Here is a 70,965-nt window from a genome sequence, read left to right on the forward strand (position 1 = left end):
GTTCATTCTTTAAATAGTGCCTGTTCAAGTTCTTCCTGGCTCCCACACCCTCCAGCTTTGGCTCCAGATGAAGCCCTAATTTAGGTGATATTTAGCTACTATCCCATCTCAGCCTGCTGCACCTCTCAGGCAAAGTTACCTGTCTTGAAATTCTCCTGGAATTCTGTCATCCTGGAAAGAGCAGGAGCAGGATTCAGCATATGGCCCAAGGGGGTTCTGCCCCATCCATCAATAACTGATCAAGTTGGTAAAAAATCCTAAAAGCTGCCAGGGCCAAGTGAGAAAGGACATCTCACTGTCCTGTACTTTATTAACAGCTCTGTCGATTGAACAAAAAATCCAAGCAAACCAACCTTAAAAATAATCCCATATCAGGCTCAGGAATGCCCTGGGATGGTGACAATCCTGCTCAGACCCAGAGCTCCCTTCCTTATGGGTAAAATCCTTCAAGTAATGGCATAGACTGCACCCCAGTCAGTGTCTGGAAGTGGGGAAATCACTGAGATTTCTTTATCATTATTATTTAGTATTATAACACAGCTAAGAATGAGTTGACCCTTTTTGGTTCCTGACTTCCCCATGTGTTATTCCTTCTTTGAATACTCTTTACAGCTGAGCAACAAGTTTGGATGCCTGGGTGGCCAGCAGCAAGATTTTATGCCAAAATTTAAGAAGTTCTTATGCTTCCTCTTCTAGGAGATGCTTTACATTAAAACAACAACAACAACAACAACAACAACAACACACGGTTTCAGGTGACTGGCTTAAAAATGGAGGGAAAAGTACAACTGCTCCTTTGTAAGGGAAGAAATGATGTCATGCAAGCCTAAAAGCAGTGTTTTGGTGCTGGTTAAACACACCCTAAAGGATCAGATACCCACATGGGTCCAGCAGTGGTATTTACGCCCCTTTGCAAGTGTTTTTGGAGGCTTTGAAGGTGACCCAGCAGTGCAAGGTTGCCTCAAGCTGGAGCTACAAGGCGGTGCTGCCTCCCTGCTTTGCTACACAACCTCAATGCAGGACACTTGGAAATGTCCCAAAGCAGAGTTTTATTCTTTGCTCCCCACGTAGGCAGGGGCTGCAGTCAGTCAGCCTGGGTTTGTCATCATCACCTCCACTGGCACCACCCCAATATCAAATAGTGGTGCCTGGCACCCGCTCAGGCTGTGAAGTGTCTGTGCAGAGCCACTCTCCTGACTGACTCCCTGAGCAGCTCCAGACTGTCCCAGCAGCCCAGACCATCCACAGGATCCCCTGCCTTCAATTAAAAGCTCTCCAAGTCTAGGTTTACCTCTCCTTCCCTGCCCAGGCAGCACCAAGCCCAGGCAGGGGAGCCAACACTGCTGGAACAGCCCCAACTTCATCATTCTACTCATCTTTCCAACCAGGCTTCAGCTGGGCTTGCTTTCTCCAGGTTGTGCCCCACAAAAGCCATCCTGGGTGTTTGTGGGCCAGTTCTTTTCTAATTAAAAGCTCTGATGAGGCAGTGGCACCCAGACATCTCAGGTGTGCAGTGATCCAGAGATGGGAAATGCTAGGGCACTCCCCAGTCTGAGTTTCTGCTGAACATCAGGACCTGAAAGTGCCTTCAGCAATGATCTCCAAGTCCAACCTGATGAGGTGGGGACTGGGTCAATAGAGAACAGAAAGATAGCTGGGCCATCAGAAGCCAAGGGGGATCTGTGGCAGCCAAAATTCCAGGTGGTGGCTGGGTACAAGCAGCATCCCTCAATGCTCAGTATTGGCACCAATGGTTTGGAATAGCTTCATTTATTAAAGGCTGGGATGATGGGACAGGACACCCAGTTCAGGGAGCAAAACACTGGAAGGCAGAGCTGCTGCTTAGATGGATCCCAAAGAACTGGAGAACTCCCCAGAGCTCAAAGGCAAAGCCCTACCTCTGGCATGGCAAATCCCACAAACCAGCTCAGGCTGGGGCTGGAAGGAAGCTCTGCAAAATAGGACCTGGAGGTCCTGGTGAGCAACTGGAGCAGAAGCCAACCATGGAGCAAAGATCCTGAGCTGGAGGAGCACTAACCCAGCCAGGAATGAGATTTTCAAGGAGGTATTAGAATTGCACACACCAAGAGCAGGAAAAGAAGAACTGGGATTCCATCTCATTGGTTTTTCAATGAGAGAAAGAAGAATGGGAAGACCCAAGGGCAGCAAACAAATTCCTGATTCCTGACAGTGCAGGTCTGAGGAAAAGCTGAAGTGAAATACTGGAGTGAAATGCATTTAGGAGTCGGTGACAGGGCTATCACAGCACCACGGGGACACAGGCACACATTGATAGAGGCACCTCCACATGGCACCTCCCACAAAACAGAGGAGCAGAAGCAGATTATTACAACAACTACAACAACAGTAATTAATAAATAAAATAGCAATAATACCATTAATAATAACAATAACAATAATATAAAAATCATCATAATCTGGTTTGACCTTACACATTTATGGATACAAGAACCCCTGAGCCCTCAGTCCCTTGCTGTTAAAGGGTTCACCATGCACTGCTGCAGGTATTTGCCTCTTCCCTCCTCCCAGTTTAGAACTTTCTGTTCATAATTCAAGCAACAGTTTTTGCCCCAAGGCAGACTACAACTCATTTCTTTGGTCTCTGGTAGAAGCAAACAGCCCTGAGTGAGAGCAGTGCACAGGTGACACCCACAGTGACCAATTCCCATATTCTCACCACGTCCTTTCATTTTCCTTTTACCCACTTGTGCTCAAATCACTACAAGGCAGCAGAATCACTACAAGGAGCTGATGCAAAACCTCCTCAACGCCCCCACCCTCCTCTTCCCTCTGCCTTTAATCCCTGTGGTGGGAGGGCTCATCCGGGTGCTGGTGGGAAACCTTGGCATTGTCTCCAAGGCTTTTCCCACATGTTCCCAGGAGAAGCTTGAGCCAGGATGTTCAAACCAGCCCTTGTGGTTGACGCTGGAAGCTGTTGTACCTTTATTTCTTGTCTTTTTTTTGTCTCAGGAACACTTTTAAATCCACTTTGCTGTAGTTGAGGCCTTACAGGAGCAGAGCAAAATCTCCAAACCCCAGAGCCAGAACCAGGCACTAATTCACACTCTGTTTTAACAAAAAAAAAAAAAAAAAAAAAAAAAAAAAAAAAAAAAAAAAAAAAAAAAAAAAAGTAGAACTTATTGAAGTTCCTGAGTGTAATGGGTTCAAATGAAACACATCCCTCTGAAATGTCTTGAGGTTGAAAATATTCCTTGGAAATTTTGAAGGAGTAAAATCCAAATGTAAACGAAGTATTGTTGCTCTTTGGGGGTGGGAATTTGTTCAAACCACTCTGTGAACATTTCCCATTCACTTCAAACTTTGTCATTTTTATTACTCAAAAATAATGCAGCAAAAGCATTGACTTTAATAGAGAAAAATCAAAAGCAAACAAACAAATTTAAAAACCCCCAAAACTAAATATTTTTTGACCCATGATGAGTTCTAGCCCCGCCTCCCCAAGTCATGTTTTCTCAGCCTCACTCTTCTCTCCAGTAAAAATTCAACTTTATGTATGAGTATGTTCTAAAATCAAACAAACAACAACAACAAAAACAAAAAAAAACAAAAAAACAAACAACAACAACAACAACAACAACAACAACAAAAAAACACCAAAAAAAACCAACAGGGCAGTGGGGGAAAGACTCAGAATCCTTTGAGAGCCTCAAATATTCACTGGTCTCCAGGAGCTGGAAATTTTAAGAGAAAAAAACCCTAAACCACACTTTTGCAAATCACAGGAGACCCATCATAAAATTGTCAGAGTTGGCAGCCCTGTAAAATCTATGATATTGTGGGCTGGATTTATGGACAACAATCCTGAGGCTTTGGGATATTTTTTTCCCCTCAGCCCTTGAGGCACAACAGCAATTTTTGGGAGGTTGGCTCTACTGTGGGAGCAGTAGAGGGGTGACTTTGCCCCTTCCCAGCATTCCTGCCTGTAGGAAAAGCTTCAACAGGGCAGGTTTGGGGGCTGCTGGTGGGGAAAATTCATCTCCCAAACCCACCCAGCAGCATGGCTGGGGAAACCTGAAATGTGGAGTGATTGATAGGGGCAGACAAAGAGCTCTCTGTGCCTCTCAGGGCATCCAAACCCTCCCCAGGTAGCAGGCAAGGAGTGCAGGGAGTGTTTCAGCCCAGGGAGGCAGCTGGAAAAACAGCATTGTGACCACAGCCTGGGGATTGCTGCTGGCCCTTTCAAAGGTGTTCTCAGCACAGGTTGGGTTCTGTGCTCTGAGGAATCGCTCAGCCTGCTCTTGTTTATTCTGCTTCATCCCTAAAGTCCTGTTTCCTTTTGCCTGCTGATGTTTCATGGCTCCTTTCCTCACCAAATTCCCTGCTTGTGGCGGGGATGGGCCTCCACTGCCTTCTCTCCCCACCTCAGCAGCTCCTCCTCTGGAGCTCCCTTTGAGCCCAGGTCCCCCCTCACCCCGGGGTACAGCTCTCCTGGACTCTGGTTCCATCATCCCTGTCCCCAGGGCTGGGGCAGAAGCAGCCCAGGTCCAGCCCACCCCAACACCTTCAGTGGGGTTTATGGAAAACCAGCAGAGGATTGTTTTGGGAGGGTCTTCCTCAAGTTTCAAGACTTCTTAATAAAGAATTGTGGAATGGTTTGTGTAGGAAGGGACCTTAAAGCCCATCCAGTGCCAGCCCTGCCATGGGCAGGGACACCTTCCACTATCCCAGGTGGCTCCAAGCCCTGTCCAGCCTGGCCTTGGACACTGCCAGGGATCCAGGGGCAGCCACAGCTGCTCTGGGAATCCTGTGCCAGGCCCTGCCTACCCTCACAGGGAAGGATTGCCAGTTTAGCTCTGAATAGGGTGAATTTTGCAACTTCTTTTGTCCAATTCCTCCACTGACAAATGTAATTTTCCCCCGAATTTTGCTGTTTGTTGCTATCATCAGCATTATTATTCTTGGCTAAGAAATGAATCCATAAGAAAAGAAATCAAAGAAATCACATCAGGCTCTTTGGAACAAAAAAATCACAACCAGAGGGAGAGGACAACCTTCTTCTGGACAGCTCCTAGTGTTGTTTTGGATCACCTGGGGAAAAGTAGAAGCTCGAGGTAGAACAGGCACATCCACATCCAGCCTGGAATCACCTTTTCCTTCCACATCCTTACCCCTCCCAGTCCCACCCATGGGAATGGAATTGCCATATAGAAATTGCCATATTCCCATATGGAAATGTCGCACTGACAAACTCCTTCAGAAGAGGAGGAAAAGGCTGTATTTTTTTGCCTTCATCCCAGATTTTACTGCTGTGACAAGCGTTGGTTCTGCCACTGACGGCCTCCCTGCTCCTCACATCAGTGTGGCTCCAAAGGCTGTATCCTCAGGGATGCTTTTCCAGCCCCAAACCCCATCACAGAATCTCAGCATAACCCCAAAGTGCCCAAAACCCAAACCTGAGGAGCTCTGAGGAAATGAGTGAGCCTTTCCTCCCAACACTTAAGAAGTCATTTTCCATGGGAGTTTAGTTTTCCTTAATCCTCTTTGAGCTGCCTGGCAGGCAGTTCTGGGGAGAACCTCTTTACTTACAGGGTAACCACTGCCCATGTAATTACATGGGAATCACCCCGTGGGGGTTGGATTATGACATGATCAGCAGTGGGATAAGGAAGCTGGGAAAGCACAACGTGGATGACAGCTAAATAGAGAGTAATTGTTGTGTTCCTTAACTCAAAATGCAATTTACTCATCAATCTTGGAGCACTGCATGCTCTGTGTGATTTAATGCAGCATTTGGGTGGTTCCCCAGGGGTGGCTCCATGCAGACAAAAAGCTTTGCAAGAATTGAGGTCCCAGCCATGCCCCACATGTGGTGCCTGAGTCTCCTTCTGTCCACAAATGTTGTTGATGCCCAGAGCGAACTCCAGCATCATAGTTTGGTTCTGTCTAACCCAACAGTCATGAAATGTTTTGCAAACATGAGACAGTAAAAAGGAGACATCCCAAAGAAGAAAGTTTTATTGGAGGCAGGGCTGGGAGAGGCCCAGGGGACTCTGTGCCCCACGTCCTTGGGACAGCAAGGTGGGAACAACTCTGTGGAGTGGCCCTACTGGTCCTGCTGCCTTTCTGTGGCTTTGCAGAGTGTCCCTTGATGTCCCTGCCATGTGGGACAGGCTGGGGACACACCCTCAGCTCCTTCCCAGGGCCTGGCCATGCTCTCCCTGAGGTGATCCTGTCTCAGGCTGGGGACACCTCCTTGGCTCCCTCCATGCTCTGTAACCCTAGTTCATACCTGAGATGTTTTAATTTTCTGAAATTCCTTTCCCAGGGAATTTTCTATAAACAAAAAACATGTTTTAGTAACTGTAAACTTAGTTTAATTTTTTTTTTCTCTAGGAGGGACTTCTTCTTGATGTCCCTCTAGTCTAACCAATGTAATTGAAGAAATTTGTCTTTGTTTCACCAATAGTGTAAAATAGTGTATTAAAAAATAGTGTAAAATAGTGTATTAAAAAAAAATCCCACATCCCAAAAATAAAAAAAATCATTTTCAGCCTTCTAAAATCGAAGTCTTTGTGTCATTGTTGTGTACAAAAACATCAATGGTCTTCCTGAAATGATCCTGCCTCAGCAGCCCCGCAGAGCCAACCTTTCTGTTGGGCTTTCCTACTGCAATCTCTTCATTGCTCTGATTTCCCCAGCTGGTTTCCAGTCCCCAAAGCATCTCCCCTCCTTCACCGAGGCTGGGACACAACCTCACACCTCCCCTGGGCCAAACACTCTCCACCAGCCTCACTCCCCTGGGAACAGTGTTGAATTCCACCTCATCGGGATTTCTCAATGCCCCCAAGGTCACTTTTCAATCTGCCTTGATGGGAAGGTGACCCCAGGAGGGCCCAGCCCTGGGGGACCCAGGCAGTTGTGCCACAGCCCCAAATTCTGCTCAAGCTCAGCTCATCCCTACTGTCCCCCCTGTCATGTTGCATCTCCTCTGCTACAGCAGAAATGAATAAAAATTCAATTACAGGCATTGAGCAGCAGTAAAAAAAAAAAAAAAAAAAAAAAAAAAAAAAAAAAAAAAAAATCTCAAGTAAAACCACCCCAAACCTGAAAATACATTAAAAATAGGTGGGAACTCGCTTGCCATTGAGTGTGATATTTATGAGCCATAAATTTGCACAAAAAAATGGGAGATCAGAGCTGGGTAGGGATTATTTTTTTCTCCTTAGCTCCATGGCTTTGGATACTTGTTTATATTCCCTCCCACATCAGAATTCCCACACATTCCCACCCACATTCCCAGTGGCTGACACACAGGTATACCTCTTTAGTTAATTAGAATTACTTTTAATTAAAAATATATGTAAATTATATAGAGTGTGCACAGCTTGGAGAGGAAAAAAAAAAAAAAAAAGAAGAAAGCAAACTTCCATTTCAATAAAAATTTGAACCTCTTGGAATCAGCTGCTTTTGTGACATCCTTGGAGTTATTGGAACTCCCATGTATAAATAAATAGGACCAGGAAATTTTACACCTGAAATATTCTGCAGTAGACATTTTCCCTTGCATATATTTGCTTTTCCTTCTCTTTTTGCCTCCACCACTCCCAGCCTCTCATGATCACTTTCTGCGCCTTTTAAACACATTTGTTTAATATCTCACTTCACACACCCAGACCGATATCCCTTTTTTATTTTTTTTTCCTTTTTGTTTTTCTTTTGGAGAGGAAGCAAAGGAACACGGGAGAAAACGAAAGCCTGGGATTGCAAACAAGCGTCATCATCATTTTGGTGAGCAAACATTTTCCTCTCAGTGTCTGCATCCTCTCCCCCCTCTCCCCCTGTGGCAGCTGGCTCGGAGCCTGGCTTTCCACACGCTGCTAAAAATCCAGCAGGACTCAAGCTGGGGATGTTTGCAAGCTTGGAAATAACCCCATGCTTCCGTCAGAGACGGCTGAGAGACCAGGAAAGAGCAGGAGATGGGAAGGGAAGAGGAGCGAGAGAATCACAAGTGGAAAAGGAGATGAGGGGATGCTTTATGGAATGGTTCCCAGAGAGAAATTTGGGGAATTTGTAAGGAAATACAGCTCCCTGTGGGAGTAATTTCACTCTTGGTATAATGCCTGGGTGAGGTAGGTACTGGATTTATTTATTTATTTGGGGGTTCTCAGTACCTCTCTCTGTTGAAAAGTAAAGACAACACTAATTTTTTAAAAAAATGAAACACCACTCCAAAATCCACCCTTGATATAAAGGGCTGGTGTCTTTTTCTTTTTTTTTTTTTCTTTGTGAGAAAATGGAAAGAAAAAAAATATATATTATTATTTATTATATAACATTGTCAACATCAACACCACAAAAAAAAAAAAAATCCTAATTGTTCTCGTTCAAGCATTCTGACCGTGGTGAGAAAGGCAGCAGGAGTTTGATGTCCCTTGGAGAACAAAAAGAGCAGAAGGATGGGGAGGGGAATGAGGGTGGTGGCAGCAACGCAAACTGGGTGGGACTGTGGAGGGACGGAAGTGTGCTGGGCTGGCTGTTGGCTTTCCTTTTGAAACCAAAGAAAACAAAAGGGGGGGTCAGGGCAATTCACACCGAGGCCGACGACTTTCAGCCGTGGTTTCAGTCAGTGTCCATCCCTCTCGAGTGCTAGCAGTGAACATTCACTTCAGGGAGCCTTGCAAAAAACGCTTTGTTATCGACAGGGGGGTTCTTTTCCTTTTCCTTTTCCTTCTCCTGTTCCCTTGGATTTCCCCATGGCTCTGGCACTTCCCTGCCCCCCTGGTTAGCTGTTCTCGCTCCACTCTGGCACCATCCCCACGCCGTGCACAGAGTGGTACTGGTGTGGCGACAGGGTTCGAGGCACACCGTGGGAATAGAGGAACTCGGCCGGCTGGAGGCTGCTGGGAGGGGATTGGATGCCTGTCTGAGGTCCACACTGCCTGACGATGGGCTGGTGAGAGCTTTGGTGCTGGAACATTCCGTGGCCGTCTGCAATTTGGGGTGACGTGTGGTTGGCCACGCCGCCCAGGCGGGGCATGAGCGGCCCCGAGGTGAAGTGGGCAGAGAAATGCTGGTAGGGTAACCTGTCCATGGGCTGCATGGCAGACACTGTGCAACTGCTGTAGGAGGGCACGCTGGGCCACGTGTTACAGCTGATGTCCTCCAGGCTGGGCACGGGCTCTGTGGGCGGCGCGGAGCTGGCATACATGCAGGCCTGGCGCTGCGCCGACTCAGTCCTGTACGACGTGTTCAGTCCCTGCTGCTGAGGGTAACTGGACCTGTAGAAAGGATCCTCGTCTGCTGGAGAGGTTTCCATGTAGGGCTTCTTGTAGGGATGCTCGGTGGTGGAACATTCCTCATCTGTTGGGAGAGAAGAGTCTTGGTAAGCCACCAAGGGTGATGTGTCAGCAGGTGAACCTCCCTCTCTGCGGTGCTGGTTTTACCGAGGATGGTCTGACACTTCCCTGGGGGTAAATCCCCATCATTGCCCTGGACCTGATCTCAGTCTATCCTGTGGAAACTGAGCCTTGCACTTGGCCCTCTCTGCTGGAGTGGGGAAGGGGTTAGCCAGGAGCTCTGGGAGGAAAATCAAGATCCTGAGGTTTATCTTGTCAGTGATCCTCCCTGCTCCCCATCTCCTTCCTGCTGCCACTTTTACCTGAGGAATAACATCTGCCTGTGACCTCTGCACCTACCACTCCCCTCCAGGAGGCTCAGAGCTGATGCTGTCAACTCAAATCCTTTACAACAAAACGTTTCCATGATAAAAAGAGACAAAAAAAAGGAGATCACAATAAAAATCCTCCCAAGAGAGCACAGAGTGATGGCATGGTTGGGACAATCAGATCTGGAGTTTGACAGCCCCAGCCTTCAGCTGTGCCAAGGCAGCTGGGCGCAAAAATCCACACAGGGCCATGTGCTGGAGCCAAGGGGAACAAAGGAGAAAAATGAATTTCACAGCTAGAAACAACAAGGCACATCTTGCAGAGCCCTTTGTTTCCTGCAGCATCCCAAGCCAGCAGAGGGAAGGAGATAAACAATTTAGGTGAAATCTCCAGGGTGAGGCCCAATGAATAAATGAATGTGCACTTATTTATTCATTCACAGGGTCATCAAATGAAATCCAGCTCCGCTGGAATGGATGGCAAAATTCCCAGGGACGAGCACTTCACCAAGAGATTTTAAGGACAGCGTGGCAAGGGAAGGGGAGCTGTTCTGACGTGGATTAGCTTTGCTGCTGCTTCAAAAACAAGATTTCTGGTGCAGGCAGGAAAACATCCCACTTGGTTAGAGCTCTGCTGGCTGCACCCTTTGAAGAGGGGTCAGATTTGAAAGAAATTTGGAACAAGTGCCTTTTACGATTTTTCTCAACCAATGTGTTTTGAGCTGTAGTTTTTTTCACCTGCAACATACAGTGGGGGGACAAACCCCAAACAGTTGCACAAGAAGGAGGAGTGAGAGCATCTGCCCCACAAGAGGCACAGAGGTTGCTGCCAGGCTACTCCGAGGGGAATGTTCATGTCACACCCTCAGGAGGGGCAAGTGGGCAGTGCAGGCATATTTTGTTCCCTCTGAACACACACATGCACGTAACCCTTATAGCTCTGAACAGCCATGAGGGCTCTCCTGGAAGCTGCACCCTCTCTGCATGTAAAATAACCCATTATTCCCACCCAGGGGTGTTCCAAGTCCAGCTGGAACAGCTAGTGCTGTTCATCTTGGTCCAACAATCCCACAAAGAGCAGGTACTGAGGGGCACTGTGGGGACATTCCCCACTGTGGCCTTTAGCTCTGTAATAGCATAAATTCAGCTGGAAAGCCACAGTCCCATTTCCTTCTTCCTGACAACATCAAAGCCTGGCTCCTTCACCTCAGCAATACACAGCCCTGATAATCAAGTTTCTCCTCTGCCTTCCCTGTAAATGGGGATGGGAAGCAGGATGAGATAAATGAGCAATTCCATTCCATTTTTAAACCAGCTGTAACAACGAGCAGAGAGATGCAGGGATGTGTCATCCTCCTTAATCCAGCTCAGGTCCCAGTTTCTGTAGGAGCAGGAGAAAGGATGGAGTCTCCTGAAAGCCAAAAGCTGAAGGCACAGGTCTGATCATTCTCCTGATCCCAGCTCCATGACAGGAGGTACATCTGGAAGAACAGCCTAAGCTGGAGCTTTTATGGACAGTGTAAAGAGTTTGGATTCCTGACCCACCGCTGCGTAATAAGAACACTGGGGTGGAAAAACAATGTCTTGTAAAATGCAGCATTGTTCTGCTAATAAAGTTTTCAGCATTAAACCGCATCACTCTGCTGGCACCAGAAATCATTGGCTTGGGGTTTGACTGTTTATTTTATTTTGATTTTTTTAAATATACAACACAAACCAGTCAAACTCTGTTTTTCCGTGGTGTAAAACTGCCTGACTTACAACCTGAGCTTGCTGGTTTTTCCATTTAGCCCAGACATTTCACTGCCCACCACAGCCCAGCTGGGCAGAGCTGCAGTGTCACAGAACCACTTCCAGAACCCATCACAAGTGAAGAGGAAAAAACAAAGCCAACCAGGATTTCAGTGGAAACCCCATAAATGCCCTCTGTTATTCTGTAAGTTCTCTGGATCACCATGCTGGTCCCTCTAGAGCCAGGTTTGCTGATGTTTTATGTGGAAAGGGATTTTAAGGTGTGTAAGGACCTTGTTTCCATCTCCAAACGACCTAGGCACAAACAAAGGTTTCCAGCCTGCCCTAACAGCTTCTGCCTGTCCTCCTGCCCCTCTTCCCAGTGATTTTCCCATCTGTGGAGACTCAGAGGGCTAGAGAGGGAAGGGAATGGTCCATGTGCATCCTGAGGTGGGATGGTGCAGACCAGAAAGCCTCAGCTGGTGCTGCCTGATGGATTTTCAGCTCTCCAGGCTCTCTGGTCTTGTCCCACCACTCCTCACAGAGGAGACCAGAGCCAGCACAGAGCAGCTGGAGGGCATCCCTGGGGTGCCTGGAGCAGCTTTAGGGTGGAAAGCGGACATCTTCAATGACAAAAGGAGTACAAGACAAACAGGTCTCTCATGCAATGCCAAAGGCTGCAGTTTCAATTCATCCTCACAGGCTCTGGAGCCTGGACAGTGCAGCTCAAGGCCATAATCCTGTCCCTGGAGGTCCTCTTACCTCCTGCTATCAATGTAAGCAGGACATGGGAGATATGTAACTGCCTGCTCAGGGTTTGGCTCCTAATGGCAGTTCCTTGTCCTTTTCCAGGTGCCACTGAGCCCTGGGAGGAGTTGTTGGCTATCCTGGGAGACACCCTGGCCATTCCCCACTGTTGCTGCTATTCCTGGAAGCCAGGGGTGGTGGTCAGCTCTTGGGAGCAGCCCCTCAATGCTGCACAAAGCTCAAAAAGCAGGAGGAGCTGCCGAGCAGGGGGAGCTGCCAGCACCAGGGAGAAGCTGCTCCGAAGTGAATCCAAGGAAAACGGAGCCTGGAGAATGGGGTGGAAACTGGCTCCCTCTCAAGGAATTTGATGATCTATCTAATGAAGGAGCTTGAGTGAGAGCGCTTCCAAGAGTTCCGGTATTTACTACTTCCAGCTGGGCTGTAAATACCACGCAAATGGCTTTTTAAATGGAATTTTCCCAATTCCAAGACTCAGGCCACGTAGAATGAAACGCAAACATGGAAAGCCTTGGGACTTCAGGGTGCACTGGGCCTCCCTCTCCCCCTTGGTGTAAATCAGGAGAGCTCCTTCCCCACACATGGCGCTCAGCCCCCCAGGATGGAAGACAATGAAGAATGGGACATGACTTGTTTGGGTTTCAGAGCTCACCCACAATTCCAGGGCGTTACAGGAGGTTCATCCTGACTTTGTGAGAGAGACACAATGGGTGATTATCACTGACTGTTGTTTTATCCAGTCTGGATTCCAGCATGGATCTGGCATCAGCCTGAAGAGCCAATACCAGGGTGCAAGAGTGACAAAGGTTGTCCAAGAAGCAAAGAACAAGGCAAATTCAATCACAATGAACATCTCTAAAGGGGAAATAAGTCCTAAATCTCAGCGCATGGAACCTGAGACATGGCAGTCATTCCAGCTATTTCACTGTTGGTGATAAGGCTGTGTTGTATTGAACACAATGGGGTTGGTTGTGGGACAAGGACAATCCAACCCCCAATCCAACCCCCAGCTGGAATCTTTTCCACAGGCAGCAAGTTGCCAGCACTCCCTGCAGAGGCACAGGAGGCACCTCTGATAGGAGAGGGTGATCAGAGAATGGGTCAGGTTGGAAGGGAGCACAGTGGGTTATCTGGTCCAGCCTCCCTGCTCCAACAATGTCATCCCAGAGCACAGGGCACAGCATTGTGCCCAGAAAATTCTGGATTATCTCCAGTGAGGAGACTCCACACCCTCCTGGGCAGTCTGGCTGGTGCTCAGCCACAGGAAAGAAGTCCTTCCTCACATTCAGGTGGAATCTCCCAGGCATCAGTTCCTGCCTGTTCTCCTGTTGCTGGACACCACAGAGCAGAGCTGGTCCATCCCCTGGCACCTCCCTTCAGACACTGACAAATGCTGATGGGGTCTCCTCTTAGGCAAGACTGGCCCAGCTCCCTCAGCCTTTCCTCATTTGGGGTATGAAACCCCAATGCCACAAGAGTGTGGCTGCATAGCAAGAGCTGGGTGCACCCCAGCTCCCTGAACCTCTACTCCCCATGCAGGGAATCCCTTCCTCACCCTCAGTGTCCCACAGCTACCCTGCTCTGGCCTCCACTGCATCTCTCCAGCTGCAGCACACCCTGAGCCTTGGCCAACCCATGGCATCTCCAAACATCAGCAGGATGAGCAGCGTGTCCTCCAAGGAGACATCCCATGCCTGAATTTTTTTGTCCTACAGATTCTCAGAGTGAAAAAACAAAGCTGGGTGAGATGTGGGAGAAGTTAGTTCAGTCAGCAGAGGTCTGTCCACACTGACAGTGCCTGTTCTTGAGGAGAATGTGGAAAGGCAGTGCTGCACCAGCACCAACCTCATCAGAGCAGGAAGGAGATGAAAGAGAAATCCTTCCCCCGGGTGATGTCCAAGTTAAGGGGCTGAAGGACACGGTCCTCACTGGTTGGAGCCAGTGGATTCTGCCACATCCCACTTCTCCCTCAGAGTGACAACTTTTATAACCTCCCCAGGGAGAGGCTGTTCCAGTTGCCTCCTGTTCAGCATCACAGGCATCCCAGAAATCTGCCAAGTGGTTGGGATTGTGTAAGGCTGGGAGGGAGTAGAGGTTTAGAGGGATGACTGTTTAGTCCACAGGATATCTGAGAGAGAGGCTAATACAAGGCAAAACAAGGCCCAGTATCCTAACTAAGATGTGGGGCTAAATGAAAGACACAAGGCCAGCTGCCTGCTGGTGAGGCCTGATGGGCTTCTCCAAGCACAACAATGGGAGAGGTGGAGAGCAACCAGAAGAAAAACAAAGCTCCAGCTGCTGTTTTTGTCAGCCTAAAAATCCACATCAAGAGCTGATGCCACTCCTTGATGAGACACAGGGTTGGAGGTAGTCCATCCTCTCAAGACCAGTGACTTTGTCACGTGCCATCAGCAATCCCAGTGTGGAGCTGGGATACAAGGCAGGATGATCTCTGCCATTCCCCATTCCATTGCAGCACACCGGGGTCACTCCCAATGCTGTGACCCTGCCCTCCCACCTGCACACCAGGAATCATCAGATTAGGAGCTCTGGGATGTGTCCTTCCTTCCTTCCTCAGCCAGGAGAGCATCACCTCCCCGAAGCAGGGGAGACTTCAGAGATAACACCCCCTGGCAGCCCTGCTGCTCTGCCCTAATGTAATTCCATATCAGATCTCCACAGTGAATCCATCTTGCCTTGACAGCTAAGAACAACACTGCCAACCACAGAGAATAATCCTTGTCTTAGGTCACCAGGAAAGCAGAAGTTGAACAAGTTTCCTTTGAGCTGGGTGAACACAGACCTGTCCCTGACTGAGCCTAACTCAAGGCTTGGCTCTGATTGAGAAGGATGCAGGGAAACATCAGGAGATGTCAAAGCTGCAAGGAGATTCGCTTGGAAAACAGTAGTGGAATTCACCCCAGAAGATGCAGACAGCAGCTGGTCCCAAACCCAGCTGAACTGCCCTCTGCCCCCAAGGGCACTTATCCATAACCACAGCCTTGGGGAAGGAAATAATCCGCTTGAGATAAATCCTAAACTGCCTGAGGAGGAGTCAGTGCTTGGGCAGTCAATAATCCAACACAATCAATAGGATTCCAGTCCAGAAAATGGACAGAGGGACAGTAGGAGCAAACAAAAGCTTGCTTTTGAGTTTTCTGAGATGGTGAGGCTTGATAGCTGTTAAGCAGAAATGTAGGAAAGCAGGAGAACTATAAGGGAAAACCCAGAAATGAGGAAAAAAAAAAAAAAGAGTAATATCATACATAGGATTATTTTCCCATGTCCAACAAAGATCCTTGCTGGTGCTGAAAGGCAGTTCCACGCTCACGGACAAGAAACCTTGGATCACGTTCCGATTTATCCAACCCGAGCTGCTCATCCCTAGTGAATTTTTTTTTCCTTTTTAATTAATTTCACTTTGCAAAGAGCTCCTTGGCAGCTCGGGCTGGCTCTCTGGTTCCCATTAACTTTGTGTTTCTTTCCTGTAAGCCCTGGTGGCTGTTTTCGATTTACCCAAGGCATGAGGAGGAGAGAGAAAAAGGCACAGGGAGTGGAGCGGAGGCTCAGGGCCCCGGGACACCCAAACTCCTCATGGAAGAAGCCGGTGGTATCGGGCAGGACACTGCTCCTCTTTGATTAAAGCCTTTGGCGGCTTTGATAAAAGGCCCTTAACTGCTTGTGCCACTCAAGCCGTGGCAGAGATATGGAGGGGCCATGGACTCTGCAGACAAGGGCTGTCCCTGCACTGTGGTGAGGGCCACAGAGGGGCTGGGGAGCTTTATTTTATTCCAGGGCAGATAGCCGTGTCCTCTGTGACAATAAGAGGAAGTGAGATAATTGGGGGATTGAGGGAAACCACCCATGGAGACACCACTTAGCGGGAATCCCAAAACTGGAAGGAAACCTCTGTTGATTCCTTATCGCATTACAATGCAGAGGAGAATGATGAATTGCCCCACGGGGCAGGGACAGGCAGTGCTCAGGGGTTGTCCCAAGGCCTCGGTGCCATTTGGGCCCAGCTTGTTTTGTTTGCTTTTGGGAAAGGGGGAAGAGGAGAGGTGAGAGCTCAGCTCCCAGGACAGAGGAGCTGTAGCTCCCAGGGCTGAGGAGGGATCACAGGCTGGGACCTTCCACCACTAGCACCTCACACCCATAGGGGTAAAGCAGCCCACACACCTCACCTCTGGCCTGGGGACACTTTGGGCAGCCTCTCCATCCCCTTGTTCCCTGCCTTATAGCCAGCTCAAGGCCAGCATCCCCATTCCCAATCCCTGCTCTGACACATTCCATGTGAGCACAGTAACCTGGTCAGCTGGAGCAGACAGAAAATACCACCTGTTTTCCACTGTTTACCTCAATCTCAGGACAATATTCAGATTTCTCAGGTTTCTTTTACTTTGCATACTTGCACACAACCCACGTGCTCCTACAACATCTACAAGGACGTGGGAGAGATTTCCACTGCCCTCCTGCCTCCTCTGCCAGCATTTCTCAGCCTTCCCTACCTTAGACTGTGTGTCTGCACATCCCAGTGCTCCAGGGGTTATGTTGCTAAAAATAATGACATGTGTCTGACTGATAGGGTGGTGCAGGGAAGTGGGAAGGGATCTGCTGTGGGGAGAAATTCCTGCTGCACTCGGTGCCGTGGTGCTCGCTGCCTTCTGGTAGCTTTTCCATAGAGTAAGTCCTGAGAAAGGCAACAGGCTTGGCAGAAACCAGCCCCTGCCCACTCCTTCTTGCATCCAGCCCTGGAAATCCCCGATTTTTTTCCAAGTAAAAACTGATCTAAAGCTTTTGCTATCTCAGTCCTACAAGTGGTGCTGAGCTGAAGCATTCTCATTGCTTTGGGACAAGAGGGCAGAGACCACAAACCCCTCACTCCTGCCTATCAGGGGCTCTTCACACCAGGATGAGCCGAGAAGTCAGTGGAAAGCTCTCTCAGCCTGATCCCTAAAGCTCTGCAGAAGGGAAGGCACATGGATATCATGGGTTTCAATCCCAGGCAATCTCCATCAGCCTGAGCATTTCTGCAGACAGAAAACTGTCTCCCGAGTGTGAGACAGCCCTGAGCTGAAAACTGGGCAAAATGCAAACTTGTCAAGGTATCTCCACTTGGAGATTAACCTTGTCTGAGGGGCTGCAGATAAGTCATCTTTATCTCCAGCACCAGCTATCTCTCCAAATGTGGATTCACGGTGGGTGAAAGGCACTGCCAGCCCTCCAAGCAGCTCATTCCCAACCCAGCAGAAATGGGATTTTAGAGTTTCTCAGCCCAGCCTGGGAGAGTTTCCCACAACCCTCATGCCTCACTCATCTTCCAGCATCACTTGTTGCATGCGATTTTTGCAAAAAAACTGACTATTGGAGAAGGGAGACAAAGGAAAGTATTTTCTCACTGAATATCTAAAATATTCTCTTCCTTTCACTTCAGTGTTTCTCTATCCACAAGGGCCATTATCTTTGGAGCTGTCCACGGGGGGAAAAACATCAGGAAACAATGCTGACAGTCACATTAGGAGGGGGAAAACACAGAGCAGGGCTCTGACCAAGCTCTGACCTTTTCTCTTGGTGCAGTGGTAGATCTGGCTGTGCTCCTGGGAGATGGGGTAGGGGTTGGCAGGAGGCAGCAGGTCCTGGGAGGTGCTGGACACCCCGTTCTCACACTGGTACTGGGAGCCCAGGTTGGAGGAGGCAGAAAGGACCCTGGTCTCTCCGCTGAAGGGGCTGTGATTGGAGGACACTTTTTGTCTCACTGTGCTCCTGGGAACAACTGGGTACTCTTTACTGCAAGCAAATAAAGCAGAAGAGAAACAAGTCAGCAAAGCAATCAATTAATAAATAGATCAGAGGATTAATAAATGAAGGCAGCACATTAGTGTCATGGAGTTTGTTTAGGCTTTCAGGGAAATGGAGATATCCCTCCCAGGAGGCTGCAGCCCTGTCACAATTTATCCATGCAGAATTCATTATTCCCTTTCCTTTAGTCCCCTTAAATTCGTGTCTTCTCCACCACCACTGTTTTATACCCACACATAAAATAGTTTTAGCAAAATAAACAAGATTTCTATTTACATACTGTAGCATTTACAAGCTGTATACTGTTTGTATTCTCAATATGCACATGCATGTAAATAAAAACATAATTTCTGCCAAGCTGACTTGGAAATTAATCAAATATTTAGGTCTACTTGTTTTTCCCTTATAGGAGTTGTCATCATTCCTTTTGCCTGGAGTCTGTCAGCCTGCTTGTCCTGGATGGGGGATCCCTGCACCACAGAGAAAGCTCAGAAAAGAGAAATAAATAAATCACCGAGATTTGATGCACACCAGAGCCTCAGCAGAGCCAGGCTGGGAGGGAAACCCTGGATTGTTCTCTTGCCCCAGATCAGGTTTGAAGTTGTGTTGCTTTTCCAACACAGGCTGGAAATCCCCTCTCCTCAAAGATCCTATGCTGTTTTCTGGAGACATTTCTCTAAACACATGGACAATGTGGCAACCCCAAAGATGATGCCTGCTCTGCAGGGAGAGCTGAAGGTGAATAGGGGGTCTCAGGCACTTCAGGTTAGGTAAAAACTCCTCCTAAATATTGCTAAAATGCATAAAGATCAGGTAGAACAGCACTCCAAAGTGTCACCAGGCTCAGAGCAGCCACAAAGTGCTGATTCCAACAGAAGTTTTCTCCTCTGAGTCTGTAACCATTGAACCAAGCTGGCTTTGAGGTACTCCTCTCACCTGTCCAAAATCATTGTGCTGGAGCAAGAACAGCTCCTTAAATGTCATCCCCGGGCTCACCTGGCCACTTCCATGCGGAGGAGGAGCCCTGAACCTGCAGTGGCACCCCTCAGGGAAGACCTATTACTGGAGAACTCAGAACTTATTTACAAAATTTAACAATAGCAATCACATAAACCTACCCCAGCAGGGAGCTTTCATCCAAACCACTGCTGTGGTGGCTGCCAGAAACAGCAGCAACCGAGCTGGAATGGAAGGGAAATTCACCCAGGAGCTCAAACCCAAAAAAATGTGGCTCTGGTTGGGCCATGAAAGCTTTCCCAACCCCAGGAGCTGGGGGCTTGCCAAGGAAAGCCTATTCCAAAGGTGGGGTTTCATCCCCTGGAAGCAGCATTTGCTCAGAACTAAAATCTGAGCATGAGGAACAAAAGATAGATGGGCTGGAGGAAGCAGAGAATTATCCCTTGGATGTTCAGGGCAGCAGAAGATGCCAGGCTGTGTGGGGGACTCAGAGGACCTGCCTGTGGACACTCAGCCCTTAATTCCACCAGGAGATTTAGCTGGAGGGCAGCTTTGGTGGATTCTGGGGAAGATCAAGAGCTGTGGCCATCAAGCCTCAGGGATGACCCTCAGATCATCTTGTTTCTAAGGGATCTCCCAGCCCTCCCAGGTCACAGTTTTGAGCTGCCTATTCCCCCTTCACATCATGATCCTCAATGAAAATGGCACCAACACAATCCCCCTAAGCTCCATCCCCACCTTTTTTCCCTTCCAAGGAGATCATCTGCGAGGAGGTGACTCCTGGATGTGCCCTTAGTTCTCCTTCCTGAGGAGAGGCTGCATGGACTGGCTGGGTTCATCCAATCAACCAACAGCCAATTCCCAAGAAATGCCACAGCCTCATTTTGTTTCCTGGTGGGTACCCAAGAGCTCCAGTGGAGGAGAAAGGGGACATCTCATGGCACAATGTCAGATGTGACACATCTTTCACTGGTAGATTTGGCTGTAGTGGACAAACCCTGGATGAAATCCCAGAGGTGTTTCCATGAGCCTCGGTGATTCCATGACCCTTTTCAGAGGGTGTCTCTTTGGAACATGATCTCCATGGGGGCTTCTCACCATAAATCCTCAGTGGGATCCCATAAAGGTCAGACCCTCGCTGTGCCAAGCCCTGGACAAACACTGAGGAGCCATCCCCACCCCAGATACTTCTCACTCAAACATATACTTTTCTCTCTTTCAACAGAGAGCTGAGAGCAGGAAAAAATGAACAACCTGATTAGGGATTTTATTTCTAGATGAAAAAATACTCTCCTAGAACCCTTGAGGCCAGAAGAGACCTCCGAGGTTGAGTCCAACCTTTGATGAACACATTGTCAATTAACCAGAGCATTGAGTGCCACATCCAGTCATTCCTTGGACACCTCCAGGGATGGAGACTCCATCACCTGCATGGGCAGCCCATTCCAGTGCCTGACCACCCTTCCAGTGAAGGAATTCTTCCTGGTGGGCAAAGGGAAGCTCAGCTCCTTTCTGGCCAAGAAGGAGCTGTTTGTCTGCAACAGCAATGCTTTTACCCCAGGCTCCAGAGCACAGGGGTGTTGGGTCCCAAATTCCTTCCAGACTGCATTTCCCAGGGAGTGTGACAATCTCCATGACCATGAGAGAGGACTGTGCTGCTCTAGGGGGTACAGCAGGAACTGGGAGTTGTACAGGAGAGGGAACAGGTTGGAATCACCAAGTTTCCAAACAGCAATTCCTGGGAGGTACCACAATAACTTCTCTCCAGACTGAAATATTTCCGTTTCAGTCAAAACATGGTGGGTGCTATTTTTGCCAAAAAATCAGCTAGTGGAGGAGGGAGACGAAGGAAAGTATTTTCTCACTAAATATCTAAAATATTATCTTTCTTTTACTTTGATGGTTTTCAATTCACAAAGGCCATTACCTCTGTTATTCTACATATTCCTCTCATAGGAGCTGAGCTGAAATAAATCTTTGGTATCTTCTAAAGCAACAATCATCTCAAAATATTTCTATTTTTTCCTGAGCCCACCCAATATATAGAGTGCGCACCTATCATTTTTAAAGACTGAAGGACAAACTAAAATAGATCAATTTTTTTTTTTTCTGTAAGTCCCTATTCCCAGGGTAGCATTTGTAATCCTGGGCTATATTTTAATAGAATGAAAGGTTTCTGCCATATCCAGGAATTTTGCTGTCCAAAAAAAACCTGTAGCAAAGTAAGAGGGGTGAAAAAAATGTATTAAAGCTTGACTTAAGCAACATAGGAAATTGTCCACAAAGCAAGGATGAGGTTGTTGATGCTCCTGGGCCAGAACATTAGTTTTACGAGGGATGTTCATATGCTACTTTCATTTTTGCATTAAAAATGGCAAAACTAAAAGATTTTTTTTTTAATTGATTGGGAAAAGAATTTACAAGGAGAAAATGGTCCCTGGCCTATTTAAAGTCTGTTGGAGGCTAATAATGAATATTCAGTTACTATATTAAAATAGCAGAAGGGGACAGGGAGCAGCAGCAAAAGGTCCTGTGTAATATTTTGATTTTTGTCAAAACTTGGGGAAAGAAATCATGGATGAGGTCCAAGACCATGGGGGCTGGACTGTTCTTGCTTCCCACATGGCCAGAGGTTGACCAGCAGCTCTGCAGAACTTTCCCAACAGCACTCACATTCCACTTCAAATTCATCGTGTAACTCCCACTCTACAGATCAGGTGAATCCCTCCTGCAATTCCAAATCCCAGCTCCCACCTCTGCCAGGTGGAATTAGAAACTCAGTCTCATTTTCTCTCATGATAAAATCCCCTTTCCCTGGCTGAGCAATGCTCTCACCACAACAGACTCACGAGTTTTGTAGGAAACTCGTGGCCAGCAAAGAATTCAAAGGAGCAAATTCAGGATGATTTTGCAATCTCAGAACCAGAAACCTTGTTGGACACTGCAAATTAATAATAACTGGAAAAATTATAAATACAGACCTTCACAGAGCAGCATTCACTTTCTTGCTATTGTTTGAATTACTACACTCTAAGAGAATAATAATTTTCCCATATATTTTCGTGTGCAGACCTGAATTTTCCTGAGGTACCAGCCAAGGCAGAGTAAATGCAGCTGCCAGACAAAAACCTGGTTGAAAACCTCTTCAAAAATCCACAGTTTAGAATCAGGAAGCTCCAAACCCTACTGGCCAATAAAAAGTTATTTTTGAAGATGTTCCTGATAATTCTGCAACAAAACATTGGGTACCTCAAGGCTTTCCAGAGCTGCTGTAGCTCATGGTAACAAGGCTTCAAAAGGCTTGTTAAATATGAGATCCCAAGGATCACCTTGGCCTCCAACAGACCCTTGGGATCTGATATTAAATGGGAAATACCAGATGGGGAAGGATTTCCTTTCCATGTTTTTACAGCAGCCTTGGAAATCCCTGAACTGTCTCAATCTTGTCCACAATATCAAACCTTAGTCTTATCAAATCCCAAGGTTGAACACAGGGATTCCACTCCACTCTTTCCAAATTTCCAGATTTTAACTCCTCCTTGGGCAGTCCCAAGAAAAGGACAAATATTTGTCACCCTATCAGTGCTGTCCCCTCTGCCCAGCACAGAATCAACCCCCAATTCCAGATGTGCAAACACAACTCAGTGGCTTTGGGGTTTGTAGTTCCCAGGCCACCAATTGTTGTCCTTCCTGCTGAGGCTCAAGAGGAGGGGAGAAGTGGAAGTCAGCCATAACAGACACAGCAAAAGGAAGAAGGAGGGAAAAAATAGCCTGGAATAAACATCATCTCCCAGGGAAAAAAAAAAAAAAAAAATCAACCCAAACCCCATTGTCAGTGTACATTCATTTCAGCTGATTTCCAGCACATTGAAATAAAATGGAACCACTCTCAAGAGGCTGTCTGGAAGTGGATAAACTACAGCAGGGAAGGACGTGGTAGGAGAGGAATTACTAAGAACTTCCTGCAGCCTCAGCCTCTGATTAAACACCACCCCTCTCTGTGTGGGGACTGCAGAACTGCCCCACAGAGAGTAACACAAATCTAAATGTCCACTGAGGAATATGGGAGTGTTCACTGCCCCATTCTCCTCCAACACAGCAAATATCCTGAGGGGGTCCAATATCCCTGGATTGGTGTGTGCATGGGAATCTCAGGCAGCTGAAAAATGCCAAGTGCTGGTGCTGCTCTGGGGTAGGGCAAATCCTGGGATCAACCCAGGCTGGGGATGAAATGATGGAGCAGCCCTGGAGAGAAGGGATTGAAGGTGCTGGTGGGTGAGAGCTGGACATGCCCCAGCACCCAAAAAACCTCTCATGTCCTGGGCTGCCTCCCCAGCATCATAGGCAGCAGGGCAAGGGAGGGTTGTGCCCCTCTGCCCCACTCAGGTGAGACCCCACCTGCAGAGCTGGCCCAGCACAGGAGGGACCTGGAGATGCTGGATCAGATCCAGAGGAGGCACCAGGATGGTCAGAGGGATGGAGCAGCTCTGCTGGGGGGAAAGACTGGGAAAACTGGGATTGGAATTTGTCTCTCGAGAAGAGGTTTCAGAGTGACCTAAAAGAAAGTTGGACAGAGAATTTACAAGGGCCTTGAGGAAAAGGAGAAATGGCTTCACACTAACAGAATAGGTTTAAATTGGATATTATAAAAAAAAAATCCATCCCTGGGAGCGTGGGGAGGCCCTGGCACAGGGTGTCCAGAGAAGCTGTGGCTGCCCCTAGATCCCTGGAAGTGTCCAAGGCCAGACTGGATGGGGCTTGGAGCAGCCTGGGATAGTGGAAGGTGTCCCTGCCCATGGCAGGGGGTGGAATGAGATTATTTTTAAGGTCTCTTCAACCCAACCCATTCCATGATGACCTGTGGTCTGTCAGCAGCTACTCTGAGCAGTGCAGCCCAAAGCCACCACTGCAACCAACCCAAGGACCAGCAATGGAAAGAACCAGGTAGAGACCAAGAGTTCTCATTGGCAGGCAAATAAAAAGATAAATTTCCCCAGAAAAAGGTGTTGGAGTAAGAGGATCACAAGAGGAGCTGGAGAATGGATGTGGGCCAGGGGCAGCATCTCATCCCCTCATGCTGGGCTGAGCTTCTGCTGATCAAACCTTGCTGCCAAAGGAAAGTCAATGACAGAAACTGCAGCTGCCCTGTGTTTCTTGAGTGCCTTTCTCACTTCAAAAAAGCTGTGAACAAGTGAGGTCTGCCCAGCTTCCTTTTGGATTTCACCTGAATCATGTCAAATTCCACAGAACACATTTTAAGCCTGTAGTTTCAACCAGGACCAGGAAAATTTCCTGGGGGATGCATGCTGGAGGAAAGAAAGCATCCTCTCCCCAGCAGGTGCTGTAATACCAAGTCTCACACTGAAAACATTTCAGACAGAGGGTGACTCCTGGGTGATTTCAGTGACAGAACCTGGGACATGGAAGTGGATTAAAGGTGCAGTGAGGAGACACAAGGAGAACGAGGTCATTTGTAAGACTGACCTACACGAGTCAGCCTGGTGCCTCTCAGTCCAACAGGAAGTTGGAATGCCAAGGAACACCAGGGGCTCATCCATTTCCTCTGCTGGCACCCCAAAATGCACTGTCACCTCTGTCCCACTGGCTCTGACTCATGGGACTGATTTTGTGTCCTCTGTGTGTGGCCCTGTCTCTGTTCTCAACGACACGTGGGAATCTCTGGAACAATTCCTTTGGAGCCAAGAAGATTGCTGTGGATTAATGCCAAAGGCAGCAAACTGGCTCGTGATCCTCAATGGAGAGAACACAGCCACGACGTCAGACTGTGCTGTCACTCTTCCCTGTCACATGGATCATTCTGGCTTTTTTTTTGGTCACTTTTCAAGGGCTCAGAGTACCTGTTGAGGGAGCCAAGAGCCACCAGATTCCAAAGGGAAGGGAAAACAAACAATCTTTTGGGGTCAATTTGCCAATTGAGCCATTCTCTAGCAATAAAACAGAAGTGCATTTTGTAAGGACATCATCAGCCCCCTCAAAAGCCTTCCCATCAGAAGCTTCAAGTGCTGAACTGCCTTAATTTACATAATTAATTAAATTACAAAATAACCAGGGCCTTACTTCCAGAAGCTCCTCAGCCCCCACAAGAACCACCACAGACAATAGGAGCTGCAGATGAGCAGCAAGAATTGGTTACAGGGTTGACCAGAATTGCTCCCTCACAGTGCACCAGCCCCAGACCCACAAACGTAGCAAAACTCACACCCCTCTATGCATTTTCCTTTCTTTTTAATGGTTTTGGGGGGTTTCCTCCTAATCAATAAAATAAAAAATTCAATCTCATGCTCAAAAACCTTGAAAAACCTCTTTGAAAAACTGGAAGGTCCATCCTATCAAAGAAGCTGCTGAAGGCACCTCTTGGGCTTCAGAAAACAAGGGCAGTGGGAGGAAAATGAGCATTCACTGGAACCTTGATCTCTCTGGAGCTCATGGCTCCTCGTTTTCAATGAAATCCTCTGCTGCTGAAAGTCTTCATCTCACTCCTGAATGAAGCTCTACCTGGACAGACTTACTAACTCTCTTTTCTGGGAAACAAGAGGGAAAAACCAATATGGGAAAGGAGAAAGCCATGGAGAGGGATGGACTCAGAGCCATGAGGAGTGTCAGCTCAGCAGTTTCTGACACAAAAGGCTGTGCACTGTTATAAAAATGTGGAGGTTTTCCAGCTATTTTTATCATAAAGAAGGAATAGCCCTAAAAATGCATCTCAACGTATTTTCCAAGAGTGTAAATGGACATCATTGCCCTAAAACCAGGACAGACTGACTGGTCCATCACTGGGAAACAACGTCATAAACATACATTTATGCATTAAAATATATAAATTTAATTACATTTTAATACATATTTATATGTTAAATCTATATAAACCCACAAAAGGCAGGGCATAGTTCTGCAACATTCTCAATCCTGAATGGTTCTTTATCTCATAGACACAACCTATTTTTTATAGCTACAATTTATTTATATATATATAACTGATTTTATATATGGTTTTATGTATTTTCATATATAATTTTGGATATATTCATATATCTACATAAAAAACCCACAAAGGTGGGCACATATTTGCAACCTTGAATGGGTCTTTATTTTACTATAATCATCTCATCCTGCCCTCCTTTAAAAAAAAAAATGCCACCTTTGTAAAGGCACACAGCCATTCCTCTGCTAAGTTATTAAAATGAACATGAGAAATTATCCTGTAAAGGCAACGGTTTTAACCCTTGCAGCCCTGGCAGGCCTGAGTGGGTGTATTTATATATTCCAAGTGTTTCTGTTCCCTGGATCATCAACCGCAGCCCCTGCATAAAAATGCCAATCAATTTTTAGCACGGGCTCAGCGTGGCTTGATGCCATGCTCTTCACATGGCACCGAGCCCTTCCTAAGAGTCCTCCCTGTTCCACCTCCTCCCTCCTGCTCCAAACCCCCCCCCACCTCCTGAATCCAAACCTTCAAATCTTTCCAGTGACTGTAATGAAAGGGTGGTTTGGCAGCAAAAAAAAAAAAAAAAAATTGGAGGGGGGGACACACATCATCACTCAAGTTCCAGCAGAAGTTGGGAGACTGGCACGGGGTGGGGGGAGCTATTTCAAGGGGTAGTGCCACCATAAATAAATAAATATTGACAGATCCTGCCAGGATCACCTGGAAAGGGCAGGCAGGGAACACAGGGCACATTCAAGAGACCACGGAGATGATTTGGATGGAGCAGATGGAGTGTTACATATACCTTTTTTATGCATCTGCCTTGGCTTTTCTGGGGCTGAGCCTGGACATGTTTGTACGCAGGAGGACATTTGCCCAGTTTGAGGCGGGTTCTGGGCGTGTTTGCAGGACTGCAGGAATTATTTGGTGCCTGACAGCACAATTTTTCTGGCTACAGAGAGCCACGCTCAGGTCATCAACTACAACAACCAGGAGTGACCACCTACAGCTGCCTCCTGGGTGGGCAGGGGAAAAACCCCTCCCATCTCAAGGTCCCAAAGCAGGTCCCTCCAGCAGGAGCCAGAGAATAAAGGATCCCAGTGGCTCCTCCCCTCCTGGAAAATGCTCTGTTGAGAATCTCCATCTGTCTTAGTTAAAATCGTGGGTATGGCATCATTCCTGCAAAATATTTGCACCAGGGAGCAGCTTGACACATGGAGAAAGTTCCAAGTGAAGGGAAAAGCATGAAGTTAATTACCAGCAGGACCTGACATTTAGAAAAGGACATTAGACAGGATTTTCAAACAAGATTTAGGCTTGGTTTTCAGCTTAAGCACTTGCAGCCAAACCCAAGATTCAAAAAGGTCTCCTCAGCCACCTGGCCCTGGAGATCCCAACATTTTCTAACCTTTCCTTCTTCAGCCTGAAAGCACCACACCTCTGCTGTGCTCTGCATATCCAGTACTGAGTGGGCAAACACTCCCCTCCTGCCAAAGCCCCTCCAAGGCCAGTAACAACAGAGCACAAGACTCTCCGCCACCATCTCCAGAGGCACCTGGAGCAGGCTTAAAAAACCTTCTCCCAAAATAAGGCCGGGAGCTTTGTCTCTCAAGTGCTGTCACCTGGGAGAAAGGAACACTAAGGAATTCTTCCACAGAGCTGCTCCCAGCCAGGCCAAGTTTTTAATGGGTTTAAGTCCACGTTAAGTTTAAGTGCGGCCTCAGAAATGAGAGTTTAGTACAAAGCTAAAGGTTGCTCTGGATGGGGACATGTCTGAAAGAAATGCAAACTCCCCATGGCCAAGACAGCATCCCACAAGTGAGGTCCTGCCTCTGCCACCCAGCAATTAAGGAATTCCCCTGGGAGCAGAAGGTCTAGGATTTTGGCCCCACATCCTGGGAATATCTCAACAACCTGCTGTAGAACACCCATGGGGATGCCTGGGCAGGGAGTAGTGCCATGTTCTGGCTCAAGCCAAGCCACCAGGGATGTGCCAGGCAAAGCCCAGGTGGCCCTGGGAGGGTCCCCATGAGGGTGACAGGCATTACCTCTGCATCCTGGACATCCTGTGGAGCTCCATGTCGTCACTGCCGCGGAAGCCTTTGGCAAAGGGGTTGTTCTCGATCTTCAGCTGCGTGATCTGAAAGGGAGGAAACGCAACCGAGTCATCGCCAGTCCAAGGCATGGCCTGGGAGAAAGGGCATAGCGGTTGTTAAACCCAGGGCAGGTGGGCTGGGAGGGAAAATATAGCTTGCAGGGGCTCCAGCCATCCCCCAGCTCAGGCACTGACCACTCCAGATGGGCCTTTCCCTAGAATGCTCCCCAGGAAAAATATCTCCTGTCAACAGCCTCTTCCTTCTCCCAGGCTTGTCCCATAACTAACGCGTGGGACTGCTCACACACATTTTTCTCTAGAGAAAATCTGCTTTCTGAGGGCTCTTACTTCCATTCTGCTGTTGGCTCAGAAAGGACTTCACTGCTCAGAGGAGCAGGGATGGAAGTTGGCTCTGAACAGATCCCAGCAAGTATTTTCTCATCAATACACAGGCAAGACCAAAGCCTCACCTCTCAAACCCTGCACCCTCTATTCCAGTGAATCCCACCCAGCCCAGTGAATCTCAGCCTTTGGCTGTTTCAGACCAGCTAAATGTGCTCCAGGTGCTCTGCCTCTGCCATCTGCCCCCACATCTGGCAGCACTGGGGGGACTAATTACATAAATTACTTTGAGGGTAACTTCACCTGTGACCATCAAACCCTGGAGGATCCTTTGTCTCCCCATCAATTCCAGTTTGCTGACTAAATGAGCTACCTTAAGAATGTGAAGTTTAGCTGGATGGATCCCCTCAGACTCAACTTTGGTCCTCTTAAAACATCTACACTGAACATTTAAAGCAGCTGCTGGACAGACCATGCCCTTACCCAAAGGGACTGTGCTGCTCCAAGAGGTTTAATCCCCTCCTGCATTACTTTTCCTGAGGGTTTTGGTGAGCAGGGTGTGTCATTCAAGCCAGTATTAATTGTGGACAAGCAACACCCTCAGCTGCCCTGTGGATTTTGTAAAAACTCACTCTGCCATGCCAAATCTGATGCACCAAACACTTTGGTACCTTGGCTAAGCCTGGATTGGGTGTGCTATTGCTGCAAAGCCCCAAAATTTGGACAGAAGAGGGAAAATTCCCTTTTTTTCCTCTTTTCTCCATCACTGCCTGGCAGTCTGAGCTCTTGGCAAGGAATCAGGAGAGACACTTGCCCAGGAGGAAAGACAACCCCGTGTTTGCCACGGGAGGAACTTCAGGCTCTCACCACGTTTTATGGTAACTTCCTTCCTATTGACAGTTGGCCAAGGGGAAGGAAAGAGCTCAGGATTAACGGACAGAGAACAGAGAGAGGTTCATGCTCACCGAGTCAAGCACAAACAACCGGGCCCACCTCCCTGCCAAACTCCAGAAAGGAAAAGCTGGTTCACCCAGAGTCAATAGCAGGCTTCGCCAGGTGTATGCACAACCAGATTATTTTGCTCTTTTCTTGTCTTTTTGCATATTTTTTTTTCCAAGGGCCGTTTGTTTATTTGCCATTTTTGCCTCATTCAGCCCCAAATTTCTCTCAGAGCCCCCCACCACACTTACACTTATCTCCATGGGCATTCCCATTAAATCAGGACCATACTTCAGCACATAAACAAGCCCTTGGCACTTTTTTTTGTCCCTCATTTCAGATTTCAAAGAGAAGGGTGAACAAACAATCTTTTTGGGGTCAATTTGCCAGTTGAGCCATTCTCTAGCAATAAAACAGAGGTGCATTTTGTAATTAAAAGCCCCAAATTATTACACAACCAGCTGTGTATTTTGCAAAGCAGCTGCCTATCGCTTTGAGGGTGCTGACTCTTCTAGAATGAATAATAGGCATTATTCAACACTTTGAATGTTCCTGAAGCCCTGTAAATGTAGGAGTTGTCCTCCCTCGCTGACCCCAATGGCAATATTTGCTCACATAAGTGAAGTCCTTCAGTGAGTGAGGATTTACAGGATTGGCACCGGCACACAAAGGCACAAAGGGCCGGATTCATCCCAACCTGACCGAAGGCATTTTAACCAAGGCGCCTGCACTAGGAGCCTGGGCTCCCTGCTGGAACCAAGGGAGGGAGATGGGGACTGCCAGAAGGCTCTAGGGTGGGTGGCAGTGCCTTGACAGGTCCCCAGTGCACTCTGGTCGCTGCAGGAGGAGCCAGCAGTGCTCCAGCCCCTCATTTAAGCACCTCGGTTGAATGCCCCGTTTGATTCTTCAAGATTTTAATCACCCACAAAATAGCAGCCAAAATATCAAAATGGGACCTCAATATTGCAAATCTGTGGATTTAGGAGTAGAGGAGTCCCCTAACCCACATGAGGAGCACACTTACAAGCAAAGGTGTTGATGCTGGTGGCCAAAAGCCCCAAGAGAATCACGGCCAAATTCAGCTTCCTTAAAATTAAGGATCTGCTGGATTGAAGGCATCTAAAAACCAGGGACTACAGGTTTAGAACTAATTCTCAGACTTTTGCTATACTTCAAATGGATTGGAGCTTCCAGAACAAAGTTTCCCTAGGTGACAACTCATGGCATCAGCCACCACAAAGCCAGGAGAGCCTGAGCCAGATTTAACAAAACTGTACACAACAAACTAGAAAATAGAGAAAAAGTTGGTGAATCCCTGTTTTAGCAAACAACCTGTGGAAGATATTTCGTTTGGCTACTTCTTTTGCCTGACTTCCAAACCATTTCAGAGGTGGAAAAGCAAACACAGGGGTAAATAACCTTCTTCTGGACCAGCTTTGCCACGGCAAAACTCAGTTTAATTGACCATAACTCATGGTGGGGGCACGGGGGAAAGAAAAGCTGTCAGAAAGTCAAATGACAATTACCTCATGAAAAATAAAACAAAATACAACGTCCTGCAAAGTCATTAAGATGGAGTGCCCAGGGCTGAATTATACAGCACAGGTTCAATAAAACTGAAGGGCTTTGTTTGGGTATTTGTTACTGAACCTCCCTGGCTCCTGAAGCTGCCATAGACCCTTGGAGAGCAGAGCTTTGCAGGGTGGAGCTTCCCAGATTTCCACTTCTCAGGGCTTGTCTGACCTATGGGTTCATCTTCACTTTAACGGGAAGTGACAGTTCCCAATGGAGCTGGGAATCCCAAAGGAATCCTGGGACTCCTCTCTCTGGGCTAATTGGCCACAAAGCTCTTCTGCTGAGACATTCCCAACAGCATCTTTGGCTCCAGCATGACAAAATTTAGCTTTGCATTGAGTTAGGTCAAGAAAAATTGCTTTACTTCTTTTTCCTTTTTCCACAGACATGTATTTATATGGGATTTGTGCCTAAGGGCTCATGGATATCACTATGGCCAAAATCCAAACTAACGTTGTGTATTATTTTTTTATCAAGATCTTGCCATGGTAAGATTTTTCTCAAATGCTTCTAACTTCAGAAGTTGGAACAAAGTTAAAACTTTGTTAGGGGTGATGTGCTCCACACCAGGTGCTCTATTTTATTTACTTATTTTGCTATCAAGTTTTTTTTTAAGCACTTGAGGGAAAACACCACACCCCCACCTCTTTGGGCTCTTGTGAAACTAAGAAAGGTTGGGCATTCTGGAAAAGGACTTCATGTTCTGCAAGGAATGTGCACCCTTAATTCCTCAGATCTGTGCCACTTGGAGGACTTAAAACTGATTGGGGAAAAAAAACCCCCAGAAATCCCCATTTAGTGCTGAAGAGGAGCAGGTGATCACCCTTTAGAGGTGCAGAGCACTCAAGGACCTCTCCTCCCCATGTTCTCCCTGGCCTGCAGGTGGCCGTGGTCCTGCTCAGGGTGGCAGAGGGGGACCAGGAGCAGCTGTGCCTCCCCTGGAGCTGGTGGCAGTGCTGGGAGCCACAGGGGCCTGGCCCCGGGGCTGGAGAGCACGCAGAGTTTTTCTGTCTCACCCTCGCATAGCCCAGGGGGAAACCAAGGCAGGGCGGAGGAGGAAGCCAGACCAGAGGAGTGGGGAGGAGAGGAACAGATGAAGACAAGGTGCCCACACAGACATGTGGGCCAAGCAGAGCAGCTGGATGAGGAGCTGGGGCTCAGAGCCCAAGTTAAAGGCCAGGAGAAGGGGAGGAGAGGGGGGAGCTGCTGGCAGAGGGGAGAAGATGCTGGACCCAAAGGCAGTGAAGGAAATGAGAGGGCCCGGGAGGCTGTTGGAGGTTCTGGGGTGAGACAGAGGGGCTCATTGAGGAGGCTGCTGGCTGACACAGGGATGAGGGATGGGAAGGGAGACCTGGCACAGTGTTGTGGGAGAAGGAGATGGGTCTGCAGGGAGGAAGGACACTGGGTCCAGAGGGTGTCTTTGCCAGGCTTGAGGAGAGGGGCTGCTTTGAGCACCAGGGGCTCAAGGCTGGCAGGGAGCAGGGACAGGACTGGGGACAGAAGGAGACAAGGCTGCTTTGGCCACAGCTATGAAGGGCACAAGACACCTCTGGAAGGAATCACTGTCCCACCAAGGCCTGGAACAGCAGCAAGGATCTGAGGGCAGAGATGCGAGGAGACCCAGAGAGGGTTGGGGAGAGAGAGGCTCAGTGCCATCCTCAGGTGCCCCAGGGCTGCACAGAAGCCAGCAGGTGTGGCAATGAACAGGAGCTACTTGGTCTCACCTTGCCTAACCCCAGGGAGCACTCGGGGACCCCTCTTTGGGGAAGCCCTGGGTGAGGACAGGGGCTGTCCCCTCTTGCCAGTGAGAGGGAGAAACAGAGGGACAATGACCCCAGGCAGGGCAGGGAGAGCCTGGGGGGCTGCACAGAGGAATCCTATGAGATACCAGCCAGGTCACCAGGCTGGTGGCCACTGGAGTAGTGGAGGTGGCCACCTACAACCTAAGACAAAGAGAATGGAGCCCTCAGGAGAAGAGAGAGCCCAAGGAACAACCCCAAGCCCAAGGACCTGGGCACCTCCAGCCCTCAAACACAGTGAGAAGAAGCCACATGCTCAGAGGGGACGGGCAGCTCTCCAGGATTCCCCAGAATGCAGCAGCAGCTGAGTCACTAGCATGATTTTAGCACTGGGTCTTTTCAGGGAAAAGATGAGCCTTTCTATCCAGAGATTCCACCAGATATCTGGGAGTGAATCCAGTCTTCAGCCATGCCCTACCCTGCTCCTCTGCTTCACACAACATTTCTGGGTGCCTGTAGCATCCCACCTGGGGCTAACATTTCCTTAAAAGAATTTTGGCTCCCAGGAATGTTAAATAACTTAGGATGAGGGGGGGGGGGGGGGGGGGGGGGGGAAAGTCAGCATAAAACCAGATATCCTGAGGGGGGGAACCAATATAAAGCCCAAGTGCAGCTAAGGGGGGAAAGTAGGTTGTAAAAATTAATGAGAATAATTGTTGTGAATTCTTGCTTTTGAAAGAACCCTCGCAAGGGCAGAACCTTAATTATTTCTGTCTATTAGGTTCATTTCCTGGTCCAAAGCAGAGAGCTTGTACCTAATAAATACAAGCCAGTAACACAATGCTTTAAGCTACAGGAAAATGGTGCTTGACTGCAGGGGAAGTTAATATTTAGGAATCAACCTGATTGCAAGCACCCATTGTGTAAATGGCGAGGAAATGAAATGTGCCTGTGACCTTTTTTAACACCTCGATATTTCTGGGGTGTTTTCAAGAGTAGCAGAGAGGGGGGAGGTGACCAATGGAGCTGCTGACAACCACCCTGAAAACTTCACCAAAACTCTCTTCATACCTTAAGCCTCTTTTTGGGGAGTAGGGCTGGGGAGAAGGAGATCCCAGGGTGCTTAAATATCTTTTCAGGCTGTCTGAAATATCAGGGGAAATAAGCACTAGTCTTACATTGAGATTGCAGCTGTGCTCTTGGAATAAATTGACCTATCTGGGAGCAGGCAGGTATTGCTATAAGCTGTGTAAGCACGGACTCAAATGCATTTTGGGGTGAGTCACACAATTAATTCTGTAACAGAATTCAGCTCTTGAAACCTAAACCCCGTGTAGGGGTGAGTTTGTGTGTGTAGAATACATGGGTGTATAAAACTCCATGCAAAATGTGTCAGAGGCTGGGTGGGGTGGATAGGAAAGATTGCATGAGGGATGAGCCACACGTGAGGGGTGAAGGTGAGAGAGAAAAATGGGGAAAAATCAGCAGTGCACAGACATAAAGAGCTGGGGATGCCCCACACATGGGGGGTTGCCAGCCTTTATGGCAGGGGGAAATGCAGCCTGTGCTGCAAGAGGAAAATCTGGTTTTCCAAGCAACCTCTCAGCTGTGAAAGCTAAGCTCGGGTTTCTGCTGGTGGAAAGGACCCCAACTCAGTCTCACCTACTTCAACTGGAGGATATTTCTCCTCAGCATTTGCATCAACCCCAATATCACTCCCCATCTGCACTGGGGTGAGCCACAAATTTTATTCCCTCCCCTGCAGGGAGATGCCATTTGGGGAAGATCATCCCCTGGTTTATTTTTACGACTCTATCTTTCTCAATTGAGATTTTATCTCAGGGCTACGGCCGCTCTTCCTCCGTTCCCCCCCTGATTCCGAGCAGCACGGGGAGGAATGTGTGTGTGTGTCAGGGGGCAGAGGGATGTCAGAGCCTGTAAAACGTGTCAGGGGTGTGTAAAATGTGTCCTGGTGGGTGCAAATGTCTGCTGGGCTGGGAGTGTGCATGTCTGTGGGGATTCCTGCCCCTGGCAGATGCGCAGATGTCGTTTCTTATCACACAGATGTTGCTGATTTGCAATCGAATATTCCTGCTCCTCCTAGCATGGCACTTTTCCCAAACTACTGTACTTACATGTTCCTGCTTTGCTTTCGTTTTATTTGCATGATCATTTCTTTCCCTATAAAACAGCCCTGTTTTTTCTCTTCAAAGGAGAGCAGTTCCATTCACGTGTTTTCTCCTTGGGAAATGCCTTTAAAGCAGGCAGTGTGTCCTGTTTTATTAACTCCCACTTCTATTAATATTATATTCTTTCTCCAAATCCATCAGGCAGAAGTTAAACTTGATTTTATAGCATCCACAGCGGAGTTATAATTTAAGGCATAATTTGGCAAGGGCTCAATTTGGATTCAGTTTGCCTGTCCCGGCCGTGCCAGCAGCTCCTATTTTAAAGGGCAGGGAAGTATTTTCCTTTCTCCCTGGTTATGGTGGAACACTCTTTCTTCTCCAGCCCAGCTCTGCTCTCTGCATCTCGCTGGCCAGCTGATGGAGGGAGGAAATGCAATCGTTTCACACAGGTTTAGGAACCTGCATTTCCAGGAAAGCATCCAGGATTTCTTTAGGGTGCGAAATGCCTTTTCTCTGTTTGAGAAACTATTATTCTACCGGGTACTAACGACCCATCCTACCTGCCCGTGAGTACAGGTTTACAGCAAGTGCTTTTTATGTGATTGAGAGGAATTTGTGTTTTGAAATTGAGTTTTCATGGGGCTGTGCCCTGGAGAGGGTCCGTGGGCAGTGGCAAGGGACAGTTGGTGAAAGAACATCCCTGATTCATCTGTGGAGAACCACCTCGACCCTCAGCCTTCCTCCTCCTTCTACCCTGCCGGGTGGGAAAGCCCAAAACCCATCAGAGAAGGAGCGGGAGCAGCAACAGCCTGCCAATAAATCCCTTATTCCACCCAACCCTTTTCTATTCCAGCAGAACACAAACCCATCCCGTTATTTTCGGGGATTTTTTGTTTGCCTGAGGCTCCCTTTCCTGCCCGGGCCTCCCGCCTGCCGGGCCCGCAGCCCCCCGTGGGCAGCCGGGTTATCAGCGCCCGCCTCGGAGGGGAGCGCCCGGCTCCCTCCTCCAGATTAGGAGCCTTTGACCCGCGGGGAGCGGGGGGAAGATAAAGCAAACTTCCTCGGTTGGTCGTCTCCATGTGAGCAAAGCGTCCTGGTGAGCTCATTCCCCCCCTCCCCGGCTCGCCCCGAGACGCCTTTGGATGCTTTGTGCGGCCAGGAATAACAGAGGGGATGGGATTCGGGATGGGAGGAGAGGAAAGGGGAAGGGAGGAAGAAAAAGGGCAAGGGAGGGGAAAGGAAAAGGGCAGAGAGGGGAAAGGACAAGGGGACAAGGAGGAGAGAAAGGGGAAGAGAAAAGAGAAGGAAGGAAAGGGAAAGGACAAGAAGAAAGGACGAGGGGACAAGGAGAGGAAAAAGAAGGGGACAAGGAGAAGAAAGGAAAGGAAAAGGACGGGGAGAGGAGAGGAGAGGACAAGAAGAAAAGGAGAAAAGAAAGGAGGCAAGGAGAAGAAAAGGAAGGGGGAAAGGAAGAAAAGGGGAAACGAGGGGGAAAGGAGGAGGAAACGAGAAGGAAGGAAAAGAAAAGAAGGAAGAAAAGAAAAAGGAGAAGGAAGGAAAGAAAAAGGGGAAAGAAAAAGGAGTGAAAGAAGAAGCAGGGAGGGAAGAGGGGCCGAGGCCCCGAGGAGAGCAGCGGGAAGGGGGAAGGAGCGGGATGCGGTTTGCCGGGCAGGGGCCGGCCCAGCCCCTCACCTTGTGGTTCTGGTAGGAGGTGACGGCGATGAAGGCGGTCTCCGGGAAGACGTGGGTGCAGAAGGCCGTGTTCTTGGAGCCGAAGCCGTTGTTCTCGTCCGCTTTCACGATGTGGAGCCGGGGCTGGTACTTGTGCATGGAGTTCAGGATGATCTGGGCAGGGGGAGAAGGAGAAGGAATGGAGGGGGCACAGCACGGCGCAATCCCCCTTCCCAAGGGAGGGGAAGGGCAGAGACCAGCAGGAACACACTGCCCCTTCCCCAAAATTTTCGCCCATTTCAGGACTCCCTTCGAAGGGCAGATTGAGGTGCTGGGGTAGAGAACGGATCTCTCCAGAAACCAAAAAATCCGGGAGCCCAGCAGGGCTGTCAGAGGTGGTTCTTCACCTGCTGCCCCCTCCCCACACAAATCCCTGAGGGGCCAGAGCTGCTACCCCAACTCATGGAGGGAGCTTCTCCCCATTTTCGTGGGGCAAAATGAGGGGCCCCAGCATCTCAACACCCCCACTCCATCCCAGGGGGGCAAAGAGTGAAGAGAGGGCGAGGGAGGAGAGCTGGCTGGATTTGGGGATTTAGGAACATCCCTCCCGCAGAGGACGGGAAGGAGAGGCCGGTGGCGGGGCCGGGAGGGGCTCAGGCGCTGTGCTGCAGATAAAAAGCGGGCAGTGCCCTGCTCGGTACCGGGTTAATCTCGGCGGAGGATGGGGGGCGGCGGGGGGGCCCGATAATGACTGCCGGACCCTGGCGACAGGGAGACTCAGCGCGTCCCGCCGCCGCCTCCCCCGTCCCGGAGGTTTAAGCAAATTGCTTTGACATCCAGGAAAGTCGTAGACATCAACGGTGAACGATCTAATGGTTTTTAATTTCATTACAGCGACTCTAATTGAGAGGCTCCTGGCGCAGCTCCTCCTCTGAAGTCCCTCATTGTCCCCTCAGCGTCTTGAGTTTGTTTAGAGGGACTTTTTCCCCAGAGCCGCCTGTTCCCAGCGGGGATGCCTGGCCCCTTCCCCCGGGCCGGATCCCCCCCCTTCTCCCCAAAAGCGCCCCGGGGCTAAGAGGGGTTTCCCCCGGCTCCGCTGCTCCCCTCCCTCTTCCTTTCAGGAGAGGCCCTGATCCCTGGGAAGAAGCCCTCGCAAACTCCTTTGCCACCAGCTCAGGGTAGAATTAAAACAAAATTCGAATTATTATTAAAAAAAAAAAAAATAGGAAATCAATCTCAGCAAATGGAAGTGCAAAGGAGAGCTTGGAAAAGGATGCTCAGCATTGGGGTGGGCTGGGGACTCTGCTGGCTCCTCTCCCCTAAACCCTCTCACTTCTTGGCTACGAGGATTAAGTGGCACAAAAATTATCATTAAAAACCGAAGAAGAAAAAAAAAAAAACCCAGCTTGGAAAAAATGAAACTGAAGTGTTGAAACGAGACTGGAGAAAAAGCCGCTCTTGGAAAGTGCTGGCAGGATCTAGATTCACATATTCGTTCAATTATATATATATTTATATAAAATATATATATATTATTCCTACATGCACACATATATTTGCTCAGAGGAACTCGCATCTTTGGAGACCTTCGAAGGAGGGCTGTTCCTGGCTGCAGAATTCACACAAATTTTCACGGCCTCACGAGTCTCGCAAAGACCTTTTTAATGCCCGAGAACTTCTAGCGGGACTTAAAACTTTCTAATTGTCTTTAATTATTGTTCCTTTTTTTTTTTTTTTTTTTTTTTTTTTTTTTTTTTTTTTTTTTTTTTTTTTTTTTTTCCCTGATCGACGAATCCACACCGGTTTAGGTCCCATTTCCTCCGCTAATTCTGCCTGATTGATTATACCTGTTAGGCAAATTCCCGGCGGCAGCGGGCGGGTTTAAACGATGCGATTAAAATCAGGTACCAAATACTCAGCCAAGCCCAGGAGAGTTTCACCCACTCGCCAACTCCAGGCCCAGAGGTCTGTAATCAATTCCCACGAAACAACCTCGATTTAAGGTTTATGTTTCTATCTTTGGGGGGTCCTCAGTGAAAATAACACTCCAGCAGCCCTGGATTTGCGGGTGGGTGACACTGGCATCACTTCGGTGTGGTGGGGGACACCCCCCGCGCGGTGCCCTTGTCCCAGCCCCGGCACTTACATGTCCGAAGGGATCGAGGTGGTTGTTGGTGAGTTTGAGCTTCTGGAAGGAAACCAGCTGCCTCATCCAGTGGGCGCCGGTGGCGGGGGAATCGGGGTGCACGTACAGCCTGCCAGGCATGGCCGGCTCCGCCTTGCCTGTCACCGACCTGCGTGGGGACACGGGGCTGAGATCCGGCTGCTGGGGACGGCCCGGGGGCTCCTGCTGCCCATCCGTGCCCTCCCGGGGGCTCCTGCTGCCGTTCTGTCCCTTCCCGGGTTCCTCCCGTGGGCTCCTGCTGCCCGTTCATGCCTTCCTGGGCTCCTACTCCCCGTCCTTCCCTTCTTGGGTTCCTGTTCCCCGTCCCATCCATCCCCTCCCGTGGGTTCCTACTCCCCGTCCTTCCCTTCCTGGGTTCCTACTCCCCGTCCATCCCTTCCGTGGGCACCTGCTCCCCGTCCATCCCTTCCGTGGGCTCCTCCCGTGGGCTCCTCCCGTGGGCTCCTGCTCCCCATCCATCCCTTCCTGGGTTCCTACTCCCCGTCTATCTCTTCCTGGGCTCCTGCTCCCCATCCATCCCTTCCTGGGTTCCTACTCCCCGTCCATCCCCTCCCGTGGGCTCCTGCTCCCGGTCCATCCCTTCCTGGGCTCCTGCTGCCCGTCCATCCTTTCCTGGGTTCCTCCTCCCCATTCATCCCCTCCGTGGGCTCCTCCCGTGGGCTCCTGCTCCCCGTCTATCTCTTCCTGGGCTCCTGCTCCCTGTCCATCCCTCCCGTGAGTTTCTGCTCCCGGTCCATCCCGTCCCGCGGGTCCCTCCCACTCAGATGCCCCGTGCCTGGGGAGAAAAGGAGAAAAGGCATTTCCAGCACCACTGGCTCGAGGAATTACTGAGCTCTTTGGCACCTTTCCCGTCCGAGATGGCTCCCACCGCTTGCCCGTTTAACCCCATCCTTCCCCCTTTCCCAAATTAACGGCCCTCGAGGCAGGAGCAAAGATCCAATCCTTAAAAATCTCCCTGCGTGGAGATATTCCCTTCCTTAACGTAATTAAACCATCAGCTCCACAACAGCAAATAATCTTATGGTCAAAAAGGATTCGTTAATTACCACAGATTTTCTGTGGGTTTTCCCTTTTTTTCTGGATGCATTTCTCCCCCAGGGGCTGTGGGAACATCTCACTAGGCTCAACTGCAGCCCAACATTTTTCACGGATAAAGAAGGACGAGCCCACTGAAGGGTTTCTCCCAGCCGGGCAGCTCAGAGGTGTGGTCCCTGTCCCCTCTGTCCCTCTGTCCCCACTCGCTCCTACCATTTATTATCGGCGAATTTGTATCTGTGGTCATCGGCCGGCACAATATCCATCAGCAGGATGTACTTCGTTTTGGGGTTGAGCCCGGTGACCTTCACTTTGTAACTGGGGAACATTCGCCTGTCGAAGTAACAAACACATCAATAAATAAACGTATAAAAGCAGTGGGAATTTGCCGAGGTGGTTTCGTGTGTGTGATCGAGGAGGAGACATTGAGGGGGAGTCGTTTAACAAAAGGGCAGCGCCACATTCCCAGATGGGTCTTCCCGAAGCCTTTGGGATGTGGGACAAGTTTGGGTGGTGCTGGGTCCCATCCGGGGCGAAGCGGGTGATTTATCAAAGCTAAATAGAGATTTCGAGGCTGGCGGGTTTGTTTATTCAGCTCCCCGCGTGTCTGCTCGTCTGTTCGTATTTTTACGAATTATTTCTTTCACCGAGGTTTTGGATCTCCTTTTTTTGGAACAAATCTGAGCGTGAGAACTTTTGGAAGCGATTTACTTCCCTCCCTCCATAAACCGCTGGAACAGGAGAGGAAATCTGCCAAAAAACCAAAGTTTTAAAATAAAAGTTATAATATAGATACTTCTATTAAAATTATTTTTATATATATTTCTATAAATGTATATGTTTATAGAAATACATTCTCATATATTACATATATAGAAATATAAACATTTTAAAATGCGTTTGTATGAACACCTCGAGGTTCTAGGGACAGATACGGAGGAAGAAACCCTGCACGCACTCAGGTGTAAGAGAAAAAATCCGTGACCAGCCGAGTGCTCAGCCCGAGACAGCAACAACCACACCTGACAAATCCTTAGAAACCCTCGCGTACACACGAGGCAGGGCCTTTTCGAAATATTTTCCATTACTGCAAGGCAGGCACTTAAACCGCTGCTGTTATTTTAGCTCGAGCTTTCCAAATATTTAAAAATAAAGCAGATGAAAATGGAGCCCTTGGACTTAAAACACGAATAAACAATTAAAAAAATTTCCAAAAATAAAAAAGAGCCCCACACCTCTAAAAATACCGCGCTCCTCTCCGAGGCTCGGGCTCTTATCGCTGCCCTGGGGCACCTGGGCTGGGCTTTAATTCCGTAAAAAAGTTAAAGGGGGAGGCGAAAAGCGCCCAACGAAGGGAGCGGGCGTTGAACTTTAAAGTTTTAAGGGAGAAGAAAGCGAATTCCGGCCGGAGATTTGTCTGTGTCTGCATCGAAAACACCTGAGCGGCAGAGCCGGGATTTCTCCAACGATACAGGCGGGCAGTGATATCGATAAGGAAACCCGGCCCGCAGCTCCCCTCGAGCCCCTGCCCTGTAAATGTCCATTTTATGGCTCTCCAGATGAGATCTCTGTCCACAGCGATTTTTGTTTGAAATTTCTGCAAGGTGGTTTCTGTCTCCCTTCGAGAGTTGGATTTTTTTTTTTTTCTTTTTTTTTTGTCCTTGTGAACTTTTTTTTTTTTTTTTTTTTTTTTTTTCGGGAGATCCCAACACAGACTCCATCCCCCCCACCTTTCATCCCACGTCCCCTTGGCCACAAACCCCTTTCAAACCCATTTCTGCAGCAGCGAGGTTCAAGGGGAAGGCGAGATCTCTCCGCTAAAACTTGATCCAACCAGCTCGTTATTTATATTTCCCCTCCTTCTCCAGGCAAATTTTGGAAGACCACAACAACAAAAAAAAATACCAGATGACAGAAATGAAAGTTTGCCTTGTTGATCGTGTCCCTGCGATCCAAAACTATTCCTACACGTGGAGGTTTTTCCCCCTTTTCTCCAAGGATTCTAATTAAAAATCACAACGAAAAATCCTCCCTCGGGCTGCCCCCGATTTGTTGATAGGACTGGAGAGACTCTTTTACTGCGCCTTGCTGGCCGCTCTTCAATTTAACAACCCTCCACCGCATTAATATCCAGGATAATGCTAAATCCCCTCGAAAACACCCGCGTCCACATATAAATATCTGCGGATCAGGTTTACACAGCCGCTCATGGAACCGATTAGAACCCCAATAAAGTTGGATTTTGCGAGGCCGCGTATTTTCCCGCACTCCCACGCAGATAAACACCCGCACAGAAACACAGCCACAGGATATTTATTTGCGGACTCATCTATCTCTGCATCTAAACAGCTTTGTTATCTCTCTATAAACAGTAGCTTAAGACCTCGTAGACTTTTAAAAGGGGTGACTTGGCTGGGCTGGGAATATTCGCCCCAGAGCGAGCAAAAAATAAATTAAAATCTCTGTAAAACGGCGTAAATTTTTTTTTGTGGGAGAGAGGAAAGCAGAAGACCCAAACTACTCCCATAATAATAATAATAATAATAATAATAATAATAATAATAATGGCCCACAGAGCTGCTCTAAACAAAGTTTGCTTTTTGGCCAAGTGGTTGCAACTCGCGCTGGCCTGGAAAGTTTCCAAAGGCCTGAAGTCAGAATTAATGATCCAACTGCTCTGGTGAAGAAAGAAGGCAGAAGGAACAATTTCTGCCGCGTCTCTCCGGGCAGGGAGAGCTCACACACACACACACACACACACACACACACACACACACACACACGAGCCTCGGACACGACACAAGTGACCGTCCCCGAGCCAGGGAGGTGCCCACTGCCCACCATCCCGGCAGGTGTGTCCCCCCCGTCCCCGCGAACACGGAGGGCACTGCGGACCCCCCCCCCTGCTCTTACCTCCCGGCCTTTGTTATGATCATCTCTGTGCCCACCTCGTGGAACTTCAGCCACAGCTCGCGTTCGTGCAAAAACACCTTGATGCCCTCCATGCCCTGCGGAGCAGAGAGGCACAGAGCGTCAGCCCCGAGAGCGGCGGGGACAGCCCCGAGACAGCGGGGACAGCCCTGAGAGCAACGGGGACAGCCCTGAGAGCAACGGGGACAGCCCCGAGACAGCGGGGACAGCCCTGAGAGCAACGGGGACAGCCCCGAAAGCGGCGGAGACAACCCCGAGAGCAGGAGAGACAGCCCTGAGAGCAGCAGGGACAGCCCCAGCAGAGCGGGGACAGCCCCAGAGGAGCAGGGACAGCCCCAGCAGAGCGGGGACAGCCCCAGAGGAGCGGAGAGAGCCCCAGCAGAGCGGGGACAGCCCCAGAGGAGCGGGGACAGCCCCAGAGGAGCGGAGACAGCCCCAGCAGAGCGGGGACAGCCCCAGAGGAGCGGGGACAGCCCCAGAGGAGCGAGGACAGCCCCAGAGGAGCGGGGACAGCCCCAGAGGAGCGAGGACAGCCCCAGAGGAGCGGAGACAGCCCCAGAGGAGAGGAGACAGCCCCAGAGGAGCGGGGACAGCCCCAGAGGAGCGGGGACAGCCCCAGAGGAGCGGAGACAGCCCCAGAGGAGAGGAGACAGCCCCAGCAGAGCGGGGACAGCCCCAGAGGAGCGGAGACAGCCCCAGAGGAGAGGAGACAGCCCCAGCAGAGCGGGGACAGCCCCAGAGGAGCGGGGACAGCCCCAGAGGAGCGGGGACAGCCCCAGCAGAGCGGGGACAGCCCCAGAGGAGCGGGGACAGCCCCAGAGGAGCGGGGACAGCCCCAGCAGAGCGGCCGGGCTCCTCAGGGCCCCGCCGGAGAGCTCGCAGGGGACAGGCCGGGCTCTGCGGGCCGGAGCTCAGGGCATTCCCGGGAAAAGCCTGCCCCAGAGGCGGCCGGGGCGGGGTTCCAGGCCGGAGAGCGGTGATGCTGCCCAGGGCAGGCCTGGAGCGGGCTCCTGGAGGCGATGGGAGGGATCCCCAAGAGACGGCTCCAACCGCATCCTCCCAGAGAAATCCCCCAGAGCTCCGGCCCTGCAGCTCCCAGAGCCAACTGGAGGAGATTTACGCCCTCCCACGAGTGATTTAACTCCCCTGGCTGCTCTCTACAGGCCAGAGAGGCGTGGGGTGTCCCCTGCTCCCCTCACCCCCCGATTTTCCCTTCCCCATCCAAGAGCTGCGAGCCCTGCGCTTGGGGCAGATGCCACCGTGGGGACAGCACGTCCCTCCACCCGGCCTAGGGGCACGGGGGACACCCCCAGGCCAACCCAGCCCTTCTCCCCCTCACTAAAAACGCCCTGTCAGATTTGGGGGGTCGCTTTGCAAACACCCCCGGTTGGTCCCGAGCCCCCGGTGCCCGCCCTGGCCCTGCCGAGCCCTCCCCGCACCCCGTGGGGACATCGGGGGGGACCTGCCAGGGGACAAGTGTGGGGGGACCCCACAGAGGGCGGGGATGGCGGTGAGAAATCCCCTCTCCCCGCATTTCTTCCACTCCCAGCGCTGCCCGAGCCGCCTCCCAGCGCCCAGCCCGGGGAGAAGGCGAGGGATGGCCCGGAGCTCCCGCACGGAGCCCACGCGTGTCCAGAGCCGGGGGACACCCCGAGGGACACCCCGAGGGACACCCCGAGCTCCCCGTGTCCCCCTCAGGGTGTGACAGCCGCTGCCACCCCCGAGTGCCCGCTGGGGCTGTGGCCGTGCCCTCTGGGTGTCCAAGGGGCGCACGTAGGTGTGGAAATGTATAAAATATATACAATTATCTCTATATAAAGGTTATATATATACACACACCCACTCCGGGGATGCTCTCCCGTGCATTTCCCCGCTCAGGAGCGGACACCCGTGGGTTTGGGGTGCCGCTGCAGGGCAGGTTCCCCTCGCTGTTACCTCGGCTCCCGTCCCTCCACATCCCCAAAACCCTCAGGGGCACATCCCCGTGAGCCGCTTCAGCTCTTGAGCATCACCTTAAACAACACTTTAAAGCAGGACGGGGCCCACTGGCCAGGTGAGGCTTTGCCCTTGCGTGGGGCCTAAAACAACCAGGAAAAAAAAAACACAAAAACGTGGAGAAAAGGGAGGAAAAACCCGAATAAACCAACGACGGGCTGGGAGGAGAGGAGCGCCGCTTACCTGCTGGGTGAAGGCCGCTTGGGGCGAGGTGGGCGACTTGCTGGTGGCCCCCAGCTGCGCGTCCTGCTTGGCCTCAGCCTGGAGCTCCTTGGCCTCGGGCTCGGCCGGTGTGCCGGGCAGCCCGAAGCCTTCCTCGCCATCCGCCATGTTACGAGCTTCCTTCGCCGAGTCCCCCGCTGCAGGCACACGTCGGGAGAGAGCAGAGATAGGAGACGCTCGAGTCAAATGCTGGTGGTTAATAAAATATCGATATTTACAGAGCGGGGCGGCTGCGAGCCCGGCGCAGCGCGGTGCCCATCCCGCCACCCGCTTCCAGCTGCCCCGGGGAGGAGAGCGAGGCCCTTTAACTTTGAGAGAGGGAGAAATAAAGAGTTTTATTTATTATCGCAGCCCGCAAGGGATGATAGGATTTTGGGGGGGGCTGGGGGGGGGGGGGGTGGGAGGGAGGGGAAGGGGGAGGCGGTATTATTGAATGCATCTTTTGGAAAAAGGTAAACAGCGCGTTTTTAGGGCTGCCCGGCGGTACACGGGGAGCCGGGCACCCCACAGGGGCTGCGGGACCCGCAGATCGTGGCACAAAGGGTTTTGGAGGTCGAGGAATCCACCTCCGATTCCTTCGGGTTTAAAGTCCCAACTTTCCTCCCAGGGAAGTGGGAGTTTTCACCCCGCTCCAGTTTCCAGCAGAAAAACACCACTGACACACGAGGCCGCTTCTAGCACCCAATTCCTGAGGAAACCTCAACTTCTTGCACCTCTTATTAAAAAAAAATGAAACATTTAAAAAGCCTGTTCTTCTCTTAACCCGGGAGTTTCGAGCAGGAAAACACCACTGACACACGAGGCCGCTTCTAGCACCCAATTCCCGAGGAAAACTCAACTTCTTGCACCTCTTATTAAAAAAAAATGAAAAATTAAAAAGCCTGTTCTTCTCTTAACCCGGGCAGTTACAAGGGAAGCAAAGGATGAAGGAGAAGATTAAAATATAAAAGTGCAAATAAATCAACGGGACAAACGCTGTGCGAGGTGACAGGAATTCGGGACGGAATTGAGGCCGGAGTGAACTGGGCCGTAACATTTAGGATGAAACTGCACCAGCAGAGAAAACGAGCTCAAAATTTACGTGGTTTATATCTGATGCGAGCAACCGCAGTGAATTTTAAAAGCTTTATTTGGAGTTGGCTTTAAAGGCTCTATCAGGAATGGTAAAACTTTCATAGCAACATTAAAAAAAAAAAAAAAAAAAAAAAAAAAAAAACAACCAAAATATAAAGGCAATTGAATTATCTGTTAGGATTTTGTTGTTCGTAAGGAGTTCAGAGTTTCAGCTACTTTTAAAAAATAATTCCTGCATGTTGCAAAGAAGGGGATTCCGTTTTGAAAGGCCAACCATATGGAGGCAATATTGGGTATAAACACACGGGAATGTTTTTAAAGGAGTTCCGAGAATGTTTTTAAATGAGTTCTGAGAACGTTTTTAAATTAGTTCTTCACCCCTTTCAAACGGTATTTGAAAGCTGTTAAAAATCGAGCAGAGAGAGCGAAAAAAGGAGACAATTGTCCTCAAGAAACGAAGGAAAATTGTGAGTGGGAAGGAGAGGGGGGGAAATGCCGGTCCCCGCTGGTGGTGGGTGAGGCACACATGGACGGGTTTATAATTGAAAAGTACAAAAGGCGAGGGGAGTGCAGGTCCGCATCTCTGGAGCTGCAGCTCCGTGCGCAGGCACGGCCCGTGCCCCATCCCTCCCTCCCTCCCTCCCTCCCTCCTTCCCTCCCTTCCCTCCCTTCCCAAAGGTTCTTTTCCCGGCCGCAGAGCCGAGGGCGAAGCCAAAGCGCGGGGAGTGCGCGGGGCGCTGCGGGAGCGGGGCCGGGCCCAGCCCGTGGGGGCACAGCCTCAGCTCCAGGGACCATTTAAGGCTTTTCTTTTCCCCTCCTCCTCCTCCTTCTCTCTCTCTCTCTTTTTTTTTTTTTTTTTTTTTTTTTTTTTTTTTTTTTTTTTTTTTTTTTTTTTCTTTTTTCCCTGGACTGTTGTGGTGTCTTGTTTGTTTGGGTTTTTTGTTTTGTTTTGTTTTGTTTTGTTTTTTCCTTGGGAAGTGCCGCTTATGCATTTTTTAATCGATTTCCCTCCAGCTTGGAGCTACGATTCCCCCAAAGGTGGCAAGGTTAGGAGGTAGAGCGAGGGAAAATAATAATAAAAACCCCCTAAACTGTGTTTATTAAAACAAAGAGGGACCCAGCCATGGCAGCGCAGCCCAGCCCAGAGAAGTCTCCTCGATACATAATTAAGCAGATATAAAAATAACCATTATTTTAAAAACGAGGGTGCGACAACAAAAAAAAAAAATACCCCCACAACTAAGAGCATTTGGCGATCCGTGCCTTCTAATTTCTTTCTCTCTCTCTCTTTTTTTTTTTTTTTTTTTTTTTTTTTTTTTTTTTTTTTTTTCCTTAAAAGAGCTTCTGAGAAGAAATGGAGCTTGACAGAACCAGGCCGCGGTGGCTGGATGGAAAATGCATCTCGCTTTGCTAAAGTAACGCCGAGTGGGTTTGCGGGAGGAAAAAAAAAACGCCACAGGGGGAGAAGGAAGGGAGGAAAATATAAAATAAAATAAAATAAAATAAAATAAAATAAAATAAAATAAAATAAAATAAAAATAAGATCCCCACCCTCTGCTTTTGTCCCGGCCCCCCAGCCCCGCAGAGCCTCGCTGGGCAGAGCTCAGGCTCCCCTTGCCCCGCTCCCCGCGGCTCCCGAGGCCTCGCAGCTCCCGCGGCTCCCGGAGCTCGTTCCCGCACCGCACACACACACACAGGACAGACCCCGACGGACAGACAGGGCAATGGAAGAGCCGTTACCTTGCTCGGTGAATTCCATGCAATCAATGCATCTCCACATATATAAAATGTGTGGGGTCTATTTTCCCCCGTTTGCCATGGAAATCACAATGGGATCAGGCTTCTCGTGTGCATATTTCCTTTTTATTTATTTATATTTGCGGATCAGCATGTGAAAACCCAGCCTGGAAGGAAAAAAATCTATCCAATGCAAGCCTGCTTCTCTCTCTGTCTCTCTCTCCTGCTCTCTCCAAACACTTCCAGGTTGTCAGACGCACTAGACAGGATCTTGAGACCAAGATAAAGCCCCTACTCCCACCCTTTTCTCAGCCTGATCTGAGGCAGTTCTCCCCAGCCCACTCTCGCTGCTGCCCACCTAAAAATAATATTAAAAAAATTAAAATCTTAATTAAAAAAAAAAAAAAAAAAAGCGAGAGGGCGAAAGAGAGGAAAAAGAAAACAGCACCCTCTTGGAAAGGAAAAAAAAAGAAAAAAACCGAAGCAGAAGAAAAAAAGGTTTCAGGCGGCTGGTAAAGGCCCGCTCCTCCGGGCAGGTTCGCGGCGCTGCCGCCGAGCGCGGGGCCGGGCGCGCGGCGCGGAGGAGCCGAGCGGAGCGCGGAGGTGACGTGGGCTCGTCCAGCTCCGTTCGCCAAGTGCCGGGACCCACTGTCCAACCAGCTGGGATCCTGCTCCGGAGAGACTCCCTCTCCCACAGCCCTCCCTCCCGCCCCCTCCCCCCCAAAGCTCCTTTTCCAGCCTATTTTTCTGGCCGGCAAACAAGAACAAGGCACAAAGACAATCATCAAACTCCCCAGCAACCCTCCCCCTCTCCTTTACCTCCTTCCCCGCTCCCTCCCTCTTTCCCTCCTTCCCTCCCTCCCTCCTCCATCCATCTCTCCCAACCAAAGAGAAGATTCAGCGGCTGGGAATATCCTGCCCCCCCTTCCGAAATAAATCGCTGGCTCCTCTAAGTTCGCACCACCCCCAGTTCCCCGCTCCGGCCCTCAAAGGCAGCCCAGAGGTGTGGATTTAAACCCAGCTCTAAATCCGCTGCTGCTCACACTGAGGCCTTTTATTGAGGGGGTGGGGGGATGTTCCCCTAAAATAGATTTTCCTAATGAGTACAACCCCCCAAAAAACCCCTCGGCGGAGCGGGAGCGAGAGCCCGGGCTGTGTGCGCGGGGCTGTGGGCCCTGTCCCCGCTTGTGGCCGCCTCCAGCCTCCTTCCCCTGCCCTTTCCCATCCTCTTCCTCGCCCCCGGCCTCGCTGCCACGGCCCAGGGCCGCAGCCCCCCGGAGCTCAAATAATCAAACCGTCAGCGAGGAGCGGGGCAGGGGGTTTATCTGCATCTTCCTTCGCGCTCTCTTCTCTCTCTCTTTTTTTTTTTTTTTTTTTTTTTTTTTTTTTTTTTTTTTTTTTAATGTATTATTGGGAGGGTAAAGTTGAATAGGTCAGCGCAGGGTAAACAGCCTCCCTGTCGCATTCTGCAGGCTGAAGAGAACCAGATTGGCGAGGCGGATTTTTGATAAGACTCGGAATAAATGGCATGGTTCAGATCTGCCTCTGCCCACCCTCCTCCTCCTCCTGCTGCTGCTGCTGCTGCCCCCACCCTCTGCTCGCCGCTCTGCCCCGTCCCCCCACCCATAAAAAAAAGAAAAAAAAAAAACCAACAAAAAAAACCCCTCACTCTTTTCTGCCTCTCAATCAATTTTTTAATTTCTTTTTTTTTTTGGCGTTTCGAGGAAGTTTTTCAGCAAATCCACCCTCGCTCCCAGCTCTCGCAGGGAGCGATAACACCGGAGCCCTCTGAAAAGTTTGAGGTGAGGAAGGGGAAAGTCTGGGGGCCAGCGGCTCTCGGGAAGGGAGGCGCGTCTGCAGGGGTAGTTTGGCCTCTCCCGAGCCCTTCCCAGTCCCCACCGCTGCTTGAGATAGAAACAGCCCACAGTAAAGGCTTGCAAACAAAATAATAAAACAATAAAAGAACTGCACTTGTAGCCGCAGAGAATTAAGTCAGAGAACGCTACTTAAACAAACAGAGAGAAGCTTGTCCCATATTTCATTATTTTTTTCAAGGGGAAAGGAGCCGTGGAGCCCTTTCCAAACACAAATAAACGAGGCGGCGGAGCGGGAGCTCCATCCATCCATCCATCCATCCATCCATCCATCCATCCATCCATCCATCCATCCATCCCCCGCGGGGAAGGCGGCGGCCCCAGCCCCAGCCTGGAGCCTTTCCCCTGGTCTGGGCTGGGCTCCCAAAGGTGCAAATCCAGGGGGGAAAGGTGGGGGGAAAGGAGATGGAGCCGCGGGGAAGGCGCGGAGCAGGCGGGGAGCGCGGCCGCACATGTGCCCTGAGCATCCTCGGACGGAGAGAAGGGTTTAGCCTGGAAAAAAAGGAGCTAAAGCAATGAGGAGAAAGGTAGAGAGAGATCTCGATCTTCCCTCCCCTCGGCGGAAAGAAAGGGAGAAGTGAAAATCCCGTGGAGTTGGGAAGAGCGAACCCGGGCGCGGCCGCTGCCTAGAAAAGCACTCACCTCTCCAGTGCCAAACTAGCTCTCAAACACCTTGAAGACAAGTTGAAAACGATGCAAATAAATGGAATTTATTTCCGTCTGCAGGTTGGGGAGGGGGGAGGAGTGGATAAGGAGGGAAAGCAAAAAAATTTTTAAAAAAATTTAAAAAGCAGCTAAAAAAAAAAAAAAAAAAAAAAAAAAAAAAAAAAAAAAAAGAGGCAAATTCAGGCTCCCCCAGGACTGGAAAGGCAAGGCGAGGAGCCTTCCAGCTCGAAGCCTGTTTGTGGTCTCAGACAAATTAAATATTACTGTTTATTATCAGCCATACTCGGATAAAATAAAGAGAGTTCAAGGCGATAGCTGCTATCTCACCAGCTTTGCTCCTATAGGACACGGAGACGTCACTAACCACGCAACTGGCCTCTTCTGTCATGGTTGACTGCAGCAGTAATGGAAGGTTAATTTGTATTATTCTCCTCTTTTTAAAGCTCTATAGAGGAGATTCCTGCCTTCTTTTTTTTTTTTTTTCTTTTTTTTTTTTTTTTTCTTTTTTTTTTCCTTTTTTTTTTTTTTTTTTTTCCCCTCCAAATAAGAAATCCATCCGGTGAAATGCAACCGTGGCTGGGTGTGTGCGACCTCTCTATGATGTATGTATACACATATAAATATAGATATTCACAAGGCAGGCCCATGCGTGCGGGTGTGAGGGGGTTTATGGCATAAACGAGCAGGAAAGGAACCGCTGGAAACTTCAGTAAAATCCGCTCGAACTCGGAGCAGGAAAGGGGGAAAGGAGAAACAAAACTCCCGCTTCACCACGAGTTAAATAATCCAACGGGATCGGCACTATTCGGCTGGATTTCTTTTTCTAAACAAGTAATTCTGTGAGAGTGAGCAGGGAACTTGTCCAGTGAAGGCTCAGGCGCCTCTGGAAGCAGCGAGCACTCTGGGCTATATATAGCAAATGATAACCTGGTTATTTGCACGGATTCAAGGGTGCTTCGGGAACCAATTACTTGCTCTGAATAAATAAAAAAATAGGGGGAAAATGAAAGAAAGAAAGAAAAAAAAAAGAGTAGTGAGTGCAGACGATTATTTGCCAAATGAGATTGACAAGGGGAAAAAAAATTATCAAAACCTTCCAGATCCCTCCAAGTGCAACAGTGGCAGCAGAGATGCCCCGTGTCCCAGCTCTCCCTTAATCTGCAGGAATTTGGGGATGCAGACGCAGTCACAGCAGGAGGATTTCACCCAAATTAAAAAAAAAAAAGAAAATTAAACAAACAAACAAACAAAAAAACTAAAAAAAAAAACACCGAAAAAACAAAAAGAATTAAAAAAGAAAATAAAAACAAACAAAACAACAACAACAGCAACAAAACCTCAAACAAATCCACACGCAGAGGCAAAAAGATGCTAAAGCGTTTTCCCCCCCCAACAGAAAAAGAGAGGAGGAGAATCAGGGAGCGAGGAAATTAAGAGCAACACCTGAGGAGGAGCGGGGAGAGCGTGCGGGAGCTGAAGGTGCCGAGGTGAGTGTTCCCAGCCCTGCTCGGGCCCAGGCACCCCCAGAGCCCGCAGCCGGCCCCGAGCTCTGCGGGCTCCCGGGGGCCAGGCCCTCAGGAAAACACCAGCAAGGATGGCGAAAAAAAATTAAATTAAATTAAAAGGAAGGGGGTTAGGGAGGGAAAGCCCCCCCTTAACCCTAATGCGCCCCATTTGCTGGATCTGGCCTTGCTCGTCAGCTCGGAGTCCTCCCAAATATCCGCGATGGAAGGGGAAAAAAATCCGAGAGAAGGGAAAAATCCCTCCCAGGGTGATGCTGCAGCTGGCACCGACCTCCCGAAGTACTGCTGCTGCCAGATCAGGATGGGACCTCACCCCAAATGAGGACTAAAATATTCTCCCCCGCGCCCGGCACCATCTCCCGGTGTCCCCTGAGGCCGCTGAGCCCAGGGATGGGAATCGCTTCCCTCTGCCCGCCCGGGCACCGCCGGCTCCGGGCCTCCGGGCCGGGAACAGCCCGGGGACTGCGGGAACAGCTCGGGAACAGCCCGGGGACCGCGGGACCCGGCTGGAAACAGCCCGGGGACTGCGGGAACAGCCCGGGGACTGCGGGAACAGCCCGAGGACTGCGGGAACAGCTCGGGAACAGCCCGGGGACTGCGGGACCCGGCCGGGAGCGCGCAGGGAACCGACACACGCGGGGATGCAGATAAAGATACACGTAAATACTTGTATTTCGGTAAAGATGGGCTCATATTGGCCTGGACACCCCGTTTGCAAACACGCCCCCACACACGATGCCCCCTCAGCTCCAGCCTTTAAGCGATTTTTATATCCCATAAATTCCATATATTATTTATTTGATGTCTTTAGACTAAACACGCACAAGCGCTGAGATGCGAGAGATCCACGGGAACAAACGCGGCTATTTGTACACGGAAATATCCACAAAACCCGCCTGTGCGTGGCTGTGCGGGGGGCGAGATCCTCACAAACACTTGCCCCAACAGCGTTTCCTCCGGCTCAAACCATCGCTGCCACATCCACCGTAGGTTTTCTGTGGATGTTCACGTTTTACCAGGGGTTCAAAGAGGGATTTTTGGGTGCACACTCGAAGCCCTAACGCGCCCCCAGCCTCCTCCCAGCAGGGTGGGAGTGGGTGCGGATCCGCGCACCCGCAGAAGGCGGCGAGAGGATCAGCGGGGACGCGCCGCCCTACGCACTGGACTCTCCCCCTATATATATATATATATATATATATATTTATATATTCCACATAAACACAAAGCCCCCCACACGCGTTCCCCGGCCCCCAGCGCCTTGCAGCACTTACCTCCGTGGGGCTGGTGGGGTCGTGGCTGTTCCCCCAGCCCGAGCTCAGCTCAGCCCCGCCAGGCTCGATCCCTCTTTCCCAGCCCCTCTCCGGGAGCGCAGCTCCGGGGGAGCCCTGGCTATAGGGCCCCGCATGGCCGGAGAGCCCTGCCCGGCCCCTCCCGCTGCCCCTGCAGGGTGTCCTCGGGCCCGGAGCTTTTCTCCTGGCGGGATTTCCCCGGGAGAGCGGCAGGCAGGGGAGGGGGATGGCCTGGCCGGGTGCTGGCTCACAGTGGGGTCGAGGTGTCAGCAGTAAGAAATAGTGCCGAGCGTGAACTCGCTCTATCCTCCCGCCCGCCCTCCGCACAGCCCTTTAAAAATCACTTTTTTGACCAAACCGAAGAGGTTTTGGCGTTTCTGTCGCGGCTGCTCGGCAATCACCCTGCCCAGGGATGGGGCAGCCCGCCGTGTAAAATACAGATACATCAGCACTTGTGCCTTCCCAACGCTTTTTTAATTTATTTTTTCTCCTTCCCATATTTTCAGAGAAAATCAGCTCCCTCCTAGCAGGCATTATTATTTTTTCCTTTCCATTTTTAGATAATTTACTTCCCCGCTCGGACCAGTTCTGTCTTTGCTTTTATTTCCCTTCTGTTGGCCGCTTCTCGCTTTGGCGAAATACGCACCTGGGAGCAAACAAGTGTTTAAAATAATCCTCCTCTCTGGAAGCGTTTTTGCCCATTCATTTACTGGGTTTTTTTAATGTGTGTTGGGTTTTTTCTCCCAATTGTTTCCTTTTTTTTTTTTTTTTCTTCAGTCATGGGGGCAGGGACTGACTGCATGGCTCTGAGAGTTGATATCAACAAAACATTTGTATAAAACTCCCGCCAATACAATCCTGTCCTTATTTCCGTTACAAAATCCTGCATTTAGGGCTGGAGAATTGCTTTAGACAAACCTTCAGGGGTAGATACCTGGGTAAAGCTTTTTTTTTTTTTTTTTTTTTTTTTTTTTTTTTTAATTACAGGTGAATAGCGTTTTTCTTTTAAAGTTTGTGGTTTCGGGTGTTTTGGATTTGGCTTGCTTTTTTTAATTTATTTTATTTTATTTTTTTCCCCCGCCTTTCTGGCTACCTTAAGAAAAAAAAAAAAAAAAAAAAAAAAAAAAAAAAAAAAAAACACAAAAAAACACAAAAAAACAAAAAAACAAAAAAACAAAAACAAAAACAAACAAACAAAAAAAACCAAAAAAAAAAAACCACCAACCCCAAACCTTTACAATTAAAACTCTTTCCCCTCCCTGCTGCCCATTAATTTCCCAGGCGAGCTGCAGGCTTTAAAACAGCGACGAAAATAAAAAAAATAAGGAGCCAGGCAGAGGCAGGGCTGGGCACAGAGCTGCCCTTCCTCACCTCCCACGCGTGGGGGTGAAAATCCCATTTCCTCCTGGATGCCAAAGCACAGCGTGAGGATCCCAAAACTGATCTTGGAGCACCCCTGGAGCAAAATATCTCAGGGAGGAGAGTCCGGGGACACAGGGGTCCACCCCCTCCCCAATTTCTCCCCAGTGCTGCCCAGGAAAAGAGAGAATTCGGCTGCATTTCTCTTTCTGCCCGTTGTTTTTTTGGCAGGGGGTGCCTGTGGGACCCCCGTTCCATTCCCGATCGATCCCTGCCATGCCCCCAGGGCCGGGCTGAGCTGCTCTTCCCAGCCAGAGAGTCCATCAGGGCCTTATCTGGGCCCCGAGGAGAAAATAAAGGCAGATAGAGCCTTGGCTCCCTTCGCTCCCTGGGAAAACTCGATGAGGAAAGAGGGGGAGAATCCGCAGCGCCCCGCGCCTCTCCCTCTTGCCGTGACCTTGAAGGGGAGGCAAAAGGAGCCCGATCCCGAAGGGTTTGGAGCAGGGGCTGATCCAAGGCCTCACAGCAGCACCTGTGGATGTTCTTCCCTTCCCTTCCCTTCCCTCCCGCTGGAGCCCCGGGCGGGGGGACGCCCCGGCCATCCCCACTGTTCCCTCATCCCCGGCTGATTTTCTTCCTCCCTTTCTTTCCAACTCATTTTCCTTTCCCTCTTTCCTCCTTCCCAAGCCCTCTCTCCTCTTTTCTTCCCCATTTTCCGTTTCTCCCCCCGGTCGCTTTTCTTCCGCTGCCCTCAATGACGCCGAGGGACAGCGCGACCCCGCCGCTCTGCTCTGTCCGGGTTATCCCCTGTATTCCCGGCTATCCACGAATTTTGGGAGCAGGACACGGTCTGCGGGCCCTCAGCACTGAAACTGCGTTAACTGGGCTTTGGGCGGGTGTCACGGGCATCCTAAAATCCATTTTCATCTGTGCGGGGAAAATACAGATTTACATCAATAACTCAAAGAGTTCTTGAGGTTTATTTTATGTGCGTCTTCAGAAAACGTTAAATGCCAAAAAAAAAAAAAAAAAAAAAAAATCATCACAGGAGGAATAGAAAATAAAAAAAAATTAATGAGCATTTCTCTTCTCGTTCCAGGGCTGGGTGAGGTCTCAGATTGTAACTTCAGGGCCCTGAGAGCAGAAGAGAAATCGGTTTTGAAGGGGTAGAGCCCCGCGGGTTATCAGCGATATTTGGGAGCAGTGGGATGTTCTATCCTGCCTCAGGGAGTTAATTCTGAGGGGAGCAGGTATGTCCCCTGGAGAGTTTTTCCATACAAACAGGGGTGGGAATCGGGGCTGAATATTTGAGTGCTGTCGATACTCGGGGTGGTAAAGCTGATTTTTTATAAGCCTACGTGTGTTTCCATCCGTACAATCCTATGGATTTATATCCATGGATATCAACAGTTCCCGCTGGATTCTCTGTCCTGTGGTTTTGGCCACCAAAAAAAAAATAAATCCTGCTTTCACCCCACTGGAGAAAAATTTAGGAGCTCGTTTCGTTCCCAAAAATTTGGGATTTTTTGGGGCATCCAGGCGTGTTTACCTGCCCCGCGCGTGCCACAACAGGGGCCGGGGATTAAAGCCTTTGCCAGCTCATTTTGGGTCGAAAATCATTCATTTTCAACCAAAAATTCTTCAGAGGGGGAAAGAAGCGCTCGAATCTCTGGGGAAAAAACAAAACAAAAACAAAAACAAAAACAAACCTCCCTCGGAGCTCGGGTGGGACCTGCGGAGCCGAGCCCGGGTCCCCCCCGAGGCTGCAGGAGCCACCAACCTCCCCACCCCTGGGGCCCGAGGAGCGGCTATTCGAGACAATGTCTATTTTCTGTCATTAATAACTCGTTTCTTCTTAAAAAAAAAAAAAAATCTCGTTTGGATCCAAGATTGTTTTTATGATTCAGTCGGACAAGACGGAACACATGTTAGTTTAAGCAGGTTCATGAAATAGCTGTAAATCAAATAAAGTTTACGAGTTTAGCAGGAAATACTGAAAAGATGAGGGGGAGGGAAAGGAAAAAAAAAAAAATCAATCCGGCGAGGCAGAGAGCAGCAGGCTGAAATAGTCGGTGCAGTTTTGTCCTGCTCTGTGTTTCTCTCTGTTCTCTTGTGCATCTTGCCGATTAAAGGCCTCGAGACCCCGTGTTGGCGCCAAGTGGCATGTTATTAATCAGTTATCCCGAGCTTCAGTCCGCAGAAGAGAGAAATTTAATCACCAGAAACCAGACCCGACATAAAAGAGAAATCTAAAATCAATTCCCTCCCGTCGTCCCGGCCCCCCCTCCCCTTTCCCCACCTCCGAACAAGCAGAACGAGCAGGAGCAATCAAGATCGCGCTCCCCTCTCCCTCTTAATTGCGGCGGGAGAGCCGCAAATTTCTCCGAGCTTTACCTCTTAAAGAATTTTTTTTGGAAAAAAAAAAAAATTAAAAAAAACTACAGAAAAAAAAAATTCCCAAAGACCCGCAACAAGTTTGTCCTTGATCTCGCTATAAAAGCGTGATGGCGGAGAAATACCCCGAGCGGAGCCTTTAATAACGGACCCGGGGGCTGCAGGCCGGGGGGCGCGGGTGGAAATCACTTTTATCACGGGGGAAACGATCTTTGAAGGCTCCCAGGCCTGGAGGGGAGGGCTGCCCTCACCCCAGATGCCCCCCAGGGCTCTGTCTGTAGGTTTTACCCCAGGACGGGAATTCTGGGTGTCTGTCCCCAAAGCTGCGTGTCCCCCCTCCCGGGGGAACTGAGGGGGCTGCGATGTTCTCCCCACTCGCTCCTTCCCCCACGGCCTTTTGGGGTGAGAATTCCCAGCTTTGGGTTAGGGCAGGAAAAGCGATCCTTGGCCCTCCTTTGCTGGTCCAGGACGGTGCCACCCTCGGGGAAGGACCGGAGGTGACAGCAGGGCAGAAGGGACCAAAAAACCCCATTGTCTCCCAAAAAAATGAGCCACCAAAACGCAGAGCGCTGGGGATGGGCCCTGCAGCTTCCACCCGTGTTCCCGTGGGGGTCACCCCGTCCCCGTCCCCTCCCGGCTCGCCTTTGTCCCCGCGGGCTGCGCGAAGGGCGCACGGAGGAGCCGCGAGCCGGGGCTATATTTGGAAAAGAATTTGGAAGCCCTTCCAGCAAATCTGTGCCAAAGGTACCTCGGGCCCCTTCCCCGAGCCCCCCAAGGGTCGCCCCAGGGCCCGTGGCCCCGTCCTGCTCCTCTCCATCCGCCTGTTTGTTCCTAGAAAGAGAAGCGACTCCACAAAAACCCCAAGCTCCAAGTTTTGCCTGCCCAAGCCTCAAGAGAGGAGACCTCACGCCACGCCAGCCAAGCCTCTCACTTTGTGCCAGCCAGATTTGCTTGTTCTGTCCTAAAAAAAAAAAAAAAAACAAACAAAAAACAAAAAACAAACAAAAAACAAAAAAAACAAACAAAAAAAACAACAAAAAAAAAACAAACAAAACAAAACAAAAACCAACCAAACAAACAAAAAAAAAGCAGGAGGGAGTCCTGGCCTGGATTTGGGGGGGATGAAGGGCGAGGAGGGAACAGCTGCCTCTCTGCCCTCTTTTTCCAACCCACCAAAACTGCTTGGATTTTTTTTTTTTTAACGAAAACCATATTTTCCCCGCATTTTTTCTCTTCCTCAGCAGCCTCTCCAAAACCTAGAAAGCAGCGCTGTGAGTTGGGCTGCCTGATGGGTTTCTCTTCCCCCCTCCACGCTCTATCTGCTCGTTTTTCCTACAGCCCAAACAGCCTGGAAACCACAGAAAAAAAAATAATCAAAGTGCAGCATGTTTTCCCACAGTAGGAATTCATGTTAGCACTCTCTCTTGATCCTCTGGTTGCGTGTGGGGGTCCGGGCGGAGCCGCCTTCAGATGCGCAGGCACAGAGGAGAGGAGAGATTTTGGGGTGTCCGGAAAACACCCACCCCACGAGCGGGTCCGCCTTCGGCCTCGGGGGGAGGACGGCTCCCCGTGGGTTTGGGGATTTCCATGGAAATACGGGAATATCAGCGCACAAGGGGCACAGGAGGCAGCTCGTGGGTGCCCCTTCCCCACTCGGCTTCTCTCCCACCTGGCCGAGCCCCCCCGCCCCGCGGCATCACAGCGGGAAAAATGGGTGAAAAAAAGAGGAAAAGGGAAAATTTGGACTCCCCACATGGGTAGAAGAACTGGTGGGCTCCGGGGGGAGAAGAGGTGAGGGGAGAGAGCTCGTTCTCCGGCAGAAAAGGCTTTTCCAAACCCTGTCAAGCCCATCCGAAACTCCTCCTCTGTCTGCGGAGCGGCCCCGCTCCCCCCTCCCGGTCCCGCAGCTGGGGCGGGCGTAGGTAGCTCCAGATAAGTGAAAGTGGTATTTTTATAGGCTGATAAAAGGGACTTATCTCGGCTTTCCCGAATCTGACAAAGATTCCCTAATTGGTCATTTGCCCGCAGCAGCCCCCGCCCCGGCCCAGGGCCCGCCTGGCTCTATTTTCAGCCTCCAGCGGGGGTGTCGCGCCCCCGGGACCCCCTCGGCTGCTGCTTCCCGGCCTCTTCCCTTCCCACATCCACGGCGGCGGCTTCTCCTCGCTCCCACTCACCCGCACGAGCAGGGGAAGACGGGCAAGTCCCGCATCCCAAAGGATCGTAGAGTGTCCAGCACAGCATCATCCCCCAGGACTGCCCGCCGAGGGTGGCTTGTCCCCCCGGCCACCCTCCGAGCGCAGCCACAATCTGATTATTCGGCCTTTTAGCGACACCAAATACATTTTATCAGCTGGGAAAAAACCCACTCTTATCACACGCGAAGGCGCATTCGAGCAGACAGAATCTCTGTAGGGACAGAAAACGGGCGGTGATGCTCAGCCCTGCACCAGACCTTCCTCCTGCAGCCTCCGGCTGCCGAGATTAGCTGGAAATGGAATCCCCGAGGTTGAATGCAAACGGCAAAGCAGAGAGACCCTGTCTCTAGCACAGGCAGCCCAGGTCCCCCTGAAACAGGCTGCAACCACCTCACCAGCAGACTCTGCCCCACACAGCAGCTGAGATTTTTTTTTTCTCCTTCCAATGCGTTTTAGTAACCTGGCTATTAAACAAACAAACAAACAAACAAACAACCCAACACCCCCTCCCCCCCAAAAAAAAAACCACACCAAAAATACAAACTACAAAAAAAAAAAAAACCACCCAAGAACAAAACTCAAAAACAATCTAAAAAAAAAAACCCACAACAACAAAAAAAACCACCAAAACACAAAACCCCCCAAAAACCAAAACCACAAACCCAAAAAAGCCCCTCCCCAAAATAAATAAAAAAAACCCAACAAAAACCAACAAAAACTCCCCCCCAAAAAAAAAACAAACCGAGGAGGAGGAAACACATTTCTGAACACCCAGAGCCTGCAGCCAGCTGGCACCACAAGCTTTGAAGCGAGCCGGGAAGACACCCACTAAACTTATTTCTCATTTTACTTTTTTTTTTTTTTTTTTTTTTTTTTTTTTTTTTTTTTTTTTTTTTTTTTTTTTTTTTATTCCTCTGTGGAAGGGGGAAGGGACTGTGGGATTAACAGCCCATCTGACCTACCAGCGGTGCCGGGACATGAATCACACACAATCAAAGGCCCCGGTGTCAGCATTAGCTTGACCCCTACAACCAGCTCGGGCTCGGGGCTCTGCAGGGCCGGGTCTGGCCAGAGCAGGGTGAACCTTGCCCTGGGTGATGGGGGAACCTTGCCCAGGGTGATCCTTGCCCAGGGTGATGGGAGAACCTTGCCCAGGGTGAACCTTGCCCAGGGTGATGGGTGAACCTTGTCCAGGATGAACCTTGCCCTGGGTGATGGGGGAACCTTGCCCAGGGTGATGGGTGAACCTTGCCCAGGGTGATGGGTGAACCTTGTCCAGGATGAACCTTGCCCTGGGTGATGGGGGAACCTTGCGCAGGGTGATGGTGAGCCTTGCCTGGGGTGATGGGTGCCAGCCCAGGGCTCTCTCTGGCCCAGCCCAGCCCCTGGGGTTGTGTTTGCTGCCACCTCAGCCCAGAGGGGTGCAGGGCCCGTGGGGATGGACCCAGCTGTGCACCACCATGGCAGGATGGCCCCGCTCCTGAGAGAAAACAGATCTGCCCCTAAAACCATCCAGTGCAAGGTGGAGAAGAGAAGGGAGGTGTGAGCTCAGAGAGGTTTTCAGTGATTTTTGTTTCTTTATTTTTCTTTTCATGTCTTTTTCCTTTCCATTATGTTTTTAGTCTGATTTCCCTGGAGTAGGTTAGGAAGGAACAGCTTGGCATGGCCAACCCCCATGGGAAATGGCCAAATCTCAGTCCTGCCCCGGGGACTTGGGACTCACAGCCCAGACAAGGTCTCCAGACCCGGCTCTGAGGCTCAGCAGGTGCTGAAAAACGCAGGAACTGAGCTTTACTAAAGTCCAAATGCCCCATGTCATCTTCAGACACAGGATGGCACCTGAGCACACCCCATAATATCCTTTTCCCATCACAGAAAGGAGGAAAGAGGAGCACATCAATTATTCCTGAAGGACATCTCCAGCAGGAGAGTGGTTTGTCAGTAGGAGCTGGTTTTGACTGGGGTATTTCAGGAAAAAAAAAATCAGGTTATTTTTCTTTTCAGTGAACCTTCCCCACACTCAAAAGGGACACAAAAATCATCAAGGGATCATCATCAGGGAAAGCTGTTCTACCCTGGCTCTGCAGGAGCAGCCTCCAAAGGGGATGGACGTGGTCCTGTCAAAGTTTCACCTTCCATTTATATGTCATTTTTAATGGAAGTGATGCAAGCTCCCCTTCTCTCCACAAGCCCAGCACGGGCTATTTTTATTTCTTGTATGCACACTTTAACTTCACAATGACTTGTGCTTTTAACCTGTTCTTTCCAAACATATTGAAATAAAATCCTCCTATTAAAAAAAAAAAAATAGTTGTCAACAGTCTCTCCACAACACTTGTCTCTCCAGCTTTACCAGGCAAGCTGCTGTAGATCTTGCTGCTGTATTTTTTGCAGCTGAGAGAGGTGACAGAGGGCTCATTTGGGAATGCCCAGTGAGAGCTGGCCCTGCTGGACCTGCTGATGCTCCTCCTGGCTCTCCACAGGCACAAGAAGGGAGCCTGCAATGAGGCTCCCATCAAAGCCAGGCTGCCTGACAGCTCAGCAGGCTCAGAAATCAGCCTGAGGGGGAATTCAGGGTGGGGATGTCCACCCAGAACAGATTTGGGGCCAGGCAGGAGTGAGAAGTTGCAGGTGCTTGAGCCCGTTGCCCTGCCTTGGATATCACTGCTGGACACTCAGGGATGCTGCAAACACCGTGCTGGGCACAGCCCTCCCTGTGCCAAAGCTTTTCTGCCACCAGTGGAGATTGGATTCCAGAGCCCCAGATGCCTGTGAGACTGTCCTGTGGCGAGAGGCTCCTCAGCCCAGCCAGGACAGAGCCCAGGGTCACTGGGATGGAGCAGAAGGACGGATCTATCTCCCCATAGCAAACACCTTGGCTGCAGGGACGATTCCTCACCTTGAAGAGTCCCCAGCCAGCATCATCCTGCCCCAAATTTTTGTCCGTGGCTTCACCTACAGACCTGAAAACATCAGTTCTCTGCATGTGTCACCAGTGACACGATAGAATTGTGAGAAAACATCAAAAGATTTGGTGTCCGCTTCAATTTCCCACATTTCAGAGCTTGGGAAGCCCTGGGTGCAAGAGCTGCTGCTCATCCCAAATGGTTCAGTGGTGTCTGTGCAGTCCCTAGTGCATGAGGGTCCTTATTACACATATCCTCAGGGCCAGCAGCACATCCCACTCTCCCACAGAGTTTCCCAAAGTCAGTATCCCAGAGTTTCCCAAATCAGCATCCAATCATGGGAGCCCTGATTCCCCTCCCAGGAAAGGCAAAATTTCAGGGTCTCTGACAAAAAATTCCAACCCCTCTATGTGATTTTTGAACCTTTTTTTGAATGATTGTGAACCTCTCTGATAAATGACAGAGTAGTCTGATGTCTTTTGTGATGCCATTTGGGTGGGACAAGTGCTTTGATATTTCACGGTGGGCTCATCCTCTATGAAGAAAAGGAATTTCACGATCTGCAAAAGGATGGGAAGAGAGCAAAACCTCTCTCCATTCCCTCCCAGCCCCTCTTAATTCTATCCAGAGCACAGAACTGGCTGCTTTAGAAGGCTGGAAGCTCTAATTTGGATAAATCTTCTTGGCAAGTGCTCTAAAATCCATCTGCTTCCACAAACACCGGGGAACTGCAGCCTGAGAGAGCCCTGACTGCCACTGCTGCCTGAACTGAGAGCAGAGAGTGCAATCAAAGGGAACAGAGGTGGAACAGAGAGAAATGGGGTTGGGACTGCAGGAAACAGAAGCAAATTTCCCTTAAGAACAAGCCCTTCAGTCTAGTTAGTCAGGCTGAAGTGGTGCTCGGGGCTTTTACAAGCCCTGAGGATTTCAGCAGAGACACAGAGTGGCTGCTTTGTGCTCAAGCAGCCATGATGGATGCTCCAACCCTGAGCGAGGTTCCGCAGGCCAGGACCTCGAGGAAACCCTTCCCAAAGCTTTGTCTGGCTTTCAGAAGGCTGACATTGGTTCTAAGCCATCAATCCAATGCACCACACTGGCGGGGGGAATCCTGCAAGAAAAAAAAAAAAAAAAAAAAAAAAAAAAAGGAGCTGCAGCGAAGTCAAACCTCATTTCCTGAGAAATCTGGGGTGTTCCAGGGGGTCCTCCCTCTGGCAGCAGCCAGGCTGTGTGGGATGGAGGTCCCTCACTCATCCCAGAATCTCTGCAGAGCTCCTTCCAGCTCTCCTTCCACAGAAAGTCCTCGGCACATATTTGGCGCAGTTTACAGGATGATGATGACAATGTGTTTCTCCTAAATAAAATCCATTTTTAAAGAGTACATATGCAATTACTTTGGGTTTTGGCCTGTGTTCAGGAAAGAATTTCCCCTCGGGTCAGATTTGGCAGGGACTGATGGGATTTTCTTGCTTTTCCTCTGTAGGGTGGGCCATGGCCCACTTCCTAACATCATCTGGACATTTTCACCTCACAATTTCCCTGCTACTGCTGGGACCCAGGACACTGGCACTACCCTTGATCTCTCCTGCATGTTCGAGGTTTTGTGGCTTTTGGTCTTTTGTACTAAGGGTCTTAAATTTGTTATAGGGTGTTGGGAAGTGTTTTACAGCCTGCAGAATGCGGTGGATGTGCCGGGGACCCCTCTGGGTTAAGCAGCTCTTCCATGGTCACCTGTAATTGCCTGTGCTCCAGGAGGCAGGTGGTCCCTTCCCAGGCTCTGTCAGCCCTTCCTGGCCCTGCAGTAGCAGGGCTCTGCCATCTGCCTGGCCCCAGGAACTGCAGCCCCAGCAGGGTCAGGTGAGACATCTCCCCTTGCTCTCGTTTGAGCTGTGATGCTCATGAACCCAGGTGAGAGGGAGTATTGGGATCATAAACAAGGTGGAAGTCCTGGGAAATCGCAGAGCCCGGGCTCTGCTCCTGTCTGGCAGGACACTTCCCTCCTCACTCCTGCTCCACCAGACCACACTGCTTACTCCAGGCTCACCTGAAGTCAGAAGAAAGGGGTTTTATCTACTTTTGGAACAGAGAATCCTGCATAGCTCTGTCCTGAATCACTAAATTTCAGCCCAGGCAAAACCAATACCTGTGGATCAGAGAGACTTCATGGATGAGACATCATTCTGAAGCTCAGACCTACCTGCTCTCAGTTCTTCTGGTGGTGATGTTTCATTTATATCCCACCAACAGCAGCAATTTTGTTTAAAGCTCCTTCAGACCCCTACAGTCCCCCACTAGGGAAGCTCCAAGATCATGTCCAGAAACACAAAATTCCCAATGGATTTTGGATGACATTGCTGGTGAGTCTGCTAGGGATCAAAGTCCTCAGCTCCTCTGTTCAAACAGGCTCTGCAGAGCCAAGAAATCTGCTCCAAACTGGCACCAGAAACACCCCCCTGCTACCAGACCCAACGTGCAGCACAGATCCATTTCCCTCTAATCCTCCAAAGAGAAAAACAAACAAGCACACGAATGCCAAAACATTAACTACTCCCCAAATTACTCAGCCTTCTGCTAATTAGTAGAAATTTACAGCAGCTGCACTACTGGAAGTGAGCTCAGCCTTTAGCCCTGGAAATTGCTGGGGAGGATAATTTTCTGCAGTTTTTCTGGACGTACAGAAATCTCCAGGAATGTTCCAATATACTAACTAACTTCAGCAGTGTTTCTAAGCCTTCTTTATTCTGCTCCTGCTGGGGTAACCGTGAAGCTCAGAGGCACAAAATCCACAACTGCCTTCCCTCTCAAAGGCTCCTGTACAGGGCAAATCCAGGGATGTGTGTCTGGAGAACCACAGAGTGTGTGGAGCTCCCAACTCGTCCATCAGCTCCTCCTGATCAGCACAGATCAATGCTGAGAGCCTGCCAGGGCTGGATCACGTTTGGATTTCACGTCCCAGATTTCTGGTGGAATTGCAAGCAGTGATTTTCTGTGTTCATCCCAAAGGCTGGGTCTCCACAGAACACAAGGCAGTGTGGAGTTTTTTGGAAGAACGAGCTCTAGATCTGTTTGTCACTGGTCTTTGGAAAGCTGGAAAGGTGCTCTGGGTAATACAAGCCTGGATGATACAACAATTCACCAGGCTGAGAGTGCAGCACCCACCAAGGTTTGCAATCACCCACCTGCCTGATGGGTCTCAGCAAGACAACAGGGCTCCCATCCATAAAATACAATTAAAATATAACCACCCATCTGCCATGGCACTGCCCAGCAGATCACTTGGCCACACTGAGTCCCCAGCTCCCTTCCTCCCTGAGTAATCCTCACCCACTTACACCCCACTTTCTGCTCCAGAATAGGAGAACAGCTCCTGAAAAGCTCATGTGTGCTTCAAGCCGGGATCCTGCGGGAACAGCAGGTAGGCAGCCAGGTAGACAGACAGACAGACATGATGATAAGCCATACATCTGGCATGTGAGGATCATGGCAGTGGAATTACCATTCCCCAGCCAAGTTTCACGCTTTGGGGAGTTGTTTTGACATGCTGTCAATGCTGCACCAGAATAACCTGATTTATTTCCCTCGTTCTCTTTGAAAAGGTCTATTTGGTGCCATTTATTTTGCACTCACTTACTCGCCATCCTATCAGGAGGCGGGAGGTCAGCAGGGTCACTCCTGAGAGAATATCACGTTCTGTACAGGATAGAGAAAATGCTCCAAGTTAATGGGAAAGGAAGAATTCATGCTGGGGCCTCCTTTCAGCCTCTGCTCTCCCTCAGTGGACTGGGAGAACTCTTCCCTTCCCACATTCTTGCTCTTCCTTTCAGATGGAAAAGCCAGTTCCACTGTCACTGATATCCCACCAGTATCAATCCCTCCTCTGCTTCGGTTTTGCTTCATTTTCACCTCTGCTGATCCTTGGCTGGGAATTCTCAACCCATCTCTGGTGTATCACACAATAAAACTCTTCAGTCTTTTCTGTCTTTGGATCTGAAATGGATGTCGGGTCCCAAGTGGCTGTGAGAGGAACTGGAGGCACAGCAGCAGACAGGAGAGAGATGCATTGCTCATTTCCACAGAGATCAGGGTCATTACAACAGGCTGAAGCATTTTTAGGGATAAAATAAGTGGTGAATACCCAGACTGGTACAGAATACACACTTGTATTTGCAGCAGCTTTTGCTGGTGTCCAGTTTGTGTCAGTGGCCACACTGGTTTTGCTCTGGGATGGCAAATCCCACATCCCTCTGGGCCCACCTCAGCTGGGCAGGAACCATGGAAGGAAAAAACTGCTGTGGGAACAGATCTGGGGCTGAGACACCCTGAACCCACCAAGCATTGCAGCAAAAGTGATCTCTGTGATCACAGTGCAGCAGCTTCCAAGGCAAATGACAGAAGAGAGAAACCACCCCTGAGCTACATCTCCTTCTTCTCCTGGAGAGTGACATGGATGGGCCAGAAGTGGAAACAGCCAGAGCCTGATGGATCCATCTGCAGCAGAAGGGGCAGCCCAGGGAAGCAGAGAGCACAGGCAACAGTCCAAGGCACTGGAGTTGAGCAGCAGCAGCTCAGAGCTGCTCAGTAGCCAGGCAGGACCTCCCTCCCTCTGGATAAATCCTGTTTTATCGCTGCCTCCCGCACACAACATGCCTTTTGCACTCTTCCCATCAGTCAGGAAGGTTCCCCATACGAGTGCAGTGAAGGCTTTAACAGGACAATTTGAGCTGGAGGCTTCAGCTGGCACCTTGGCTTTGTTTAGTTCCTTAGCTGGGGGACATCAGAGCCCAGCATGAGGGGGTGGCCAGGCCTTGGCTCATGGAATAATACGAGCTCTGTGCACAGCTGAGAGCCAGCACTTGACACTTGTCTTCTTCCATCCTCACAGCCCTGTGCTCGTGCTGCTCCAGCCTGGAGGCCTCCATCCAGTTAATCACCCTCACACTTGATAGTTCCTGCCTGCCCGGCTGTCCTGGTGTTTCCAAACACATGAGGCTGGTCCTCCCTGGCTCACAAATCAGTGCAGCGCTGGGAGAGTTATGTATGGTCGAGATAAGCACCGAGGCAAAGTATAGGCATTTATGCAAAAGTCTCCTTCCTCTCAGCAAAGGAGAAAAGGTGACCTCATTGGTTAAAAACAAAACAAAACAAAACAAAACAAAACAAAACAAACCCAAAAAAACAAACATCAAAAAAACTCATTAAAAATAAGAAGCCAACAGTCAAAAATAGAAAGAAAATACTTCTAGGAATAGAATTTTTTTTTCTATTTTTACAAAGACTAGCACTCCAGAAGAAGCAGTCCAAGAACCCAGGATCATGAGCTAAAGTAACATAAAAATAGCCACGGAGTGCAAGGAAAAAGAGGGAGATATTTCCAGCCTGCTCACTGCAGAATTCCCTCTGAAAACACAGACGGGTTTGCTTCATTTCCTCTTCAGCTTTTGCTGAAATATCGAGCAGCACAAAAAGCCCCTCTTTGCACTGAGAACACAACTGTTGAGTGCATAAACTCTCCCCGCATCACATCAGGCACTTTTCCATTCAGCAACCAGCCTCGTTTGACTCCCATCCCTGTGTCAAGAGGGCGGAAGGCTGAACTGAAGAGCTGGTTTTGACAGTCTTTTATTTGCAAATCTGATCGTCTTTCAAAGGCGTCTCAGCTAGGAAACCTCATTGAATGAGAGAAGGAACCTCTCAGCAATTCCTGCATCTGTCCAGAGCAAGGGCTTCCCCAGAGAGGGATGGAGCTCATGGTGGAGGTTTCTCCTCCTGTTCCCTGCTGACCTGGCCTCTTTCCCCGTTCCCACTGTTCAGCCCGAGCTCTCCCACATCCTTATGTAAAACCCAGCTGCTCTTCCAGCCTCTCCTACCCAGACCTGTCTCAACTTCCCCTCGTAGAGGGCTGATTCCAAAGCTGCCTAAGGACCATTTCCGCGTCCATGTGTTCCTCTTAAATTAATGTAGTGGCTAGAAAAAACCAAATTTTTTAAAAAGGTACGCAGGGAGGGAGGAAAAATGACAGCTGACCTCACAGATGAGTTTGTAGGGCATAAATTGAGAGGCAGGACTGATAAGCAGCACTGCAAAACCAAGAAAGGCTTGGTTTTACAGGGGAGAGAGGTGTGGGCAGCCTTCCTCCCCAGTTCACAGCCCGAGGAGCAGGAGAGGGTGACGGCCACGTTGTGGTGAAACAGCCAGGCTGGTTGACATCCCCAAACCAATCTCTTGAAGACAAGAGCTGAATGAATACTTCAGTACCCTCCTAATTACTCCTTTTATGACGGTGTTTTAGCTGCCTCGAATAGACGCTGCTATAGAGGGGATTAGTAAATAACGCTTTCCTTTGTTACCCTCTGTCTGCTTTTCGCTGCTCCGACACCCTCCAAACCAAACAGAAACCGCGCGAATAAACAAAGGCTTCATTAGCTGCGCGAGGTGTCAAAACGAGAGCGCTGAGAGAGCGGCCCCGGGATCCCCTTTGCGGGATCTCTCCCCAGCAGGTCCCACGGTGACAGCAGAAGGGACCGCGGGATATTTGTCCTTCCTCTGGCAGGGCAACAACAGCTCCTGAGAGATGCAGGAGGCATCTCTGCCCTGCCGAGGGGAACACGTCCATCCTCCAGCTGACCTCGGGGAAAGCTGGACGGGCTCCTGCCACCAGCGTTCACCCCCCCGATGCCATCTCAGCCTGCTTTATCCACCTCCAACCCGCTTTATCCATCTTCAGCCTGCTTTATCCATCTCCCAGGGTGAGCCCTCCCGCAGGCTGGGAGCCGGGGCAGCACCAAGCCCGCCTCATGCAGGGCTTTTCCCTCCACTCCCTGCTCTGTATCCACATCCCAGCCCCGTTCCTTGCCGCTTTGCTCTTCCCTGCAAAGAGGGGAAAGGGAGTTTCAGTGCCCAAACCTCAAGGTCCTTCTGAGAGCTCTCTGTTGCCGCAGAAAGTCCCTTCATCATCCCTGAGATTCACATAAAAGCAGTTGAGGTTAATGTTGGAGAAGCCAAACTATAAAGTGAGAACTACGCTTTAGCCTAAATAAATCATCGCCTCCGAGGCCGGTTCGGCGCGGGGAGAGAAGGGGGGAAACCACCCGGACTTCCCGGGGCTGGGAGAGAATGGATGCGGCATTCGGGGACTGAACACTCAGAGGCCTCATCCGCTTTATTGGGATCAAGCTCCTCGCTGTTCCCCAGGGGGATCTGTGATGGTTTTAGGGGGCTCCTGGAGGGAGAGGCTCCCCCCGGCACCCCGGGGCCGCATCCTCCCTCCCTGCGGGAAACGTCCCTCTAATTATTCTCCTGCCCCGCTGCTCTGCGCTTTGTCAGCCTGCCTGACTTCAAGCCATCCTGCATCTGTTTCGCCTGGAGAGCCGCGCTCGCCTACATTTTAATAAACCCTATAATTTACACATTTCCCTCGTCCCCTGTAATTTCACCACCCCGAGACGCGGCGAAGGGAGAAAGCGCAGAGCTGCGAGCAGCTCGCCGAGAGCGCTGCCAGGGAATCAAGAAATAAGTAGAAGGGCTTAAATCTGCAGCAGTAAAATAATCCAGGGGAGGGAGCCAACAATGACTGCAAAATAAACATCTCCCCCTGCGAAAGCCCGCGGCCAGCCCCGCTCCTCGCAGCCCAGCGCTGCCAAGAGATCGCCTGCGCTGGGAAACGCGCCTGAGGACTCCAGGAGGAGGAAAAAAAAATGGATGTGGGTTATATGGACCCCTTTTATAAGGCAACGGTTAGCGGTAACTAAGTTTAAATTTATATGTTCAATAAAGTCTCTTTCTCCCCCACCCCAAACCCTTTCCAAGTGCCAGAACCACTCAAGGAAGCCGACACACGCTTCCCATTTGAAAATGTGTTATTTGAGCATTTTTATTCTCCGCTTTTGTTCTCGGGGCTGCAGCCCCTGCGAGGGCGAGGGGTGGGGGGGGGGGGGGGGGGGGGGGAAGGCATTTCTGCACCGAGATCAAAGCGGCTCCGTGTATACACACACTCGTGCAAATTATGTATTTGTGATCAAGTAACGCAGCATCGGGAAAAGCCAGGCGGGCATGTGGGAGAGTGAGATATTTACACAGGCCTGGCCAGAGGCAGAGGCATTATTTTAAAGTGTTTTTTTCGCCGGTGCCAAGTCATCTGTTCACATATCCGTGTGTGCGCGTAAAGATGATGGAGAGAGCGGCTCGCCAGAGCCAGGAAATTCAGCATTAACCCCCCCAATTCCCAAGTGTGTCTTGCCGGGGCTCCCGACACTCCCCAAATCTGGGTGTCCCTGTCCAGAGTCCCTGTCCCAGCGAGTCACAATCGCGCAGGACCCAGAACTGCAGCAGGTCACTCTCCCTTCCCCAGCGCAGCTTTACAGCCCATATAAATGGATATATATATTTCCCCTATAAAGACACGGCTTAACCAAAGGATCTCGGGTTCTTCGGCATCAGGGAGAATAAAAATTAAATTAAAAAAAAAATAGAAGGAAAAGGGTAAAAAAAAAAAAGGAAAGGAATCTTCGCTGTGCCGCCCTCCCCATTAGGGGAAATGAAACTTCTGTCACTCTAGTTTTGGGGCTGGAAGGGTAAAAAGCAGAAAGGGAGAAGAGAGAACTGCGGGATCTGACGGGCCCGGCTCTCCCTGCCTGTGAGGGATGGTTCCCTCCTGTGGGGATTGTTCCGTCCTGTCTTTTCCAGCCGGAGCAGGAGAAAAGCTCCCGGGCAGTCCCCGTGCAGCGCCCTGGGGTGCGGAGAGCCAAACGCATCCCGGGCCAGCCCAGCAAAAGCGGCATCGGGAAGAGGAGCCAAATCTGGCAGCGTGTTTACGATGTAAAATTCCGATAAAACTCTCACTGAAATGATTTCGAACTCCAGTCCGGGGCGGGAGGGGCTCGAATCGATTGAAAATGTCCTTTTTTCCAGCTGGGTGGCTGCCGGAGGGGCCGGCGGGAGGCTGGGTGGGGAAAGCTCCCTCGGGGATTGTGAAGCAGAAATCTCTGCTCCGAGCCAGCACCGAAGCCTGGGAGGCGCAAACCCAGCGGAGCAACCCCAAAACGAGGCGAAAAACTTGGATAAACGGGGAAAGGGGACTTTTCCGGCGGTCCTGCCTGAGACAGGGACACGCAGCCCCGCGGAGCATCCCCAGCCCGGGCTTCTCCCCCGCTCCCCCCTTCTCCTTCCACTCAATCTGCATTATTATTAGCAGTATTTTATCCCAGGAAAAACAAACGTCTCCCTCCCTTCCCACCACACGCCGAGGGATGG

At 50.1% G+C, this 70,965-nt stretch overlaps 1 protein-coding gene across 1 annotated transcript; it reads right to left on the minus strand.

Moving 5' to 3' along the window:
• Positions 1–8,764: 8,764 nt before the first annotated feature.
• TBX5 (T-box transcription factor 5) lies at positions 8,765–48,368 on the minus strand (the record flags this gene model as incomplete). Its single annotated transcript, XM_083874064.1, has 9 exons — positions 47,517–48,368; positions 44,664–44,839; positions 42,468–42,562; positions 39,768–39,887; positions 38,481–38,628; positions 36,356–36,508; positions 27,893–27,984; positions 17,703–17,929; positions 8,765–9,342 (listed from the first exon to the last, which is right to left on the minus strand). Exons 1-9 carry the CDS (start codon positions 47,554–47,556, stop codon positions 8,765–8,767), a joined length of 1,629 nt encoding a protein of 542 aa, XP_083730190.1. The 5' UTR covers positions 47,557–48,368.
• Between the last annotated feature and the right edge of the window lie 22,597 nt (positions 48,369–70,965).

The sequence above is a fragment of the Zosterops lateralis genome, assembly GCF_965231275.1.
Source record: "Zosterops lateralis genome assembly, chromosome: 17".
In the NCBI taxonomy this organism is placed as follows: domain Eukaryota; kingdom Metazoa; phylum Chordata; class Aves; order Passeriformes; family Zosteropidae; genus Zosterops; species Zosterops lateralis.